The 72089-nt window shown below is 40.9% G+C and overlaps 1 protein-coding gene across 6 annotated transcripts; it reads right to left on the bottom strand.

The window, feature by feature from the left end:
- Positions 1–11871: 11871 nt before the first annotated feature.
- On the bottom strand, positions 11872–25279 carry LOC147880023 (TIM-barrel signal transduction protein). Of its 6 annotated transcripts, XR_015540637.1 has the most exons (11): positions 24737–24887; positions 24435–24619; positions 23602–24258; positions 23236–23442; positions 16505–16720; positions 16201–16387; positions 15808–16055; positions 15528–15706; positions 13017–13270; positions 12439–12931; positions 11872–12275 (listed from the first exon to the last, which is right to left on the bottom strand). XR_015540637.1 is itself a non-coding variant. In XM_087371556.1 (10 exons), exons 2-10 carry the CDS (start codon positions 24546–24548, stop codon positions 12774–12776), a joined length of 2220 nt encoding a protein of 739 aa, XP_087227682.1. In that variant the 5' UTR covers positions 24549–24619; positions 25135–25279; the 3' UTR covers positions 12394–12773. The 6 variants fall into 6 exon arrangements, 5 of the variants coding, with proteins under 5 accessions (XP_087227682.1, XP_087227684.1, XP_087227681.1 ...); XM_087371556.1 differs by lacking the exons at positions 11872–12275; positions 24737–24887 and adding an exon at positions 25135–25279 and having other exon boundaries at positions 12394–12931; XM_087371558.1 differs by lacking the exons at positions 11872–12275; positions 24737–24887 and adding an exon at positions 25135–25279 and having other exon boundaries at positions 12394–12931; positions 24435–24615.
- Between the last annotated feature and the right edge of the window lie 46810 nt (positions 25280–72089).

Here is a 72089-nt window from a genome sequence, read left to right as displayed (position 1 = left end):
GCACTATTCTTTTCTGCAGAGGATTTGTGTTTATGTACACAAATTGCCTTGATGACGTTGATAGTGGCAAAGAGAGACACAAATAAATAGCTTATTGGGAACTTATGTGTTGCATATTTAGAATTACATTACCAACCCGTCGAATGTGATCATTTGGTGCATTATTAGATTCTATACGTCATGCAAGTGCTACTTTAATGGCTTTGGTGGTCTCTTTATCGATTTTTGTGATGTAAAATGTATAGTATGAAGCAGCCCCATGTGGATTTAGTATTGATTGTATGTCTGTATTTGCTCCCCAAAGTGTTGACAATGTTGGATTGAAATGATTAGTGTATATGTCTTTTGGTTCTCTCATTAAAAATAGCATTTGTTGTGAAATAGATGGTTGTAGTGTTGAGATGTACTGATCTTCAGAGAATCCTAGTTTCTCTAAAAACCATTATAGTTTAATAACAATGTGGTTTCTTCCAATAACAAAGAGTTGATTTGTTTGATCTTCTTCTTTAGTTCTTTTTCAAGTACTTGTTCATGCAATGGTAAGATGACGTGTTTTTGCCATTGGAAATCGAGGAAATCCAAATCTACAATTTTTAGTTCTTTTGTAGCATGTTTTTCTATGTTTATGAGTCTGCATTTCTTTTTGTGAGAAAGGGAATAATGAAATGTCTGTACATATGTATTTGTTCACAAAAGTTTCAATCTCTGAATTTGTGGAAACTCTGAAAATGGGTGCAGAATCAATCCAAAGAAGTCCATGATTATGTTGGCTTCCTCTATTTTGGAAGTCAGTAACAAAGAAGAAGTCATTGACTTTCCCCAGAATGTTGTTATCTTTTCGAAGAAGTGTCTTCAAGGCTTGGAATTTATGGATGTAATATTGGACAGTTCTATGAATGAAGAAATGAATGCTTCGTATAAGAATAATACTTTAAAATTATGCGACATTCCACCAGGAAAGAAGGCCATAGCAAACAAATGGATATACAAAGTGAAGTACAATCTAGATGGAAGTATTAAAAGATACAAAGCCAGACTAGTTGCAAAAGGATTTGCACAGCAATATGGTCAAGACTATGATGAGACTTATGCTCCAGTAGCAAAGATGGATTCCATACGGTTCTTGATATCATTAGCGACACTCAACAAATGGAATGTGAACCACCTCGATGTCAAGAATGCATTTCTCAATGGTTATCTAGATGAGGAAGTCTACATGCAACAACCAATAGGTTATGTTGAACCAAGAAAGGAGAATAAGGTTTGCCATCTCAAGAAAATTCGATCGAATCAAGTTCCTCAATTGCATGTTCGAGTTATCATGCTTGGGGTCTTCAAAGTGTTTGTTGAGATTTTGCAGAGAGTCAACCAATGGTTTCCACAATTTTTCAACAGAGGACAATGTGACGAAGAATGAAGGTGCCCCTAATTGGCGTAGCATTGAAAAGAGGTTCTTCTTGAGGTAGTACTTGTAATCAGATGACGTGCGAAGATGGGAGAAGTCATGATAGCCTATGTTAGATAGCAAAAGCTTTTCAATGTTTGTATCCAAAAGTGCATGTTTTACTTGTAGAGTTCTTCCATTTGTTTGTGCCTTTCGCATTCGGACCCAAGATGATGAAAGTACTTGTCGCACTAGAATTTTCATTGTTTTAAAGAAGATTTTTAATCCATAGTGCAAATCGACGGTCACTATTTGTTAACTCCCTAGAAGCAACGACTTGGTATGAAGTACGTTTTGGAATATTATAATTTCTTGGAGTACCAAAGAATAATTTTGGGAATGCAAGTTCTTCACAATGTTTGTCCTTGAAGATACTCAATGGGGAGTATCCTTCAGAAGGAGCGATTGCAATGGTTTGGTTTTTAAAATCAATAAGTTGTTGACTTGTGTATATTCCATGAACTAAAGTATGAGTTTCAATGTCTTCATCAATTGTTTCATTGTAGTCATCATCTTTGTTTTCATTTTGTAAGCCTTGCTCTTGAAAAGACTTGACATGTTCCTCCCAAAGAGTATTTATGGACACATTGTGTTGCTTATACAAAGTACTTCTCAATAATGCTTTTAGAGAAAGCATTGTGAATGTCGGACGAACAATGCCACTCATGTAGTTGTGTTTAAATGAAATTTTTTATTTGATTGCAACTGCCACGGTGTCGTTCTCGTTGAGGAATATGGGTAGCACTCGTTGTGCTTTGTCAATGTCCACAAATATATTTGCGACGCTACCATGTAGGCCAAATTGTCCCTCATATGTCAACTCTCGAATTGGGGCAAAAGGTATCCTAATAGAGATTAAGCGTGCTTCAATGTTATTAAGTTTTGTTGTATAAGTTGTTTTAGTGGACATCTTCATGTTTTTGGAACACAACAATGGTACTTTATTGTTGTTGATGTCTTTATAGCAAATGGAACAAAGAGTGATTTGAGGAGTGAGAATCGGGTATATTAATACCATTGGTTTCAAAGAAAATATTCATTTTCTCCTTCACGTTATGCAATTTGGATTTGAATTTTAATGATCCACAACAAATACATGTGTATCTTGGAGTATCTAAGATTTTTTGTGCATACTGTTGTTGTGGAGTGATTTGATTTCGTTTTTGTTTGTGTTTACAAGTTTGACCAATGATACTTGGGGTTGGAATTACTATTTCTGTTGCAATATTAGTATTTGGAAAGATAGTTCTTCTCATTTTGTATATTTTGTTGAGAGTTTCTTGTAAGCGAGTATGTACTTTCCAAAACATTGCTATGAAGCGACAATGCTATATCTTTTGCACATAATGTTGGATTTTGTTCAATAAGACTTTGTAATAGGTTCTTGTAATTATCCATCCACACATTGTATCTACACTTTTGTTCGAGATGACATAGTGAAATTATTGTGGAAAGATCTTTTGACTCATCTAAAAGTAAGGCTTTGGTAAGTGCTTGTTTTGCTTTCCCTATAGTAATTTTCTTTCTCAACTTTGTTCCATCATAGCATCCTAAAGTGAACGATGTTCCAAAGATGGCATGATAACGTTGAAGAATATCTACAATGAATGCACGAGAAGTTGATGAGTTTTCTACTAACTTTTGTATGTTTTGCTTTGTTATGATTGAATCTTTATTATGCATACTGAACTTGTGCCATGGTATATTTATTGCTACTTAAACAAATGTTTTTACAAAGTGTACTTAGCAATTGTTCATAATTTAGAGAAGGATAGAATTGGAGAAGACAAACAAGTGTGTTTGTGTTCATTGGGTAATTGGATGTGAAATCTTCATTTATTTTGAGGTGCTTTTGTTGAAGACATTCAAAAGTACTCATGTTGTACCACTAATTGATGTGAACCAAGATAATCGAACAATTTAAGATGAAAGATGATGAAAGTAATGTTAAACGATTAAGGAATTTCACATGCAAAAGTGGAATGCAATAATGCAAAAAAACCTCATACATCATGCATTTGCTTGGAATGCAATAATGAAGCTCAAACTACTTATAGTAAAGCTTCTACTAGGTTTTAGGGTCCTAAGCTTGCTTTGAGCCATCATGAGATCTTGATCATAAAGTTCTACAAAAGGAACTCCTCCTAGGCAAAGCACAATGTCAACATAGGGCCCACGAATATGAACAAGAACTTGCTCTCCACCATTTGTACAATCTCTCATTACAAAAATTTTGGACTAAAAAAGGGGCCCTTTGGAGAATTACTAAAATATTAGAGGCTTGGATAAGGGAATATGGTATCCATGAAGGAGATTATGCCATGTGGACTTCTCTGTAACAAAGGCTCCCCAAATCTAGGGGAAATTTTAGTTTTTTTTCAAAATACCCAAAAAAACGTCATTGATGGTTCACAATAAAAAATTATCTTTGACAGGCCTGCCTTTACCATGTCAGGCCTCCTTGTTTCCCTCCCAGGGCAAACTATCCCCTAGCTAAAAGTATGCTCATGTTTTCCATTTGGTTCAACCATTTGGCCCAAACTTTGACTTCCTAACTAGCTCTCCCCCTATTCTCTCTCTTCCAAAACATTTCAAACATTCATTCCCGCCATGTTCTAGTAGTTGGTTTCAAAATATCTTCTTTCCACTCTTGCTTAGTCATTCTGTCTCCTCTTTGCTCACGTTTTTCTTCCATATTCGAAAATCTCTCAGAGAAACTTCTGTCAAAGCTCTGTTCATCCCTCTTCTCTTCCATTCATTCTCTACTTATTTCACTCTCTCTTAGAAACTAAAGTTGTGACCTAAATCTGCTTGGAAGGAGTGAGAAAAATGGGTGTGCTCTCATTTTCGGTTCTTTCCTCACCTTTTTGGAGTATAAAGAGTCACCTCCTGAAGTTGCGACCTAAATCTGCTTGGAAGGAGTGAGAAAAGCAGGTGTTTCATCATTTTTGGCTCTTTCTCTACCTTTTTGGAGTATATAGAGTCAACTCCAGAAGAAGGAACACATACTTTCCTGGTAATCAAGTGATTTCATCTTGAAAGTTTTGTTTGTATTACGTAAATAAGTTTTTGTATCACACTTTGTCTATATGTTTGTTACAAGAGACAGGGAAGAGGGAGAGATTGAGGTAGATGATATGTAAAACTACAAGAGAATTTTTGATATTTTTTTCTTCACTGGTATAGGAGGGATAGATAGAGGAAGGGAAAGAGAGAGAGAGAGAGAGAGATTATTTCGAATTGCTATGTTGTTTTCTATTTGAGGGGATGAGTGAGGGAGAGAGAGACATAAAATAGTCGTTTTTTTCTTCATTAGTATGGGAGGGATAGATATAGGAAGGGAAAGAGAGAGAGAGAGAGAGAGAGAGAGAGAGAGAGAGAGAGAGAGATTATATTTGAAACTAGTATGTTTTTTTATCTGTTTGAGAGGATGAGTGAGGAAGAGAGATAGAAAAAAGTCGTTTTCTTATTTGCTAGTATAGGAGGGGTAGATAGAGGAAGGGAAAAGAGAAACAGAGATTATATTTCGAATTGCTATGTTTTCTTTTATTGAGGGGATGATTGAGGGAGAGAGACAGAGATCGTATTTCAAACTGCTAGGTTTTAGAAGTATTTGAGAAAGAAGGAAGAAAAAGAGATCCTAATCAAAGAGTTTTGGAAGGAGAAAGAGAGAGTGATATGAAATTGATAATGTTTTCTTTGTTTGTGGAGAAACAGAGCAGGAAGAGAGCATATCATAGCTATTTAAAAAAAAATTGATGTTTGTTTGTGTGAGGGGTACCTTGGAAGACAGACTAAGAGAAGTATTCCACATTTTTTGTAATAATATTTTGCTTATTTTTGTGAGAGGTTTAGTTAAAGGAGAGAGGGAAGGAGGGGGGGAGAGAGAGAGAGAGAGAGAGAGAGAGAGAGAGAGAGACTTGCAAAGAAAGAGAAAGAGAGGGATAGAGAAAGAGAGAATAGAAGACATAAATTTGAAGGGTCTTTGGAAGTAGAAAGAGCTAATTTTAATCATATGGTACAGGGGCAGAAACTATGGAAGTAGAAAATGATAGATACAAAAGTAGTTGACAGTCTATTATATTGAAGAATGTTAAGGATGAGCATGGGGAATGGATTCCTCAGCTCTACAAGAAATATTATTGGATCACAATGCAACCCACTAATCGTGGGTGCTACAAAGTGGGTCGGAAAGATGCAATGGACATCTCCAAACATTGGAAGGGAAGGATCTTAGATTTTGAAATTTCTCATGGCAGTAACACAGTGACACAAGTATATATTTAGCATGTCTTTACCCATGCAAACATATATGTGCATCTGAATGTAGGACTTCCATATCGTAGGCCCAATTGTAAGTTTTTCAAAGTGTACTAGTACATTTGCTTTTTAGAGTATTTGCATTTATTTGGGGACATTGACACTACTGTCTTATGCCTTGTATTTGTTTTACAGACTTATATCCATCTACTTACAAAGAGTGGGAGCCTATAGCATGCATAACTGGGGTGTTGCAGGTCCTCCATGTTGAGATCGGGAGTCTTCAATATGAAGGTCGCACACCATCACAATTAAAAAAGGATGGGATCTTCTTCTATGACTCAATTTTCATTGTGCCAGATGAAGAAGGGCAGTATGGTAAATTAGAATCTCTTCCCTTGCCCTCTTTTGATAGTCTAGAATGGCTGCTTCCAAGCATGGAGATAAGTGAATCATATAGAAATAGAATGTTTAATGATGTGAGAAATGCTATGAAGCCAACTACTGGTGAAAGAAATGCTAGGTTGAGCTAGTTTCTTCCATTTCCATGCTTTATTGATCTCTTTGCAAGTTATAGGCAATTAAGGAAAACAAAGATTACTTATACTTGCAAGAGCTTAGAAATGGATTGGCTATCTGAGCTATTTGACAATGGATGGACAACAAGAACATGTCATGCCGAAGATTTAGTACAATGTCAATTGAACACTTCAGATGTGACATTTCGGTGAGCAAATCTTACAATTCTTATTTGTATAAGAAATGATCAGGATACTATGTATTAATAGATTCCAAATTTTGCAGGTATTTCATTGGAAGGCAAAATCTCTGCATGACTTTCACATATAGAAGGTTTAGATGGAAGAACCTCAATGGCAAGCAATGGATGATGATCTGCGCGATGGGACTCATAGTCCTATTGTCAAGGTATTAATTTATCGGCAAGGACATCCTGATCTAATGTTGGAATTGAAAGAGGAGTGGACCATGCGATTTATCAGGGAAGAATTGCAATTGGCAATAGCAAGCCCTCCCCAAGACTATTATTTTAGACTGATAATCGTTCGCAAAGTTAGATATAGGGATGAGACAAGTATCCTTTGTAAGAATTGTTGCCCCCCCCATACTTTAGAGATAGTAGAGATATGATGGCAGGCATTTCATATGATATCCAGTTTCTTGGATCCTTAGTGCTTCAACAATGCACTTGGCAATGAGGCATTGTTACATGTATGAACAAAAATCATATATAATACAAAGTGTTGTTTCATTTATTGTTAAGATTTTTAAAATTAAGTATGCACCTCTAGATTGATGGCTCTCTATGGTCTATCAATGATAAAGCGATAAATATTTGTAATTTTAAATTTGTGTGGGTATTTGTATATCTGTATTGTGCAAGATAGAGAGTGTGTGATCTCGAGATAGATAGCAATTAGAGAGTGTAAGAGAGAGATCCAGTCCTCATCTTTTGACACATCTCCTCCTCTAGAAGCATCGCATTGAAATCCTCAAAGTTGAGGGGTGGATTTCTGTTCTACATATTCAGCGCCGTAACAAGACCATCATACTTTGGTGGGAGAATCCCTATGCACCTTCGTGCTATATTCTCACTAGTGATGGTGATACAAATTGCAGTCATTTGATGGTGATACAAATTGCAGTCAGGGACACAAAGGGAGGGAAAGAGATAGGGGGAGGGGGAGGGATACAATGGGAGACATAGAGAGTTAAGATTGCATTTATTCATTTGCACCTCTAAGTTGAGAAAGAGAACAATACGAAAGTTGATTAAGGTCTTTGAGAGACTAAGAGATTGAAAAAAAAAACCCCAGATACTATTGATCTAAAGGGTGGATCCACATGAAATCAATGTCCATAACATTGGAGACGAGGATAGAAAGAGAGAGATGAAGAGTGGGATAGAGAGAGAGAGGTAGAGAATGGGAAGTGAGAGAGAGTTAAGATTGCATTTATTTATTTGCACCTCTAAGTTGAGAAAGAGAAAAATAAGAAAGTTAATTAAGGTCTTTGAGAGACTATGAGATTGAAAAAAAACCCATATACAACTGATCCAAAGGGTGGAGCCACTAACAAAATACAAAAAGTATATATGTAAAATCAATGTCCATGACATAGATAGCTAAGGGCAACATGGCAACAAGATGATCATCGGGTGTGAGAGAGAGAGAGAGAGCAAATAGGGACACAAAGGGAGGGAAAGAGATAGAGAGACAGAGAGAGAGCAAGGGAGAGGAGGGGAGCGAGAGAGAGAGAGAGAGAGAGAGAGAGAGAGAGAGAGCAATGAGGGACACAAAGAAAGGGAAACAAAGAAAGATATATTAACATCCTCGGAAGATCTTGTGGGTCTATGAGAGAGAGAGAGAGAGAGAGGGAGAGAGTGAGAGTGAGAGAGAGGAGAGGGAGATAGCTAGAGAGAGAGAGAGAGAGAGAGAGAGAGAGAGAGAGAGAGAGTTTCCAAAGAAAAAACAATAAATATAAAAATATTGTAATTAAGAGCATTTTTAAGGGCAATGTCCATTTATAAAGTACACTTCTAAGGTCATTTTCACATTTTCAGTTTTCCACTCTTGAGTAACCTTGCATTCCATAGCCTTCTCTTTCATCTTCCCGAGCATCCTCCTACACTCATGGCTTCCCCTAGAGAGGCTTTTGACCTGTGGATTTCATCCACTGATTCCTATGCCTCTGTAGATAAGGTTTATCCTATCTTTTGCAAAGCATTCCATCTTGAGTCACACTTGAGAGCTCTTCTTCCTGCTGATAATCCCTCTCTTCATTTTTTTGATAGACTTACAATTTGTCGCGATTGCTAATTTACCTCACCAATGGGTTTCATTGGATATTTTGAGCTCTTTTGACTAGAGTGCCAACTTCAAGAAGACACTAGGTAGGGCCATGGATAATGTCCCTATCTCTTTCAGTGAGTACGCTATTCCCATCGAGGATGATTCATCTTCCCCAATTCATTTGATCAAGAGAGATGCAGCCCTTACCGTTCTCCTTGCGACTAGCAGTCTGATGAGGATGTTGGCGAGTAGCTCAAGGGTCCTGCATCCACAAGTGGTGGAGCAGGTCCATCAACAAGTGGTGGAGGAGATGAGCTAAACCTAGACTTGGAGCCTGAGGAGCATACTATTAGCCTAGCTGAGGAGCAAGTTGAAAGCGAGGTCATCTTATCTTCATATCCGACTCGTGCATATCCATCCTCTACCTATAATCCAAATGAGGCAACAAGCAAGCCACACCTTGCTTCGGTTGATCCAATCAGGATTGAGGGTGAGGAATACCTTACCCTATTGGAAGTGATGGAAGAAACCAGTGGTCTCCGAGAGGACGAGGTGCTCTGTCGTCTCTCGAATGACACTTTTGATGATGTCATTGACTTTGATGCTCCAGTGAATTCAGTAATTGATGAGATTGCACGCTTTGATGACTTGAGCCTCACCGATCTAGAGGCAATCCAACTAACACAGAAGGCAGTCGAGGATGCCGCACTAGAGTATGACATGTCCAATGAGCAGTTCATAAATTTGAAGAGGAAATTGTTCGGGACAGAGATGAAGAAGCTGGCACTTCAAGCCAACATGAAGTTCAAGATCAACCACAAAAGGGATTTCAGTTGGACACTGTGGTAGAGTTGACGTACTCCGCGATGAGGTAGAAAAGATATGTAGCTTTGCTAGCTTCATAATGTGATTCAAAATCATCAATATAATTCTAGGTTCCATTTCAGGAACAAAAATCATTGCTTTTTCTTCAACTGGTAGGGAATAAAAAATAGAGTTTAGGGTTTAGAGTAGAAAACCCAAGCAAATTTTATGATTTTAAACCCAAGACATCTTGCCACTGCCACTGCCACTACCACTTGCCCCTAAATTTCTGGAAACAATTAGGATTATGGTTTTGTAATTTAGGAAAAAAAAGTAGTTCTAATCAAATTTGGGAGGCCACTGACACCCTAGCAACCATATGCATCATTTTCAAGCCAAAAACCCCCTGAAAACCCTAAATCTGACATCATGCAACCAGAGCCAATCCAACATCATGCGACCAGAGGGCTCTGGTTGCATGATATCAGATTTAGGATTTCCAGGGGGGTTTTTGGCTTGAAAATGATGCACATGGTTTCTAGGGTATCAGAGGCCTCCCAAATTTGATTTAGGGAATGAAAAATAAGATTGAGGGTTTAAGGTACAAAACCCAACCAAATGTTATGATTTTAAACCCAGGACATCCTGCCATTGTCACACTTGCCTTGCCACCACTTTCCCCTGCCACTTGCTCCTTACACATGCCTCTGCTACTTGCCCCTTCCACTCCATTTGTGTAAACAGGGTTATGGTTTTTTCACAGATTAAAATCATAGCTTATTTGGGAGGCCACTGGGACCCTAGCAACCCTGCCCATCAATTTTATGCCCAAAAAACCCCTGCAAGCCCAAAATCTGACATCATGCGACCAGAGCCCAATTTTTGCAATGCCCAAAAAACCCCTACAAGCCCAAAATCCGACACAGTTTCTATAGAAACTGGGCTCTGGTCGCATGATGCTAGATTTTGGGCTTCCCAGTTTCTGCAGAAACTGGGCTTTGGTCGCATGATCTCGGATTTTGGGCTTGCAAGGGTTTTTTGGGCATAAAATTGATGGACATGGTTGCTAGGGTCCCAGTGGCCTCCCAAATAAGATTTCTTAAAAAGATATGATTTTTACTTGAAAAGACACCCTTATTCTTATTAATTCTTGAAAAATGATATTTTATTAATTTATATAATCTTTGGGTTTTGATGTAATATGTTGGTTGCAGGATATTTTATGGGTTGATGAGTATATCGGATGCAAGGGTGGAACCAGAGGGTCTTCTGGTGGGGGGATGGCATCGATCGGCCACTACATCAATAGAGTGGCTCAATACATTTTGGTGTTCCATCGACAATTATCACCAGATGGAAAGATAAACATCATGAAGTTCCGGGTCCTCAGTCGGATGGTGAAGATGAGGCCCATCCGTCCTACTGCCGATTGTGTTGTTTTGATTAGGCACAGTGTAGCTTTATTTTTGTTCTCAGACACGATCTGGTCCGCTTCATAGTATAATAGCTATTGCAGGGCTAGCTGGCATTACAAATCCCTTGGCTATAGAGAATGAAATTGTGTAGCCCTCTCTGCTTCAGCAAACAAACAAGGGATCTGAGCCAAGCAGGAAGAAGCGTAGACCAGAGTAGCGCATTCAAGCTTTGATTACCTTTGTGATACTACTCAATGTAAATAAAGAATACAATTTTCAAATAAATTTCTCTTCCCGTTTACATAACATTGTTTCCTTTTCTATGTTCAGTAAAATTGAGTATTATTTCCTTTTGCATGTTCTATTAAGATTTGATGTTTATTATTTCATTTTGCTTTTGTACACATTGAGAATGCATGTAAGTAAATTAATAGATTGCAAATACATTGAAAATAAATTTAAGATTGCACATGCAAAGACAATTCTAAAAAAGATATTTTATTATATTGATGCTTGTAGGTAGAGTACAAGGTAGATGCCCGTAGGCAGAGTAAAAGATAGATGCCCGTAGGTAGAGTATAAGGTGGAGCATACAAAATCCCTAAGTGCCCTTGGGCTTCCTGAGACGTACAATAAATTGCATGTCTGCAGCGGTCACCGTGACCCTTTTTCTATGGATGGCAGCCAGTTGGGTGTCATCCATGAGGTCCACTAGGTAGGCCTCAGATGCATGCTACAGCGCAAGCAAGGCATCTTTAAAAATACGCTAGGGAGCCTCCAGAACTCTGCCCCTGTAAAACCGGGACATTGGGCTAAGGTTGAGGTCTTGCATGACCTCGCGTACTACCCTTGCGAAGCTGGCCATCGCGATGATCAGATCAATGGACTTCTAAAACTTTCTAATCTCCCGAAGTGCGATTGTCCCTGGCTTGAATCTATACCGTCTCACTGTAGGAGGGCCTCTTTGCCCTCGATGTGGAGGGCCTCTTCCTTGACATGTCGAAAAAATGACCAAGAAGTCCAAGCAGTCATCAATTACATGTAAGCAATGATGTCTCCAATCATCAAGAATTCTGAACTACATTGTAAAGCTGAGGTGATCAAATGCAAGTGAGTGACGCAACCTCATTAACATACCTTGTGGGAGCTTTTAAGATGCCTCCAAATACAGAGAGGGAACCGCCTTTGCCAATCAGACCGGTATTCCCCACGAACAAATGAAGTCAGAGCCTAGAAAAACTTCCCTTTATTCTGCGCCCAACTGAATACTCCATCAAACAATTTCAGAGAGAATGGCATCGACTGTCATCCTCCTAAGAGCAGTGGGTGCAAAGGCCTTAAGATCCCCATCAGCTGAAGAAAGTGCCCGCCACCATGAGAAAGGAGCCAAATAAGAGGAACATTCAATAAGGCCACTACTGGCATGTAATCTACTGCAACATTGATGGCAAAAGCCCTCTGCTGTGCCGTCACATGTTGCTCACACAGACATTCCATTTCACCAGGTTCGAGCAATGACTCCTGCCACAATGGTGATAGATCCTGCTTCAAGCAGGATTGATCTTATTTTATAGAGTTCTAGAAAAGGCTATTAAAATAAAAAAAGCCTGCTCATCCTCCCAAAGCTAGTTTTGTCATGGGGATATATTTTATTATCAATATAGTGTACCAAAATAAAAAACTCAACAGGAATCACAGGTCTTACCAGTGACCACCGCCTTTGTATAAAGCATCACTAATAATTGCTATTCATCTCTCTCTTGTTACAACTCTGCAACCTCTATATAAAGTACCTTGCAATGAATCGATTACCGGAGCCTATGGATTTGAAATGCCATTATTGTCAAATGCAAGTATGTTCATAAGTAGTGTCTTGTAAATAAGTCACCATCACATTATCACATCTAGCACTACCCTAGATTACAGGGTTTTGTGCCCCCCTTGAACTCATCATAAAAAATGCAGGATTCAGATGAGGTTATAGAAGTTTTGCCATTTCTTCAAGAAGCCCTCACAACAATGTGCAATTTAGAAAGAGCACTAAACTGCCTGCAGGGTGATAGACTTGTACTCCCGCAAGGTGCTCGTGATTGCAGCTTCAACAGGTAAACGTTCCATACTGGAGGCTCCATAAAATCCATGCACGCCGGTGGTTCTGTGCAAAATAAACTCAGCTTCTTTTGGACCTGAAATTGGACCTGCCACGTTGAGAGTCTCCATGAGCCACTTATGATGAAAAACAAAATACGGGTTTTTCTAAAACAAATGCTTAAATTCATATACCTCCATGACAAAGCACTATAATTCCTGGATTGATTCTATGTGCAGCATCAGCAATCTTTTGAACAAGTTTTACACTGTCCTTCAAAGAGTGGGATGTTTTGGCACCGATTGATCCTGAAGTCGTGAGCCCCATATGTGCAACAATAATGTCTGCGCCAGCCTGAGCCATTGCTGTAGATTCTGCTTCACTGAATGCATATGGGGTGGTCAAGAATCCCATTTCATGAGCTTTTCGTATCATATCCACCTCCAGCCTGAAGTTTTCATACACATACAGCAGTCCCTGCTGAGTTAGAAGAGATTACAATGGGAAAAGCCTTTGTCAGTTAATTATTCAGTGTATCTTCAATGTGCAACCAAGGAGACACTAAGATTGCACCCGTTTCCAGCCCCTTGCGAATAATACTCATACACAATCCTACTCTCAATGCCATTTCTTTGTTAGCTACTATCAAATAGACTTGCCCACATGATATAGGTTAGGTCCAAGAAAAAGGAAAAGCTATATAAGGAAACATAATACTCAATACAGGCGCACACACACATACAGATTGAGAGAGATTGCTTTGTGAATGCCTGTAAGTACCCTCTAAAGATCCATCAGCCTAAAATGCTACAGCACAGAATCTGCATTCCACATATACGAGCTAATATGGTTTCAAAGTACAAAACAATAGTGTAGATATCCATTCGCCCACCCCCACCAGGGCAGCCTCTCTCTTCATTTTGGGACCCTGCTCCCCACCCCTCCCCGCCCCCCCCCCCCGCCCAAAAAAAAAGGGTCTATTACGTGCACACCATACAAGTTCACAAAAAGGCTCTAATAGAGTAAATCTTAGGTCACCTTCAAGATAAAACATAGCAACAGTTTGAATGAACGGAAGCCAGGCTAGTGGAGCTTAGTGCGATATCAGTCTAATGGAGAATATCCATTACACCAACTTGGTAGCAATTAGTGCCACCATTCGATATACCCATGCTTGAGAAGTCAGCCCTTTAACCACTCCAGCCATGCAACAATGTGCCAATAATTGTCTGATACTGAAGCTTCTGTTCAAAATTCATAACCTGTTGTTTGTCATGGAGCGGGAGAGTAATATTGACAATGGTAGGGATGGGCGAGCTGCCATTTGAGCTCATGTTCGACAGACCAATAATTACCGCACAAGATTCTCTCTCCTGTTCAAAATACACTCAGAGGAAGAGTCCACAGGAATGGAGAGGAGAAATGCAGAGGGGGGTGGAAGGAGGAATGGAAGGGAGGCTGATGAGTTGAGTGGCGAGGGGAGGAAGGGCAGCAAGGGTGGGCTAGGAGCTCATGATTAAACTTTATGCGATTTCTTCTATTCATAAACTATGAGATAATAACTCCATATTTGGTCGAAATTGCTCAAAGATTGTCTCAGATCAAGACAGAGCATGGAATTTCTTCAAGATGTCTGATTGTGGCACTTATTTTTTGTCCATTGTATCTGGTGTAAAATATCATTTTACCCTCCTCATTGGTTATTTCTTTGTAATCATAGTTCATTCTCCCACCTGATTACATTACTGGTTTTCTATGGTTGAGTTGAGATTTACCCCCACATGATGTATATATACTGGGTCATCAGAGAAGCTTCTGAAGCTCTCTCATTCCTGTGCTCTGGTTTTACAAGACATGACATTTTTCCCTTTCTTCAAAGCTGTTGTTACAGGTTTTCTCTCAGCCATAAGTTAGAAAATATTGTCATCAATAAAACCATTGCACACGACATTGGTGAGTCTTTAGAAGCAACATCTCAAGATGGCACGGATTCACAGATTTAAATGTCGAAAAGCAAGAGAAGGGATATTCTAGACTTCTGCTGACAAAATTATCAATACTCATAATGGGAATAGTGGATACCAGTTCTGGTATTGGGATGTCACCATGTGAAAAAGATGGGTTTTACATAAATTAAAATTGAAGTGCAACTCCATGAGAAAGAAAAACACAGATGCGCACACCTTGTCCCTCCTCTAGACACACATACATACACATGCACACAGACAAAAGCATAGAGAATGGGCATCGACATTGTTGACATCGACTGCTTTGGGAACATGTCAGGAATTCATGTTAGTAGCCAATTGCAGGTCATGTTGAGCGACCAACAAAGAGTCTTTGTTCAAAATCTTAAGACCCTTAGTCTGGGTGGCTAGACTGACCTGGTCAGTCAGCCCTGCCTTGTCAACTAATCCAATAAGGGACAGGCATGGAAAGACGGCAAAGCTGATGTACAGCCCTACCAGGCAACTTAAATCGTTAGAATAACCTAAAAGAGGGGTTTAGCATTTCTGAGTCTATAATTGAGACTAAGTTAGTGTTGACAGTCCAGCCTTCAAATGTAAAGTTTGTTCTGCCATGAAAGCTTTGTCAAAGTCATCTCACCTGGATTCTTACATCAGAATATCTAACTCATTTGTGGAATAAACAGCATTATGTTTTCGAAATACAAAAAAGAATCAAAGCAACACGATAAAGATTACCCAAATCCCATTCCTGTCTCCTCCAAATTTTGCCGAAATATTCCATCAATAAGACCCACAGTTGGAAAATTCTGAACACCTGCAAACCCTATTTCTCCAAGCTTATGTAAAAATTTGTCCATGCGCCGAAATGGATCTGTTCCACAAACCCCAGCAAGCACTGGAACATTTTTTACAACCTGTGACAACTCAGATTAGAATGCTGGTTAGCTCTCACAGGATTTGTTATAATCAACATAAATCCCACATAGGAACATGGATTGATGCAAAATTTTTCTACCGGTAGCACTTCATCAGCCATCTCAACAACTACGCCATTTGCATCCTTGAAGGGCATAAGTCCAGACAAAGAGCCCCTTCCCGCCATCCGAAAGCGCCCTGAGTTGTAGATGACAATCAGGTCTGCACCTCCTTCCTCCTCAAACTTCGCCGAGATTCCTGTTCCAGCACCAGCACCAATAATGGGAACCCCACTAGTGATCTGTTTCTTCAACCTTTCAAGGACCGCCTGCCTCAGTTGCACTATCTCTACAGAACACCCAGCAAACATATGGCATGATTTGTGGTATCAAGACTAATCAAATTGCTTAGTCATTTAGAGGTTAGACATTAGACACAAACATGGACTGAGATGAAAGAAAATGCATATTAGCAACCGAGATGGACAGGAGACCTGGCCTTGCAGCTGCAGATACTGCTGGAATTTTGATCAACCCAGCATCTGTAAAATCCTTTGTAACAGGGGCCTCTATCTCTTGTGACTTCGTGGACCTTGCATTCTCAGGCATAATTTCTAAGAAGGCTTCTACCAATGAATCCACAAACTCAAGGTCATTTATATGGTATGGCAGCTTCTTGACCTGAATATTGGCAACCATAAAGCAAAATAACATATTAAAAACCAATGATTTGTGGATGCTCACAAATTAGTAGGTATCTCTGGGTTTTCAAACATATTGCATAAAACATCTCATTACTCGCCGTTCAGGACTTTGTTCTATTAAATTCTCCAGTTCTTCCAGTAAAGCACCAGTAGCTGCCATGTCATAGAAAGGTTTTCCAGCACCATCAAGAGCCGAAACACCCTTTTCTGGCAAAAGGACATACACAGGAGAAGTGGATGCATTGAGCTTTTTGGCTATAAACTTTGCGGCTTCTTTATTTTCTTCCACCGTGGTACGCATCAATGTAACCTGCCAAGGTAAAAAATTGTCAGCACGTCCTGAAGGCAAGCAGTCACTTGCACACAAAGACACTCTTTACAAGATACTCTACTCATCATCTTTTACAGAAGCATGCTGTAAAGCTAACGTGCCAATGATTTTCAGAATACTGACAGAACATTAAATATAATTTGTACAAGTGAACACCCAGGTTTTAAAACTACAGGTGTTATTTTACAGTCAAGAACTGAGAGCTCTGTGGTTCAATGTTTACAAATAGATTTACGTAATCACATTTCCTCATATCATTGTGATTAAAGCCAAAACCACCTAAAAGTTAGTTGGCACTATCCCTATCCTTAACAAGTCTAAGAAGCCTTATAAGCAACAAATTTAAATTCACTACAACTAAACCGGTCTATGGCTAGCAACTTAAGGGCATCAAATTCCCTAGCGAATCCAATATTGTTGAAAGCGTAAACAGCTAGATCCATTATACAGAACATTGCTCACACTTTACGAGATTTGCCAAGCTCCCTTGCTATACAAGTGCAACACCATCACCATACACAAGGCAGGGAATCCCATGGACCCATCCAACCCCATCACCATACACAAGGCAGGGAATCACAACTATGATTTGAGAGCTAAGTTGTTTGAGAGCTATCATGTGAGAGCTAAGTTGTTTGAGGTATCACTATAAAATTCTATCAATGTAGTTTTTAAAGTCACAAGGTCTAGGGATGAGAAAGAAAGAAAGTTTATTAAGTCTTTGAAAGAATAAAGGGTCTATGAGACTAAAGAGACCTGATAGAATGAGCTGAGGGGTGAAGCCTCTAAACAGGCATCAACTTGAGGATGTGATGTCAATCAAGAAAAGTTTGCAAGTTTGAAAAATGGATTGAAACATGTCCCTAGAACATATTACCAGTGCATTAATGAGTACTTCCAAAACATCAGGTTGTCCAAAGCCCTCAGATGCATATCTGTACCCACAATGGAGGGAGAGGAAAACATAATAGCCATCCTGTATGTTGATAATTCATCCTTGCATGAGATCGCGAGGAGAAGAATTTGAGAGAACCAGTCTGTTCTGAAGTCCAAAATGACAGATCTTGAAACATGCACTTGGCTTGGCAGTGGTCACATGGGACTTTCATCTTACACCAAAGATGCACTACGGAGATACTTCAAAGCTTTAGGGTTGAGGAGTGCAAGCTGATAGAAACTATCGTTGAAAGTAATGTAAAACTGTCCAAAGGGACACATTCCACTAGGTGGATGCCAAGTTTTACCACATTAGTTAGAAATACCATACCTGACATCATCTATATCGCTAGGGACTCCACTCAGTTCTCCACACAGGCGAGGAAGAACCATTGACAAGCCAGTATGATGTTACATCTATACCACATTAGTTTTCAACCAACTAGACACGGTTTTGATTTATTTTTGTTTGGGTTCGCTACTGGGCACTTCGGACTCTATGGATGGATAGAAATCATAGAGTCTTTGGTGATCCTAGTTTTTCATCTTTTGTTTTTTTCAAACGATCTCTACGGCAATCGTTTTATGATTGCTTTCAGACTCATTTGATTGACCATGATGTATATATGGCTTATACTGAGATTTTCGGTTGAGTAGTAGTTACTCCACTTTTGGAGTACCTATGAATGTAATTATTTCACTAGTCCAAGAGTCCCAAGGGTGGTAGTCGAAGAGTTGAAGGCGTCCAAGAGTCAAAGGGTGATAGTCGTGGTAGTCTAAGAGTCCAAGGGTGGTACTCCAATAGCCCGTGGTATTCTAAGATTCCAAAGGGTGATAGTCCAAGAGCTTGTGATAGTTTAGAAGACTATAAAAGTACAAGAGTCTAAAGTGGGTAATCCAAGAGGTAATGATAATCCAAGAGCCCAAGGGGGGCCCATGGCAACATTTCCTAAGCTCTTCTCCTCCAAACTGCCAAGTGTAAAAAACTCTCCATGTTTTTTTTTCTCTGGTCCATAGGTAATAGGCAGAATACACAATTGTAAACACTTGGATGCTATTTTGTGTAGAAATGTTTACGGCCAAGGAGTTGTTTGTCAAGGTCTTAAATGAGCGTTTTTTAGATGACTAGGAGGGTCAATCAGATCTCCGTATGCGTTGGTCTGGGTTAATTTGTTAGTCATATGCCTAGGGGCAAAGGTGCGGCTAACAATTTATGTGAGTAGCCAAGAGGGCCTAAGGGTATCATGCATATGGGTTAGTACCTAGCAAGTGGCTAGGATTAGCATTGAACCTTCTAGGGGTTCGTGGGTGCAACCTAGATCACGCTAAAGAAAGAAATAAAAAAGTAATACTGTTTCGTACCCAAGCTGGACAGGTTGTTACAGAGAAAGCATACGATCAGGTTGCAAATGGCTGTGTGGAGACTAGTTCTTGGAAAACTGTAGGTGATTTACTTTAGCACGTGATAGGATGTAACATATGAGAGTGCTTAGATATATGAAGGGCATGCAGGGGCATCAAGTACATGACAGATACCACACGATGGCTCTTCTTTGACTTAGATCATGCAGTTGATCTGGACTCTAGACAATCCATATTGTGCTACTGATTCCTGCTTGAAGCAAGTTGCATACTGCGTTGGAAGCAACCCACAGGCCACAATAGCACAGCAGGGCTTTTTGATAGTTCTGATATATGATAACTCGAGTTACATTGCCATTGTGAAGAACCTAGTCTTCCATACTTTACCCTTGTGAGCATTTTGGACAGCGAGGGACGTTCGAACATTTCTTCTATTTCAGATCTATCTGGAGAAAAGCTTACATCAATCTGTTGGAATTTGGACTTTACAATACATTACATCACCGTCCATTGTAAACTACTCGGTGCTTTCTATCAATTCAGACAACGGATTTTGCAGAGGCGTTTGAATGAAATGATTGCGAGTTGCCAAACACATATACTTGAACTTAAGAGATTGCAATTGAGCTGGAATTAAGACTTATACAGCTTAAACACAAAGTGACATCATTGGAAATTGTAATATGATTGAGGGGCCAAGACGGCCCCCCCCCCTTATCCAGGCTCACTTTATTCTTGAAAATGGAGATACAAGACTAAGGTGCAATGCACCTTCCAAACTGATGAACTCAGTGAAAACCTAGGACCTAGATATAAGACTCAAGAGCATATGTGCAAGGTAGACAACAAAAAGGAGGGCTTCAAGCTCAGGTTTCAACCCTTGGCTTGCCCAATCCACAAGGAAGAAGCCTACAACAATATATACCTAGATGAATCCAGGAACATTCCCAAACTCATCCTCTTAAAACACAACATAGTGCAGTTTCAATCTCATGATAGTCACTCACAAGGTTGAAAACCATAAACTTCATCATGCATAGCAGGGACTAGCTACTATGACATCCCCACTGACGTCATCAGCGCCCAACAGTGGGTGTAGACCATAGTATAAAAATATGCTCTCACACATACAAATCCACACACCCACACATACTTGAGCATCCATTTATACAAAGTCTTCGTACTGCACTCCGGAGGTGAAGGGCAGACTCAGCCATGATGAAGGCTAGCACTAAAGGAGAAGGCTAATCAAAAGGTAGTCCAAAATCTCTTCATTCAAGCTACAACTGCTTGTGAAGTCTAAACATTTTCATTTTAGTCTCTCCCCAACGAGCATCTAAATCTAAATCTAGCTGATAGGGCAACGCACCATTTAAGATAGAAAGAATTGTCACAAGCTCAGGTTTCAACCCTTGGCTTGCCCAATCCACAAGGAAGAAGCCTGCAACAATCACCACTTACATCCAACATTAGAGACAAGCACTAGTTTCTAGAAAGATAGTAGAATCAACATGAAATAGTACTGTAAATGAGATAAACTTGACAATACAGGCTCCCTTCGTGACTTGACCCTTTTGTAGTGTTCACTCATTATTGAATCTGTGCTAATCAATTTCAAGTTGCATGTCTTGCATCGCACTTTGTCATCATAGATTTGTGATTCCTCACAGGATCATTATGATTGGGCATGTCATGCCCAAGATATATGCCTCAGTGCTCGATACAAAGTTCGGTAGTTTGTAGAGCGCAAAGGACTCATAGCTGATGGACAGGCAGGCTTCCGCACAGATCACGCAACCCTAGATCATAAACTCACGATGTCATTGAGAAGCTTAGAGCACAGATACATAGGGTTTATTGCTGCTTTGTGGATCTCCGCAAAGATTTTGATACAATGCCGAGAGTTGGTCTCATCAGGCGCTTGCAGGATTTGGGATACAGTCAGGAGATCATTTGGACAGTCATGGCTCTTTATGAGAGACTCAGGTAGGGCTCTGACGGCTACAGGCTGGACAGAGGAGATCAAGAGTACTATCAGGGTCAAACAAGGTTGTCCATTGTCACCAACTCTGTTTGGCCTCTACATCGACAAGCTTGAGACCTTCATCAAGACACTAGGTGGGCCGGCTCTTTGATCCAAAGCCTCCTCTATGCACATGAAATGGTGTTAATCTCCTCGTCAATCTAGGGCCTCTAGTAACACTTGGATGCACTACACACCTTCTGTGAGACACATGATTTGAAGGTCAATCTTGGGAAAACCAAGGTTATGGTCTTCAACACATCCAAAGCAGCCATGCATAGAGAGCACTTCACATTTGATGGGTTGCTGGTGGAGATCGTTGCATCCTACACATATATGGGACTGCTTCTCTCTCGCCCGATCTTCACGACAAGACCAACGAATGCAAGCCCAACTGAGCAGAGTGTACACAGCGCTTGCCAACCTTGAGTGACACTGCTTTCACTCTTATATTTAGGGTTACTGGTGGAGATCATTGCATCCTACACATATCTGGGACTGCTTTTCTCTTGCCCGATCTTCATGACAAGACCAACGAATGCAAGCCCAACTGAGCAGAGTGTACATAGCGCTTGCCAACCTTGAGTGATACTGCTTTCAATCTCACATTTAGGATCCCTGGACCAAGTCTCTTGAGTGATAGGACCTTGTTAGCACCTAGTTAGCTCCCTGTGAAGCTCAACTTCTATAGAGATCATTGCCTACAGATGTCAGAGGATGGCCTCATCGACCCACCAGGCTAGACACAGGTCCACCTCCCCCACTTGGAGGGCTGCATCTGCGCCCTATGTGATCTACAGGAGACTAAGTCAAAGGAGCAATTTTCTTTCAAATGTCCTATGCGATATGAGATCCGAGGTCATCACCAAGGCCCTCTTCAGAGATAGGTTTGGACCCCTATCCAGCCTCTTGGTCCATCTGGATCATAGATGTTTAGCCATTCCCGAGGCTGTAGGAACAAAAACCAGCTGCTCAGGACACATAGATGAGATTGGGAGGCTCAGCTAGACTCCACATAGACTAATTTTTTCAGTCAAATAGCAGTCCCTAGGGAGATGGCATAGCCGAGACTCAGAGCAAGAGACACGACAGACCCGCCAGCATGTTGATGCACTGCTGATTTTTGGGATCTTCCCTCGATGTTCGCTAGACCAGGGATGCAACCAATTGGGGGGTGTAATGAGACATGTCCAACACAAGGGAACCTGTGAGGAGACCACAACGGACCATGTACTTTGATCGACGTCAGTGTCCTGTCATGGTTTTCATTCCTCCACAGCATTGACCACCACTAGGCCTTTGTCAGCCAAGACCCTCTTATCCATTCTCAATGGCCTTGGTTCCTCAGACGACATACAAAGGACCATCACAATGATATCACATTGTAGATCTATCTCCATGGGTTCAGTTCAGTACTCATATGTGTGTCTTGGGTGCAGATACCCATTTAGTGGTTCCACCCATTCAGCTCATTGTATTTGGCTTTTTCCGTCTTACAGACCCTTCGGTCTTTCGAAGACTTTAATAAACTTTCTTAGTTTCTTCCTTTCTTTCATGTAGCTAACTAATGGAATGCACCTGTGTAATGCTTCCCTTGCACTCCTCAACTATAGTCATACTATGCCTTGATCATTAGTGTTAAGCTCCTTACCATCTCTGAAATTAACAGACGACCACCATGCTAAAGTTGCATCATCATGATTCTTGTGGCTCTTCAATACCTTGTTCAACCTAATTGACAAAATTAAGGCAAAAACCAGATATTGTCATCTCTTTATAACTAAACTTCTAACTGCTGGGCATTTTGCAGGTCCAAGTAGGGAGATTATGCATACCAGTATCCAATTGGTTTCTCAATCCCAATCCTTATGTCCTTAATTGGTTGTTTAGAACCATCTTGGAGTGGCCCCTTACATAAACGAATCCACAACCTTCTTAAGTAATATTATCTCCTATGCTACTACGTCATGGTGCATGCTTGTCCTTCAAGGGATGTGCTACCATGACAGTTGTGTCAGAACTCCATCAACAATCTCCCTTTTCCAAGTTGCATCAAAAGGAGGACTGCAAATCTACTCGCTTTAACATTACTAAATGTCAGGGCCCACATCGACTCACTGTGCACAAAAATTTAGGAAACAGAAGAGAAAAATGTGAAAAAAGGCTATTTTACCTGATCATTGTGTACAAAAAGCTTCCGCTCTGAAAATTTTGCAGGCACTGTGTCCTTGCTTCCGAAGTTTACCATGTCTAAAGCTCCAACGCTTAACACAAGTGGAACTTTCTTCTTTAAAATTGCCTCAAAGCGATTTTTACTGCAAGCCATAACGCCACCAACCAGAAGATCGGCGACCTCCGTTGTGGTAATGTCCAAAACTCCCTGCCACCAGCATCAATTCAATGTGAAAGGGAAGATGAATTCAAACAAAATAGGAACAAAGGAAAAAGAGAGATTAAAAAAGCATGGGGACAGCGCCACACAAATGGGTCTCTCATTCTTATCTTCAATAGAACTATATTAGCGAAGCATATCCTTTACCTGCAGGAAACCTTGGGTTACAAGGCTTTCCATGGCCTTTCCTCCAGCCCCAGTCGCATGAAACACGAGAGTCTCAAATCCACGCGCTTCTAGCTTTTCTCTTACTGCATTTACGCAAGGAGTGGTTACTCCAAACATTGTCAATCCTACTTTGGGTCGTTCTTGCTCCCCATTCGGCAGAGGGGAAAGTTTCGATGCTCTGCATGCGATCATACCCGCTAGTGCACCTGCTGCATTGGATAAAATGGCTTTGCTCACGCTGTTAAGACCAGCTATGTCTACCACTGATGGTACAAGGGTGAGATCAGATGACTCAATATATGCAGATGTGTCTCCGCTTGCGACAGTAGAGACTAAGAGCTTTGGAAAACCAATGGGAAGAGCCCTTAAAGCAGGAGCAATAAGGGATGTTCCTCCACTGCCCCCAAGTCCAATGGCGCCAACCAATTGGTCCCGCAGGTGGAGGACCCGTAGATAGTTTTCAAGCGCTGCGCTAACTATTGAAATAGAAGACGCTCTGTCGCTCGGAAGAGAAGATAGTGATTTCCTGGATGGAACGGAATGATGTGAAAGAACCTCTTCCACGCTGATGGTGGCTACGTTGGATGCTCCCTGTTGGTGAAGTTTTGCGGAAACATCGACGATGACAACTTGTACCTTACGAGCAAAGATCGCATTCAGAGTTGAGAATTTAGAGGGTAAATCACGAACTATCTTCTCTTGCACAAAGGCAGCATGCAGAGAGGAGAATTACTGTTAACATGCTGAGGTGAGAATTAGCGAAACATCCAATTTGATGATGGCCGTAACGTCAAGCTCGATTGCGCAATTACCTTCTCGTCAGCTGGTAAGAAACGGGGCAAAACAGACGCGAGGGATTGAGAGAGAAACTTGAGCTCCTCGCCTTTGGTATCGATTGTGCCAATGCAACAGACGCTGCGAGCCATGGATCAGGGCTTCTTCTTGCTCGATTGTTGGGTGTGGGTGCGCTTTTCCAAAACTCACAACGATCGTCTACCTGTCCAAGATATCAGATCAAAGCTCCTAATACAGCTCCTCTCTCAGACAACCCATAAATCCAAAACGATCAAGGATGTGATGCAGCAATGACAAATCTCTGGTGGCAAGCTCTCACACTATGAAAACAGCAGATCCAGCTCAATGCTAGTGCACAGCCAAATGCGAGCTAAGCTCAATCTTTCTCCCTGTGTGAGCATCTGAATCTGATTTTCAGCTTAAATTTTGTGATCGAAGATCCTGATACAGCTCTCTCAGACAACCCATCAATCCAAAACGATCAAAGCAATGGCAAATCTCTGGTGGCAAGCTCTCACACTATGAAAACAGCAGATCCAGCTCAATGCTAGTGCACACCCAAATGCGAGCTAAGCTCACTCCTTGTGTGAGCATCTGAATCTGATTTTCAGCTCAAATTTTGTCCTAATACAGCTCTCTCAGACAACCCATCAATCCAAAACGATCAAGGATGCAATGCAACAATGGCAAATCTCTTCTCTGGTGGCAAACTCTTACACTATGAAAACAGCATATCCAGCTCAATACTAGTGCACACCCACATCCGAGCTAAGCTCAATCTTTCTCCGTGTGAGCATCTGAATCTGTAAGCTCAGATCCAATTTTGTGATGAATCCAACTGGCTCCACGCTTGAAGGATGAGATGTCGCATTGTAATTGGTTGCTTTAGTGATGTGTTTGGTGCACATTTCATGGATCAAGAAGACAAGCCTAGGGTGGGGAAAATGTCACCATGTGCCTGCATCCTGCACACTTGGCGAACTCTTTTAACAAAGGTGCATGTGCACATGAAAGCACTTGGCTCCAGCTTGTGGGTTTTACGGGGTCTTTAGACACTGTTGATTGTTTAGTAAGAAATAAGGCTTGCCCAAAATCTAAAATACCAAAAAAGAAGACGAATTGGAATTGCAGCTCGAAAAGAGGGTGGAGAGATGATGAATTGAAAGAAAGAGAGAGAGAGCAAGAGGGGGGGGGAGGGTGGGAGGGAGAGAGAGAGTGGCTAGGATTTGTAGAAAAGAAAATAGTAAGTGGATCATAAAATACCTCATGATTTCCTGAAAATAAAAAAATGACGATTTTTCTCTTCTTGGGAATCGTCTTCACTAAGACCTACCTCAAGGCAGGCCAAAAAGAAACGCTTTGAGGACTCAAGATCCATTAGGAATTGCCAAGGCTCTTTAGTTATTTGCATGCGAGTGCATTTTTTAAAAAAAAAACTATAAATTAAAACTAGAAGGTAAATCGGCGTTATTTTTCCTTGAAGGTTTTATGAATGATACCTGCAAAGTTTTGATGTCAACTTTCTAAGGGTTTTTTTTTTGCTGTATTTTTTAAACTAGGGTGCAGTAGGCCGCCTAAGGGGAATAAATGAAGAGAGTAATCTATGATATGTTAATTATAAATTAATGATGAAGAAAGGATGATAGGCCGGTGCTTGAAAAATACCTAACTATAAACTAAGCTGACAATAGCAGGCCCGACCAAATGGCGTATGTGTTTAAGCATTCCCTTCTTGCGAACACCTCGACACACAAATACAAAAAGAAGAATTTAGAATATGCAAAAGCAAACAAAAACACAGAACTTGAAATGGAAAACATGTATATATAGTTATGTATATATTTTATATAACCACACATAGTGTGGATGGGGAGGTGGCGCGCTTCGTTCCCCAAATAGTTATAATCCAAGGGAACGGGCCCTTCCCCATGCGCTGAGCTTGTAATTGTCGAGAATATTAGCGCCGAGTAAGAGAATGATATATTACCTAAATCTCAATGAGTGTATCTGTATTCCAAGCATCGACCAAATTCTTATCATGATTTCTTCCGTCATTTGCCATGGAAATCTTGTTTCTACCTCCGAAGCAGTTTCTCAATGTGAGCGATGTTGGAGAGAGAGGGCAGCAGAGCCAACATTTCCACCTCTCCAAATCTTCTACAACTTGATGACACGTCCACTTTGCCCCTATTTCCAAACACAAAACTCACATCTATGTCTTTCACCTTTATGTCATGGGCACGTGTTCACAAAAAACATTTCTCTTATCTCATATTAAAACCTTCTATCTTTCTTAACTGATAAAAAACCCTTCTAGCCTCCAAGGCTTTGGCTTAGTGGTTTGAGTGTTGGGCTGCCCACCCTTAAGTCATGGGTTCAAGTCTTGGTGGTTGGGGCATGGAGTCCTAGCTTTTGGTTGGGTGGGTGTGTGTGGTGTGTGAGTGCCATAGATGTGGACCCATTGCCCTCCGGTCTAGGGCGAGGTGCCCCTCGATAGGACCACGTGTGCGTGAGTGTGGTGTGGGTGTGTTAAAAAAAAAAAAAAAAAACCCTTCTAAGTCAAAAAGTTCAAAGGTTTTTTTAGAGATTTCGCAAGATATATACCCCAAAAAAAAAACCAAAATGCTTTGAAATTTGCAAGCTTTTAGAACCTTCTATCTTCACATTTCAAGAATAATTCCCAAAATTTTGCCATTCACCTAACATTTGACCTTGGTTTTTCGTGAACACTGGGATTCATGGGAGGAGAAATTTGTCAATCATCTTCTTTGGAATTTTCCCCCCTCCAAGAAGCTATATTTTACATTGTTCGAACGTTGCCTAATGTAACATATACCAATGCAACCAATGAAATACTTTCCATGACGTAAGGCTGTAAGCCAAGAGGGACATAGCTAGGAAGCAACATTCAAGGAATATAGTGCTTGAGGGTCTCAACCACAATGCCACAAACCAAATGAGGGGAGGGACTTAATCACAAACATATTTCACACATATTTCTAATGGTCCTCTCCCATAACATAATGAAAACTCCTATTTTAGATGAGTTTCCCATCCATGGCCTAAAGGGTAGGGTTCTTAGCACATGTGAGGAAATTGGATAAGAATGGGAAAGAATGGTCCCATCCATATTCAAATGTATATATATAGTATTCACCTCCCACCGTGTGCTAACACTCAAAAGAACTAGGGATGGGTTATGTGGGAGAGGACATCACTTCATGTGTTATGGAGTTAAGGACAAGGACACATGTTATCATTACATGCTCTCCAGTCCCTAGGATCCCTGTGAACCAGTAGAGGTTGATCTTTGTTGTGGTAAGCAACTAGAGGACAACTAAAGTTTGGCGGATTACAATATTAAGAAAGAATCGACTCTTTAGTCACATGCAAAGTGCCTTAAAAAAGTTGTAGAATATTGATTTATCAATATTACAATTCTAATGTTGAGGTCTCTTTCTTTGTGAGCTCTCTTTCTCACTATCTTGTGATCACCTATATGTCTCACTCGTCGGTTGAGGTCCCAAAGATGAGGTTTTGTGTGTACTATGAGGTGTGTTGAGTATGACGGCAAGAAAGAACTTACAAAGCTTGTGGATGTGGACCTCCTATAATATGAGAGGCTTACTGTGTTCAATGAGCCTAGAAAGAGCAAGGACTATAGCTTAGGTCTAAAAACCTTCCAAACCTTGACCATGTACAAGAAGAAATAGATGTGCATTATTGGGTTTACCAGGAGGCTCGCACTAGCAATCAATTTGGCATTTCATTTACCAAGGGTATTGTGCTAGAGCATTGTAGGGCTACAAGAAATGCCACTAAGGAAGTTTTTTTTGGGGGGCAAAAAATAAGTGTGTATTACATTGATTAAAAGATTTCACATATCATCTCCTGGCGGGATAGGACAAACTCAAGAAGCTGTGAAGATCTTCAACAACTCTCTAGACCAGCTTCAGGATGAAATGGAAGATTTTACAAGAAATGGTTCAGGAATTATCATGTTACCAAGGAAGGTTTTCACTCTCAATTGGGATGAATTCGTGGTGTTCAATGTGGAGCATCAAGGGAAGCTGGACCAAAAGTTGAAAATTTGGTCCAAAAGGAGCAACCTTTCTATCAACCCATTTGGAGAAACATCACATGATGATCATATTCAAATTCTGCATAAATTCAATCAGGGTGCGGCTAGCCTACATTCGATTTTCCAAAATCTCAAGGCTTCATCTATTCTCTTCCCAACCCCATCAATTACCTCGATTGGTGAAGATGATCTCACATGTCTCATTATTGTGTAGAGTCGTGTTTTCGATGGCTTTGTAATTAACATGGCCAAGTTCATTGCGATGTGTATTCTTCCATGTAGATATCCGTACCATCAATCTTGTTTGGCCAAATATGTGCATGGAAGATTCACACTATAGGTCAAATGGGTGATCAGAAAATATCCATGTAGCAACAAAATTGATGAGGTTGGAATCCTCAATTGATAAGACTCAATCCATTGTTTTGCTTCGTGTTATGTGTTATATAAGATATTTTCACTAGTATTCGTGATTTTGACTACTAGGGACTTCTTTTGTTGAAGGGTGATGAGTGCTTTGTACCTTTCCACATTTTGGCTACTGTGTGAGTTGTTCTTAGGACTGCTTTATCAGTGACTTCATAATTCCTTTAACTTCTCTGTCCTTGATTTATGAAACCTTTACCATTGAATTGGATTGCTTAGGGATAGATGGTGAGTCCCCTAAGCAATGAAACTGAGTGTAGATGCTTCATTGACTCCTTTGCGAGTGCTTCATGACTGCTTTGTGTGTGCTCTAGAACTATATTAGACTGGTACCACCTTCGATTGCTTTGGTTGATTTTGGTATACTTGTCAATGCATGTGATTGCTTTGTTTTTTGAGTGCTTCATGACTGCTTTCTGAGTGCTTTGTCATAGCAATGACACTGCATTAGATTGCTTTTTGGAGGATCTTTGTTGGTGCTTTGTCCACTGTGAATGCTTGCCACTAAATTTGACTGCTTGGGGAGATACTCAACCACAAAACTAAGTGAATGTGCTTTTCAAACTACTTTTAATGTGTTTCACGATTTCTTGGTTACTACTTTATGGCTAAGTCTTCGTCAATACTTTGACATTGCAATTGACCGCTTTGCCACCAATTTGTATTGATTGTGAGTGGTTTGTACTTTTCCTACATTCTAACTACTTTGTGAGCGAAAGCTTGTCAATGATTTGACATTGCTTTGTCATTTCATGTGATTGCTATGTCATTGATTTGTCACTAATTTGTGAATGATTGTCACAAGTGAATGTGCTTTTTTAACTACTCTTTGTGTACTTTAGGACTGCTTGGTTATTGCTTTGTCACTAATTTGTCACTAATTTGTGTTGGTGCTTTGCCACTACTTTGTCACCAATTTGTGTTGGTGCTTTGCCACTCCTTTGTCTTGGTGCTTTGCCACTACTTGTCACTAATGTGTGAATGCTTGTCATTGAAATTGGTTGCTTGGGGGGATAGTCAGCAACAAAACCAAGGGAATGTGCCTTCTTAACTACTTTTTGTGTGCTTTAGGACTTCTTGGTTACTCCTTTATGACTACTTTGCCAATGCTTTGACAATGCATTTGATTTCTTTATCACAAATTTGCATATCCACTACTTGTTCATTGCTTTGACATGCCATTGTTTAACAATTGACTTGTGAATGCTTTGTTAATGAATTGGGCTGCTTGGGGAGATCGTGAGTCCCCCAAGTAATGACTGCTTCTGAGTGTTTCATGATGGCTTTTTGAGTGTTTTCAAACTACTTTATCACTACTTTGACATTGTATTAGACTACTTTGGGGATTTTTGTTGTTGCTTTATCAACTTTGGAATGCTTGTCATTGATTTGTGAATGATTTCCACCGAATTTGATTGCTTGGGGGGATATTCAGCAATAAACCAAGCAAATGTGCTATTCTTACTACTTTTTGTGTGCTTTAAGACTGCTTCGTTACTACTTTATGACTACTTTGTAAATGCTTCAACACTATTTTTGACTGCTTTGTCACAAATTTGTATCCGCTTGGCGACATGTTGAGTCCCCCAAGTAATTAAACCAAGTGAAGGTGCTTTACTAACTCCTTTGTGTGTGCTTTATGACTACTTTTTGAGTACTTTAGGAGTATTTTGTCATTGCTTTTATGTGGCATTTGATGGCTCTACATGAATTTTGTATTTTCTTCACCCCATGTGACTGCTTTGTTAATATTTGCTTTATCATTTCTTTAATTTTAATTTATGGCTGCTAGGTTTTAGTACAAAGTAAAACTATAAGTTTGAAACTTGACATGTTCTTTCCCTTTCTACAGTCTCATCAATAATTCACAGTTTGGTTGGTTAGACAACTTGGTAGACCTATAGCTCTATAAACATTTAGAGATGAAAATAATCTAGTGTTGCACAACACACCACAATAGAAGATTGATGTGCAAAGCCTAGGGCAAAAACCTTCAAACGGCACAAGAGAATTCAATTGGCTAGAGTCATCACACAAATGGGTGAGGCTCACATAGTGCTTGGTGAGGCAAGTTTGTCTAGGATCACCGATGTAGTTGAGGATATAGTTGTTAATGGTAGACACTTAGGGGACCATTCCATAGGGGCTACTTGTGGGGCAATGGATAAATGGGGGTTGAAGCACAAGGACAGTGACCACTATGATGAGACAAGTCCCTCAACTCATACTAGGAGTAATCATTTCAAAACCCCAACCCCTTTAGAGCAGGTTGCAATTGAAACGGCAAAGCATAGAGCAAGTACAACATCCATCCACAATCCACGTGTACAGGAGGATGTAATTCTTTTTAAAAAGTAATATATTCCATTCAAAATGTTAAGACAAAGGTGGGAGAGTAATCTCCATCCCATAAACCCAAAACGAAATTGAAAAAGCATAGGCGGGGAGAAACAATTGATCCCAAGCCTATCTAGAATAGCAAACAATCATACACCAACTTTTCATAGACACGTGAAATTAAAAAACCTACCTTTCTCGAGAAACACAAGTATTTCCTCCAATGTGAACACCCCATACCAAGACAGAACATGAGCGACAAACAAAGGGCTCAAACCATCACACCATTGGAGGGAGAAAGGAGAGCCGAACACTCAATACCAATCACAAATCAAAACTTAAAAATTGTAGCCTGAACGATCATCCAAAAATCTTCACGAACAATCAAGATGAAGTGCTCCAAGAACCCTTTTCCAATGTGTTGATGGGAGTGGCAAGTGCCTTCCAATGTCATAGACGAGGCTGAGTGCAAAAGGGGAGAAGAAGGAGAGAAGAAGACACTTCACAAAAACATTGACAGGCAAGGATAACATGGACAAAAACTAAGAAGGGGGGGTTAGCATTGAGCCGAAACTCAACGCCACCCCCACATAGAGCTAGGGTGTTGGAGCAAGAGGCGAGCTAGGGTACTAGAGCCAGGGAGCGGTGATACATCTCTCGTGATGTTTGAGATTGTAATTTTTAACTTAGGCTTTTGTGTTTTAACCCCATGTAATGAAGACTTAGTCATTGGGATAGCCAATATATTGCATTTCTAAATCTATTTTTGTAATGAGAATTTCATCCAGATGTCTTATGCATGTTCAATTGCTGAACGATTTGAGAAAGTAAATTCTTTCAATGCACACAAGTCTTATAAACATTTGATGGATAATGTGGTGGGAGTTTCAAGTAATTTTGATAGCTTTTGTGACTTTTTGGATAGAAGACGAATAGTTTGGTGGTCCTTTTGAATTCTCTGTCATTCACTACTTTGAGAATGGTTGTGGGGATGATGAGGCACACATGCAATAACGGCAAACAATTGTAGGAGTTCTTCCAAATATTATATGCAATTGAGAAATATATTTCATTAGATATCTCTGCATGTGTATAAACATGTTGTCTTTGTAAACTTTATAAGAGAGCGAGTATCAAAAAATATAGAACTAAATGATGTGGTGGTTTCTATAAGTGTTGAAGAATTGGCTTTAACTACTATGTGAAGGTCCCTTCAAAATGAGGCCCAATTAATTATTTTTTAAACAAATGTAGGTCCAATCCACTTACAGTGTCAAAGCTTCGGCTAGTTTTTAGTAGCAATGAGGATACGATACCAATGCCGAATTGGGAGAGTTGGCTTGCACTCGCTTGTGCTACCTCCCCTTGCAATCAACTTTCATGTCATTAAGAGCAAGAACATTGAACGTCGGGCACTAATCTTAGACTTGAATGCAGTGAATATGCACCATCGTGACAATGAGTTCTTATGGCAATAGTTCGCATGTAAACATGAGGCAATAAGAGAATTCGAAGGGAAACCTGATAATGAAGTCACATTTCTTGTGACTAGAGATGCAAAGAGTTTTTTATGATGGATAGCACTATGGTTTGACATGCACATATGGAGATTGCAGCATTTTGGTAACATAATATGGAGGTTCAAATTATGTTTTCTTGGTTTGGTAGAGCAAACTCTGGATTCATGAGGCAAAAGTCCTATGATAATATTGATTTTGCTTCTATGCATGGGAAGCCAACGTTTTTAAAGCTTCTTTGGTATTGATTCCCTTTCTATGATAACTCATGCAATTACATGTGTTGGGAATTTGGATGGGACATACATGATACTCCCAAAGATTGAGTCCTAGCTAGATTTTTTCTAGAAATGTGTGCACCACACTTGTGGGAATGGTCATGGGGTTGGCTACAGTTATTTAATACAAGTGTGTTGGGAATTTGGATGGGACATACCATGTGGTACTCCCAAAAATTTAGTCCTAGCTAGAATTTTTACTAGAAATGTGGCACCACACTTGTGGCAATGGTCCTATCATGGGGTTGGCTATAGTTTGCGTTCGAAGATACTTTTAGGGCATTGGGAAGATTCAAAGAATGAGTATGTCGCTGTTTGTTTTGTTGACAATGTAATATGGTATATAGACTCAATATATGAAAAGACCCATGTGGGGGTAGTAGCAAAACCTACCATCGATGTAAATATTCAAGACTCCGGGTTAACGTATTGTACCCATGTCGAAAATATAGACTTGCTTTGTGACATTATGTTTAGTGACTTCTTTGACAATTTTTCCATTGTAGAATCCCAAAGATACATGCCCTCTTAGCCTTACCAAAGAATCCTTCTTGCTCCCATCATCCACTTTCACTCTACAAGCCAATTTATGTCAAGTGCTTAGTGCTTGAAATGGGATTGACCGATGCTTACTTGTCCCCATTGGCTATAAGTTATGGACATACTTTTAATGCTGGTAGTTTTGTCATGTTGAGATAGAGATGTGGAGGGATCGATCAAGTCAGAGAAGTCTCTTTCTACCACTTTTGACATACATTTATAAGAGTGGTGATGCCATCTGCATATTTTGATTCATATTACCCTTTTATATTCTTTTTTTTTTTCAATTCACACCTATATTCCTATGCCATGGAAGTCATGTATGCATTTCTGTCAATATCAATCATCTAGAAGCTTTTCTCACATCTTTGCCTAGTCTTCCTCTATCCTATTTTAGCCTATCAATTTTTCTAGGTCTCGATTCTTTGAGAAGATGCCGCCTACCATAATTGTCAATATCAATCATGTAGAAGCTTTTATCACATACAAGGTTTCTTTGCCATGTGCATATTTTGATTCATATTACCCTTTTATATTCATTTTTTTTTCCAATTCACACCCATATTCCTATGCCATGGAAGCCATGTATGCATTTCTGTCAATATCAATCATCCAGAAGCTTTTCTCACATCTTTGCCCAGTCTTCCTCTATCCTATTTTAGCCTATCAATTTTTCTAGGTCTCGATTCTTTGAGAAGTTGCCGCCTGCCATAATTGTCAATATCAATCATGTAGAAGCTTTAATCACATACAAGGTTTCTTTGCCTAGTCTTCCTCCATCCTATTTAGCCTATCATTTTTCTAGGCCTCGATTCTTTAAGAAGATGCCCCCTTCATTAGGAAAGTCATGTCCATACAAATTACAATCTCTATCTTATTGAAGCTTTCTCAAGTGTGGATAAGGTTTCCTATTGTAGCCCCCTAGTATTACTCTCTCCTATTTTAGCCTGCTAGGTCCTTGACTTTTTAAGAAGTGTATATACGGTTTCCTATTTTAGCCCCCTAATATTATTCTCTCCTATTTTAGCCTTCTAGGTCCTTGACTTTTTAAGAAGATGTCTGATGTCTACTTCAAATTGTTTGTATTAACATTTACCTTTCTGATGAATATTTGTACAAATAGTAAAAAACCTTCTATGCATAACTTACTCAATATTATGTCTTGCTTACACAAGTCAAGGCACATTTTTTCCTGTCCCTCCTACCACTCTGGAGTTCAAGAGCACATTGTCCCAAACTCCTACTATACAGTTTAACGGCACATTTTACCATATTCAAAGGCTCCTATCACTCCATAGTTTAAGCACCACCAAAAGACGAAATGGTTGATCACTTTGCAACAAATATCTTAAGCGTGTGAAGCTAAGGCATCCCACTCTTGGGATACACGACAACCACAAACAAAAGACTCACATTCCCCCTATCAAGACTAAATTTTATTTTACAACGTTATGGCTAAAGTGTTGATCCTCCTTGGTGGGACTCGCTCATTAAGAGTCTTTGCAAAGTTTTGTGACCATTCAACTTTGTGACCATTCGCACTATACACTTTTGATATAATTGTATAGTTGCACAAGTCTTTGACTCTTGGGATACACGACAACCACAAACAAAGGACTCACATTCCCCCTATCAAGACTAAATTTTATTTTACAACGTTATGGCTAAAGTGTTGATCCTCCTTGGTGGGACTCGCTCACTAAGAGTCTTTGCGAAGTTTTGTGACCATTCGCACTATACACTTTTGATATAATTGTATAGTTGCACAAGTCTTTGACATGCAGCGTACATGCTCAAAAATGAGAAAACATGCATGCCACCATACAAATGATCTATGAATCTTATGAAACTTTACAAATAGATAGTCACATAACTTTGCAACGACATGTTATCAAACTTTGACACCATCCAAATTTACACAAAGAGATTCAGAGCCAAATCGACTCATCAAAATGAGAAAATGTGCACATCCCACCGTATGAATCTTATGAAACTTTGCAAAGACCTCAAGACCTCTTATGAAACCTTGCCAACATCCAACTTTCCGCCACCATTCAACTTTCCAGTAAGAGCTTTGACAACACGAACCAGGGATAAAAAACACTCACACTCAGCCCGAACCTGAGCCTCAACTACCAAGACCCAAACGTGTTTTACAAAACTTAGTGAACGAGCCGTGAAGTTAAAAAAATGAGTGCGAAATTTACGTAACACCTAGCTTGCCATAAGCTCCATAAACATAAGCCAGATACTTCAGGCAGTCCCATATGCTTCGAAAACATCGCATTGCGAAGACCGGCTTAAAGTCAAAACTTTATGAAACTTTGCGGACAACAAAATCACAAGATATTCGCCTACTTACACGGAGCTATTGGTGAGGTAGAACACAACCACGACAGAGAGGGGAAAAAAATTCGATTCTATGTTTATGTATGGCAGCATGACGTTGAAGTAAAGAGAAACCCTCGCAACTTTGTGAAGTCCCGTAAGGGTTTTACAAAAAAGAAGACATAAACCAGATACTATGCTTAATCTTGACCACGAGAGAGAAAGAGAGAGAGAGAGGGGTACCGGGGGAATAGCACTGTATATCCCTCAGAGGAAGAGAGAGGAGTAAAAGATTACAACAAAGGAAAGCATTCTTATGTAATACATATTTACACTCGCCATAGGGCGAGGGCGAGCACATAATGTTTTGTATACACCTGCTGTCCACAGCCTTGCACACGAAACCAGTTCCAAAGCAAACAATGTGACATGAAGGTCTGGTACGAAGTTCTGTGTCGCCGATTCCGTATACGGGAGATCTTGAGGTCCTGGGCAACATTGTTTAAGAGCAACAGAGACAGCCTCTACTCGATAAGCTACATCTCTGAACCTCGATTGTGAACCAACACCTAACATGCACCGAAGAGAAACGATCGTTCCTCAGTGCGCCTCTGATGTCTCCTCGTCTCCATTTCCTTTTCCAAGGTCCTCGGCTGCCAATTTAGCCGATGCACATCTCCCCAAGCTTGCTCCGTCAGTAGCGTTTCGTTGAGCGTCTCTCGGCATGGTCTCTGATTTCTTGAGCACTAAGGAATGCCTGCTCCGCTTCTGCACCGTCTCCTGAAGGCTGGACGAGGTCAGAGAAACGGACTGAGGCCTAAGGATATGGAGGTGTTCGGAGACACTGAAATCATCGTAAATCTGGCGGCTATGTCTATAGTCTGCCGGGAGGGAAACAAGGAGGTCAGGTCTGTAATGAGGGTCGTAGAATTTGGCACTTTCGTTGAGAGTGGAGAGGGCCATGGGGAAGGAAATGGGTGATGGGAGATGGGGATGAGGGAGGGAGGAGGGGGAGAAAGAGGGAAAGAGGAAGCTATAGGGGTTTAAAGGGAGGTGAAGCAGAAGCTCTTGAACTTAAGGAAGAAGAAAAGGAGGGCCAGAGGAAGAGGAGTGTGGGAAAGAACTACGTTGGGGAAGAAGGTCAGACACGTCATGGATACAAAGGTAAAGTAAGTCCAAGTGGTGACGACAGCGTTATGCTCAAAATCTAAGCACCCATTCCTGCACTGCGCCTCGGTGCGCTACGGTCGGTGCGGTGTCGTTTGAGCACCCACTTGCTCACTTGCTCACTTGCTCAGACTCATCCCTGGAGGCCTCCAGGAATTTGTTTCACCTCCGGTGCCTCTATTCACACTCCACATGTGAAACAGTGCCGGTGTGGGCTCGTGCATCGCACCTACGTGTGCTTCCTAGGAACAAGCCCTAAGTTCCAATAGAAGGCGATCATGGATTTCATCATCTGGCTTAGAAGCGTTGAATATGGGTATGTAATGCCTTAAGTAAGACACACACTTTTTTAATGGGTTGAAAACCAATTGAAGTCCCAAAGGAAGGGACAATTTGCTAGAAGACCTCATTATATGACGAGAAAGCAAGATAATCCAAGTCTCGTGCATGGAGATGATTATAAAATGATTGTCACGGAAGACCTGATATTGGGCAAGAGAAGGATCACCAAAGGCCCTATGGTTGTAGTCCTTCCATAAGGTACTTAGTGCCTAGTAACAAACCCAGTAAAAGAGAATATCATATCCCTCCCTCATAGTATGGAAACCAAACACCCGAAAATTCTTTCCAAAGCAAGCACTAGGGAAACGAGCCTAAAGCCACTGTTATAGCAGTAGCAAGAAATCATGAGACTCTAGATGCACACACACACATCGACCCCACACACGTCTTTTTTTAATGAATAAGACAACACACGCATGCACACATGCTTTTATTAGAAAAGTGAACACGCACACACATACACACACGCACGCACGCACAAGGCACAGTCACACTTGGCTAGTGATTCAAAAGGCTAGTATCACATAGCAAGTTCTCACAGGCTGGAAGGTTGAGAGAGCAAATTTGGCTCTGATTGGATAAGCTGCATTAAATGGGGTTGCATTAACTCTTTGCACGCTTCTTACTAGTATTTGATTGGACAGTGCAAGAGAGAACCTTCTTCTTAACCAATGCCCCTCACCTTTCAAGGAGGGGCTATACTTCCCCAATTGTGTGACTGCCCCCATATACATAGCCTCAGTTTGTGGATATTATCAACACTCCATTACACACACACACACACACACACACACACACACACACATGGATTAGGTGGGATCACATGCGAGGTATTGTCAACACTCCATAACCCCCCCCCTCCACCCACACACACACAGATTGAGTGGGATCACATGGAGAGTAAGTTTTTGTTCATGTCCACTTATTGCAGCTTAGGTTTCATGTGACCTAAAGATTGTGCACCAATGAGAGGGATGGGAGTGCATTTTGTTCGACGATTGCAAACCACATAGCGCTCTCTTTATCTCTCTACACACTTTTTTATGTGATCTCTCTACACACACATCACATGCGTGTGCGTACATACACATAAAGGAATGTGGCTATGCCTAGAGTGGTCTCTCTTTCTCTCTCTTCAATCCCAATTATTATCATATGACTTGTTTTAGCTCCCTTGATGTGAAAGTTCTCTATCTCTATCCATGAATCTCTCTTTCCCTCCCAGTACAAAGGATATGTATAGGCAATGGAATCTCTCTCTCAGTCTCTCTCCCTCTTCACACACACACACACACACTTGCTCTACATACTAACCACATAGGATTTACCAAAAAATGGATCACTTAATGTAAAAGAGCCACTGTCATTATGATAGTGGCTTCTAGCCCCATAGATATGGTGCAAAGAAAAGGAGAATTGGAAACAAACAGGGTTATTGGAGGCTGGGCATCCTGATCGATGAATGCAACATCCAGGTGGCCAAACGAACCTACCATTTTTGAAAATGTTCTATCAACCACCCACTTGCTCACAACTAAAGCAGGGGTGCATGGCGCACCTTGGTGTGCGCATTTGTCCTTGGTGGAAACAACTGATTTGGCGAGGCACATTTTCATTTGGGACTCGTCACTCAACTGGAGACCTTTTTACATACATACTATAGTCTCTCTCACATGCATGCTTGCTCACACACTTTTTTTTGGTGAAACCACTCTATTTAAATTAAGAAAATATTTTTACAATGTGAATAGTCTCAAGAAAAGACTATTGTGAAAGATCATCAGGAGTGGAAAAACACCTCAAGACAAGAGACATCGAAATCATTCTGCTGACAAGCATCATATAGAGATTGTCTCAAATATGCTCTGAAGAACTCATATGGTTGAAGGAGTGGGCGTGCTCACACACACACTCTCTCTCTCACACACACACATTTTTCCACAAGAGACATCCAAATCATTCTGTTGACAAGCATCATATAGAGATTGTCTCAATGATGCTCTGAAGAACTCATATGGCTGAAGGAATGGGCGTGCTCACGCACACACACACAAACACACACTCTCTCTCTCACACACACACACTCTCTCTCTCTCTCTCTCTCTCTCTCTCTTTCTGTCTGTCCGAGTCGCTTCCAATCCAAAGTTCTAACTTCCAACCGCTGAGTGGCGGCATTAAACGTTAGCTTTCTGGGCATTTAGTAGCAAAACAGCTACTGTAGCTTCGTTCACGAATCACATCCCCCGTTGCTGCTGCGGACCCTCGACAAATCGTCATCCACCCCTCTGCTTTATCGTTGTTGTTATCGTGTCCCCAACCCCTGGACCGAGTCGCTGGCCGCTCCCAGGTGTTGGGTCACTGGTGCTTTGCCGTCTCGTCCTCACGTTCCAGCAGCCAGCTCCATGATATCCTCGTCTCTTGCGGTTGTGGATAAGCCTTTGCTTCTGTGTGCTCTCGTCCGCCACACGTCTGATTCAGGGATCTTTTTCCTCTTTGCCATGTCCGACTCGTCACCACAATCCAACAGAAAATAGCATCATCTTCTTTCTTTTCCGAATAACCAGATGTCTTTCCATATCTCCGTCCCACTATCGCCCTGCATGTCCGCACTCCACGACAAGCAGTCGCTCCTACACAAGTAATGACATAATAGCACGCCCTTGAAGAGGATATGCCTCTTGGCTTGATATGTCCTCTCACCTGGCGTAATGCCTCGTGCCGGCTTCTTCAAGGGGCAAGAACTTTGCTTATAACTAAAATATGTAAATTCTATCCTTGCCAACCTTCAATTCCAGCTGGGATTTTTCGATTTCAACCGAGAATTTTACATGCTAAACCAATTTCAGTCAGCATGCTCCACACCATGTTTTTCTTTTCTTCTTCTTTTTTTCTCTAGGTTAAAGGTTGACGTATATTTGGTATTCACGTGATCATGTTTCTTGTATGAGCATGCTCAAATCTACAAGTGCTATTTGCCAATTGCACAAAAGGCCTTAGAATCTTTCTATTTCTTTGGGTATGTGGTGGTAAAGCTCCACAAATTCAATTTCAATAGGTCCAAAATGAGAACCTCATATACCAATTCTATCATTATACTTGAAAGTAGTATATTAGCCTACTTCAAGGCTTATTTAAAGGCATCAAAGCCTTCTCAACATGGATGAGATTTTCCTAAACTTCCCAAGAACCATTTCTAGTACACAAAACATCATATGCACAATTTTTTAAAAAGTATTTTAATTACATATTTTGCTTCATCGTGCACTTTTCTCATTCTCTCTATATTTGACACTTTGACAAGGCATAAATTTCAATAATTATGGTCTAACACTATATCCCTTAAAAAAGGATTCTTACATAGTGATAGAAGATATGGTATTTGGTGATAAATGGAAATGGCATGAAAAGTGTATCAATTTTCTCTCACTCTTTGATTCTAATTCGTTCAAGTTGACCTAATTTGCATGTGTGAAGAAGTGTACATACTTTACATATGGCTCAAACGTATTTCTTCCTAGCAGGGGCTCCACTTTGGGAGTGAAAGAAAGGAATACAACATGAAATGCTACTGACTTCTTTTTCCACACCTAACAAAGAAAAAAAGGATGCACTTTTGAGATAACCCACTTTATTTTATTTCAAACTACCTTATAGACTCTCAAGCATAAAGGAACACAAAATAGCAATCATCACATGATCTTACTTTGGTGCCTTAAAGAATTTGTTGCATTATTAGAATCAAATGAAGAATCACATGCTCAAAATTGAGGAAGTGTAAATAAGAAGATTACAACAAAGTATTATAGTCTGTGAAAGCCTTGATCTTTTGTGGGAGAGAGCATGATGTATATAGGGCACTATCCAACAAGGAAAAAGTTTCCCATATGTGTCTAGGAATCTCTAGTCGTGGGTCCTCATATTATAGTTTATATGCTTCGAACTTGTTCATTTGGTGGAAAGTAGCAAGACCTTTGTTATTTAGTAGCTTATACGAAGTTTCTTTAGAAGTTTAATGGTTGGTATAGATAAGATCAAATTTTTGCATGTTGTACTTTACAAGATTGGGTGTTGCAAGGGACCAATTAAGGAGAAAGTAGAAGGAATCCTTGACTATAAAACTCCATTACATATCTTTTGCACATTTTTTAATGAGACATTATCCTTTTGGAATTCTAGAACTTAAATGAGTAGTTTAATTGTGATAGATGATATTTGGCCATCATTCTTGAAATAAGATGTCAACTTTGATATGTCCTCTATGGAAATTATAGAGTAAGTGAAATCGTTGAAAGAACATCCACAGTATGTGATTTCAAAGAGCTTTCCTATAGTCACAAAAAGCTTCAATTGGAAAATTTATAATCATAAGTGCTTGGGTGCTTTTGGCATCATAGACAATATAAAGCATTGACAACTTTCTTACATGGTGTGGAAAATAATGGGAGAAAAAGTGGCATTCATACTTAATAGATGTTGTTTATTAATGAAAATTTGGTAGTCACCAAAGACCTCCATGAAACATGGACATATAAATGTTGGTGGGGAAGGTGTAACTGTGACAACGCTATGAAAACTACCTCTCTTTGAGCAAAAATGCACAAGCGTGATTCAATGCATGAAGACACTATATAAAACCTAAACAAGTATTCACAAAAAGAGATCATCTTACCTAAGGGTATGCTAGTTTTGTAGCTTTTGCATGGGACATCTTTTGTAGCTATTGGCTTACACTCCTAATGGATCTCACCTAGATTTTCCTTTAGTTTTTCCTTATCTATACTTCCCATCTACCTATTCTTATCCTTAGGACATAATGGGTATCGTTTCTTCTAAAATTTGTAACTCATAATCTAGAACTCTAGTGGGCACAGCACTTCAATTAGGGGGACCAATTTGTCTCACAGGGAATACCTCTGTTGGTTTGCTCATCGATACCTCCTAGCTATCTATTCTAAAGTCCTTAGTCTCAAAAACTTATTCCATGCATATAACTTCATCTAAAAAAATTATTCCATGCATGTAACTATAATTCAAAAAGAATTTGTATTTCAATTAAAAAATTCAATAGATTTCTCAGGTAAAATGATGGAATTCAGCTAGGTCAAAAGAATAGCTTCAAAATCTCATGCTAAGGGAGAACTTGGACTAAAGACAAGAAAAGAGAGGAAAAAAGAGAGGGGCAAGAGAGGAAAAGAGAGAGGGGAAAGAGAGGAAAAGAGAGAAAGCATATTATTATGCTTATGCATGAGCATATGAGCATATGCTCATGCATAAGCATATAAGCATAAGCATAGGCAAATGCATATGCTTATGAAAAGAGAGAAAAGAGGATGAAAGAGAGGAAATAAGAGAGGGGAAAAGAAGAGAAGGAAGAGGATGAAAGAGAGTAAGAGAGAAGAAAAAAGAGAGAAGGAAAGAGAGAAAAAGAGAGAAAAAAAGAGAGGGTAAAGAGAGGAAAAGAGAGAAAGCTTTTAGAGCTTCGAGACAGGCTTCAGGATTGGACCCTTCTTCCTTTATACTCATCTATTGTCCTTTGAAGATGTCTCATATAATAGTCTCTTCTTTATATAAAGTTTTGTTACCACCCCCTTGGGTGTCAGATAGAGTTAATCAGATTTGGGCATTGCACTGTCTACTCAAACGGTGGAGAAAGAGATTGAAGCAAATTTGGCACTCTAAGCTTCCTTTATGCCAATAGGTTTTTTAATGGCATGTTCTGCCTCATGCTGAGAGCTTACTGTCAAATATGCCTCATGCTGAGGGATTACTATCGAATGTGCCTCATGTTGAGGGCTTACTGAGGAATGTGCATGATCAAAAGCTATGGGCTAATCCATGCTAACATTTGAAACATCTTCATCTAATCCCTCAAGACCAATGACCGAGTCTACATCATAAGCTGGTACATACCCCATGGCAATAAATGGTCGAAGTAGATCATCTTTCCACTCATGGATGCATCCGGAGTCAAGACTGGTATATCATCAACTATGTGATGTGGATACCTTCATGCTAGAGACGGTCTGATGCTCTATGCTAGAGGCCCACCCATGTACCGACGAGAGTGTCTACCCATGAGAACACTGTGTGAAAGCTGGCACTAGGGGGATTTTTCTGAAACTATCAAACTCTGAACCAAGTCATGTGATGGAAGAACGTGTGTATGCCAAGGATCAAGCCTATCATGAAATGATAACAACTGTGTGTCGGGAGTAGCCAAGAGGTTATACAAGATCGATGTGTATGCCTATAGGAGCCAATGCCAAAAAATAGTTAATAATTATGTGTGTGCAAGAAGTATGCAACAATCCCAAATTTGAGAGGAAGATGACTCTGCCAAGTGTCACACTAATATACAAATTGCTAAATGCCAAGTGTACTGAATTGGTGTCATATGTATGAATGTGAATCATCGATGATAGTTTCGATGGGACTGACGCTACTGGGAACTATTCAGGAAATGTGGCAATGGCTTACTTGGCTTGGTGGAGTTGAATGTCCTCTATGGTTGTGCTAGTCTATAACTAGACTACACATCAAGCGACAAATGCAGCAAAATGAATTTTAGTTCATTCATTTTATGTGTTGGATGCACTGCAATGGATTAGAATGTTGTTTCGATGATGAGGATTAATGTTTGTGACACGTGGAAAAGTCAAATCGTAGATTTGAGGTTCCACCGTGTAGAGCACGATTTGGCGATCATTTTTTCTTTTTAGATCACCTCCAAATTCCACTTGGATCAAAAGTTATGGATCTCAGAAGGATGGCCAAACTTTGATCCCAAGAGGATGATCAAAATGGTGAGGTGGCACTGAGCATCACATGCGAATGCTAAGTGTGCCTATGTGGCATTGTGTTGACATGGCACTGGTGTTCATGTGTAGATGATAGGTGTGCCTGTGGAGAGGAAACTGTACCTGGATGGCACTCTAATGACATGGCATACTGACTGGGCACTGATAATGTGGTAGGTTGATGTGTCAGATGCTAACTGTTGCTGGCACTTAAAAGTGCCTACTAACATGGCACTACCATGTGGGGAGTGATGAGTCAGTAGATAACATGGAGAGGTGTGATGACATGTCAGGCATGCTAAGGTGGCATGGCTTATGTGGCTTGTGTGATGATGTGGCTGTCACTGATGATGTGGATTACTTGCATGACAATGCTGATGTGGAAGTGCCACATGTCAGGTTGACATGGATGATGAGGAAGTGCCACATGTCAAGTTGACATGGATGCTGACATGGTAGCATAGATGGTCATGATGACATGGTACTATGGGGGGACACTGACGTGGTAGTGGGGCGTGCTCTTGCTGACTTGGTAAGATAATGTTGACATCCCAGTTTATCATGTGTTAGCTAGCTGACCACTCTTGGATGTGAGGTAGGGTGGAGATAAAATGAGGGAAAAATCTTGGAGATTCCCCAAAATTTGGATAGATTTCGTTGATGCCTGTGGATGTTCGTTGACAATGTTTGTGAGCTCATCAGTGAACTGCTTGCCGCTATAGGCGATGAAGGTCTGTGTGAGTGCTGAGGGATCTTTGTCGGAGCCATAAGTGTGGTCTCACCGTTTGGTTGGCCAAGACTTTAGTATCGCTGGAGCACTATGGTCATATGGAGGTTGCTAGTCGATGGCATTTATAGCACTGTTTGTGGAGGCTCCTCGCTATAGTCGATGGCATTTGTAGCATTGTTTGTGGAGGCTCTTTGTTGTAGTCACGGTTGATGTAGAGTGTTGAGCTATTTAGGAGTTGCTATTGCCTTGATAGGAGCTGCTTGAGCTACGGTTGACTGTCACTACTATTGTGTTGGCGTCACATGTTGAAGTCTTGATCTGCTCATCCAGCTTACACGATGACAAAGAGAGATTGTGGTCATCGATGCATGTGAGTTGGTTATGAGTCGTTATGAGGAGCTTTGTGGATGCTAAGCACTGAGTCAAGGCCAAGGCTGAGGTTCATCTATTTTAGTAGGCATGGTAGAGTCGTAGGCATTGTTGTGGAAGCTTGAGTTGTCTACTACTATCGTTGAGCGCTCGTTGGAGAGGGTTTGTCTTTGGCTATTGTCATTGAGATGGTATGTGATGGTTGTTGAGGAGGCAGAAGCTCTAGGGAGCCACTCTGTGGCTATGAAGCCTTGTGTTGAGCTTGGGAGGTCGTATGGTTGCCTGGATGTGCATGAGGGAGCCGCTCGGGGCTTGGGCTTAGACCGTGAGCAATAAGGCTGGAGCTAAGTCGGTGCTAACTTGCAGTTGTGGGAGTGCTTTGAATCGCCCTTTGGAGAAGATGAATCTCTCTTTGTCTCTGAATAAAGTAGAAGCGCTCTCTGATTCTTGAGCAAAAAATCTCTAAACTCTCCCAATGAACTGAGAAAAGAATGATAGAAATTCTCTCTCGAACATGAATGAAATTCCTCTAAAAAAGATAATGAATGTATCTCACTATCCATAGCTCGGAATGACTAGCTTTATGATGCAAATTGGACAAGAGAATGAGCTCTACAAGCTGAGCTACTGAAATGAAGAAGATGCCTCAAACGGAGGGCTTATTGCATCAATGGAACAAGGGCTTGCGTGCCTTGATGGAACAAGGGCTTTTACTCTCTCAAACGAAAAACTCTCTCAATGGAGGATGCCTCCTTCACGAAAGGAGGGCTTGGCACTCATGAAGGGAGTGGGAGCACCATAAGCTCTGATACCATGATAAAGTGGAGAGAGAGAGAGAGAGAGAGAGAGAGAGAGAGAGAGAGAGAGAGGAGTGAGCATGTTATAGCTACTTGTACACTATGTCATATTGAACATAAACATGAATATATATATGTAAACCCTTTAGGGTTAGAGTTAGGGTTTGCCCTTAATACCCTATCTAGATAGTGCAATTTACACTATCTTTAACAGTAAAGACTCTTTGTGAAATTGATGTTAATGGGATTAATGCATATGATGATGTTGAAGTAAAGACTCTCAAAGGTTGATGATGTTTATGATGTTGACTCTCCGTGGAGTGAAAGATTGATGATGTTGAAGTAAAGACTCTCCGTGGAATTCAAGATTGATGATGTGAATTAAAGACTCTCTATGGAATTAAAGATTGATGATGTTGTAGTTAAAGGTTGATGGGATTTCCAGACGACTCGGTCAAGACACTGCATATTGGGTTTTAATCGCATTATTCCACACAAGACCTACTCAAAAGTTTATCCCACTTTTGTTCATTCTGCATGGATGAGTCATGGGATAGGTGCACCAATTTATCTCATGCAGGTACGTGGAACTTGCACAAGTTGGAGCCCATCAAGGGAATGAATGCAACAACCACACAAGATGATATACCAAACTCAATGGATAAAGATCAGCTGGCAAACATGCTTGAGATGGGTGATCATTTTGGAGTGCTTCCCACATCCACTACAAAAAATGAAAATGAGGATTATTAAGTGGTGATATGCAAGCAGCCTAAAACAACCTTGATAGAGCAAGTCAAGGATGGTTGGGGTAATGTGTTCAATATTGGAGGCAAAGTGGGAATCTTCTATGCAAAACTCCCTAGTGGAAGAGGAAGTTATTTCCTATGTTATGAGGCACCACCTACTATAGTGCATGCTGATGCAGTGTTGGCAATCAAGTTCTCATTATTGGCAAGCAAAGCAATGGTTTAAAGGATAGAGAACAGTGTATCGTGTGCCACAGAGGTGTATGAAGCAATTTTGGCAAACATTTCTTTGTGAGGTCTACATGATAGTGAGAAGAACTATATGCAAGTCCAACTTGGACATCAAACAAGTACTAGTAGTTTTAGTACTGCTTTAGTGTTGATTTGGGTACTTTTTTCTTGCATAATAAAAAAAGTTCATCATATCTACATCTCCTTTGAAAAACAGGGCTATTTTATTAGTGGGTCAAAAAGAGTTCATCATATGTACATATCCTTTGAAAAGATTAGTAGCATGACCCATTATCGATGGGGTTAGGGACCTATGGCTATAAGCAAGGTAAGCTGGGCTGCTGTCCTTGACACTACCTTTGTTAGTGCATTTGAGGCACTTAGACAATGTTAAGGATGCTGTAAATTGCACCATACCTATAGGGCATTAGGGGCGAACCCTCACCCTCACCCTCACCCTAACCCTAAGGGGTCCACATGTATATATTTTTATGTTTCTGTTTAATACAACATAGTGTACAAGTAGCTATATCCTATACACTTCTCTCTCTCTCTCTCTCTCACACACACACACACACACACCAAAAAAAAAAAATTTCTTAATAACTATCTCATTGTCATGCACACAAACACAGACACACAGACACACACACATACACACACCCACACACACACCCACACACATAGACATACTTCAGCGAGGATTACCAAAAAGCGAGCGACAAAAAGCGAGCAAGCCAAAAAAAGCGAGCAATAAAAAACAATTAAATCCCCCATTTTAGTAGCAAAAAATAATAACTTATTCAAAAGTGCATATGTTCCCTCAATGCCAGAAGGTTAAACATGCATATAACTTTAAAGCCATTAACACTAATTTCACATCATCCATGAGATAGTTTGTATGTTTAACTTCCAAGTCATTGTTTGTATCAAAGACAAACCCTACTGCAATCAAGTTCTCTCTTTCCATTAGAGTAATTGAGATCATCTTTCCAAGGACTCCTTGCATGGATTAGTCAAGATTCCATGCATATGTAAATGCTTAGGCTTTTTAACTCTGTTCACTCTTGGAACAAAACCCATATTTCTTTGTTACTGCAAAAATATCCTTCCCTAATGATTTATTCTTACCTCCCACTAGTCTTACAAATTTAGCAAATTGGCCACAAATTCATTTTTTGGTGCATTAAATTTTACTAGATGGTGCACAAAGACATGATAATCATCTAAAGTATGCCTTGCCATTTGATTTGATATGTAACATGACCCCATTTGGACTTGTAAATCAAAAGATACCTGGATGTGAAAATGTCCTCTTTTGGGCCAAAATAGGGAGCGCGTTAACGCGCTCCCTATTTTGGCCCAAAAGAGGACATTTTCACATCCCTATATTTTGGCAAGATGTCAACATTTGATTGTTTTGGCCCAAAAGATGAGTTTTTAACATCCCTACATCTTTTGATTATCAAATATAAATGGCATAATGTTACATATCAAATCAAATGACAAGGCATGATTTAGATGAATATCATGCCTTTTTGCACCATCTAAAAAACTTGTGTGCATCAGAATATAAATTTTGTGACACGTAACCACCTTTTTGAATACTTTGTACTTCAAGCAATTATTTTATAAAAAAATTTGATTCTTTCTTTGCTTGCTTGATTTTCCAACCACTTCAACTAATTGTCGCTCACCTTTTTGGGCTCGCTCGCTTTTTCTCGCTCGCTCTATTGACTGCCTCTACTTCAGCCAGCTTTGTTGGGTGGTGCTCTTTCCTTGCATGGACTGGTTGGTGCGACTAGCTCACCTCTAGCTCTTCTACCGTTGTTTTTTGCCTTGCTTTTCTCAAGGCGGTTCATCTCTCTATTATGAGAGTAGTGACCTATGCGTCCCTCACGACAACCCTTACACTACTTTCTTGGCTTCTTTGCTGGTCGTATTTTCTTTTACTTGGGCTCCCCATTGGTGGTAATCACCAATTAATGCGCAACCTTCGTACTGACTTAGGGCTGTCTGCTTGGCTGAGTTTCACATATGGAGGCAACGGAGTACTTATGGACTTCCCCCTCTCCATATTGAAACGCTCAAGTACCTTGCTAATGTACTCTTTCTGTGACAAATGAAGGAGTTTCTTGTTCCTATCCTGAACAATCCTCATGCCAAGTATATGACTGGCATCACCCAAATCCTTCATGTCAAAGGTCTCATGCAACCTTTTCTTCAGGGCATCCACATCCAAAGTAGATTTCCCAGCAATAAGCATGTCATCAACATATAAAATCAAATTAAGAAGGCTGCCATCTGATGCCTTCTTTGTGTGGAGGCAATGATCTGTTTCACTTCGTGTGTACCCTTGGGATTGCATAAATGCATCAAACTTGTGGTACCACTCCCTAGGAGCCTGGTTCAGCCCATAAAGACTTTTCTGAAGCTTGCATACCATCCGTTCTTTGCCTTGCACAACAAACCCCTCTAGCTACTGCATATAGATGTTCTCATGAAGATCTTCATGTAGAAAAGCTATTTTTATATCCATTTTGACAAGCTCCATGTCCTCTTTGGCAACTAATGCAAGCACTATATGAAGGGTAGTCATCTTCACCATTGGGGAAAAGGTAGTTATCTTCTTCGCCACTTGGGAAAAGATCTCATCAAAGTCAATACCCTTCTCCTATTTAAAACCCTTGGCTACCAACCTTGCCATATACTTAGGCAATGCATCTGCTAGAGACATCTTCAGCTTGTAAACCCATTTGCATTGCAATGCATGCTTTCCTTTGGGCAAATAAACCAAATCCCAAGTAGCATTCTTCATCAAAGAATCCATCTTTGACTGCATAGCCTTCTCCCACTTATGCTTGTCATTCCTAGACATAGCATCCTCAAAGCATGAAGGCTCACCACAATCTGTCAACATGACATAATCTAGAGATGGAGCATATCTCTGTGGAGGTCATGAGACTCTAGTGGAATGTCTAAACACTTGCTCACCATGAGCATCTTGCTGTCCCAATTGATTTTCCTGCATAACCTGAGGTTGTCCACCTAGGTGTGGCTCTCCTACCTCACGATCTATGGGCTGTCCATGCCTTGCATCATGTGGAACAGGTTGTGCATGCCTCTCATATGGTGGTTGTCCATCCTCTTGAAACACCACTTTGTGTATCTCAACAGTTTTTTCTGGCTTCTTGTGCATCTTGTCCTCATTAAAGATAATATCATGGCTGTGTACTATCTTCCTGGCCTCTAGATCCCATAATTGGTATCCCATCTCACCTGAATCACCATATCCAAGAAAAATGCACTTCCTTGACTTTGGATCAAGCTTGCTGCATTTTTTCTTAGGGACATGAACATAAGCTTCACAGCCAAATACATGAAAATGCCCATAAGATGGTGGCTTGCCTGACCAAACCTCTTCTGGCACTTTCCCATCTAGTGCCTTACTAGGCGATCTATTGATAAGATGTACTGCTGTCTTGATAGACTTAGCCCAAAAGCCATGAGGTAGACTGACATTAGAAAGCATGCTTATATTTCTTTCTTGAATAGTTCTATTCATCTTCTCAGCAAACCCATTCTGAGAAGGATTCTTAGGAGTAGTCAACTCCTGCTTGATGCCACGTAGCTCACAAAAATTCTTAAATGCATGAGAGGTATACTCTCCTCCATTATCAGTGTGCAAGCATTTGAGCTTCTTGCCCGACTGATTTTCAAAAAATGCTAAGAACTTTTGAAATGCATCAAAGACATCACTCGTCTTCCGAAGAGGATAGACCCACACTTTCCGTGTAGCATCATCAATGAAAGTAGCAAAGTAAGAAGCACCATCCAATGAGACAGTAGGCATAGGTCCACACACATCACTGTGAACCAACTCCAATGGTTCAAGCCTCTTCTTGCCCAAAGATTTTTTATGTAAAGACCGTGTTTGCTTCCCATACATGCAATGCTCACACATGCTAAAATCTGAAAAGTTAAACACGGGAACATACTGCAAACCAAAAAGTATCTTCATTCCTGTCATGCTCATGTGTCCCAACCAACAATGCCACAAAGAGACGGATGGCTGCTCGATCACATTGATTACATTATTTCTTATGCCTGACACATGCATTGAGTACAATGTTCCATGCTTGGAACCTCTAGCAATCACAAGTGACCCTTTACTAATTTTCCATATATTGTTGCCAAAAAACACATGATAGCCATCATCATCAAGCTATCCCGTACTTATCAAGCTCTTTTTTAGATTTGGAACATGCCTAACATACTTGAGCACAAATGTAGAACCATTAGGAAGAGATAAGTGGATATCTCCCACTCCAACAATGTCACATGGATAATCATTTCAAGTCTCATAGTTCCTTTCCTTCCTACATCATAAATGGTAAACCACTCCTTATGTGGAGTGACATGGAAAGATGCTCCTGAGTCTAGTATCCAATTCTGTGACAATGCATCATCACTAGTTATAAGAAAAGCATGCTCAAACATAGAGGCATAAAGAATGTCATTCTCATCACTATTGTTACTTATGGCATTCACTTCCTGTATATTGATCGTGGATTTCTCTTCCTCCTTAGGCTGCACATTAGGTTTGCCTTTGCCTTTATCGTTCTTCCATTTGTAGAAATCCTTTTTTAAATGGCCTTTCTTCTCACAATAGAAGCATTCCAAATCCTTTTTGGCATGGGATTTTCCTCTAGATTTGCTTCTAGACTTGCTTGTATTTCTATCGTGGTATTTCCCCCTGGAATATGACCTCCCTCTCACATTCAGAGCACTTGAACTTTTAGTTCCAGCATTGTTCTTTCTATTTACCTCCTCAGTGAGAAGGCTACTCTCAACATCACTACTTGTTAGGCCTCCTGCATGGGTTGAATTGCTTATAGCAGTCCTAAAAGTGTCCCAACTTTCAAGAACAGTGACCAATAAGAACATTGCCTTAACTGAGTCATCAAAGGCAATTTTCTGAGCTGAAAGTTGACTAAAAATTGTGTTAAACTCATTTAAATGGCTAGACATTGAAGTCCCTTCTTCCATGCGAAGATCTATGAGTTTATTCAGCCAATACACTTGACAAGCGGCATTCTACTTCTCATAAAGGTCATGCAACTGTAAAGATAGTGGGAGAGAGGGAAGAAGTCTCACTTGCGGCTTTCTCACATACACAATGGGGGAATACACACAAAGGTGGAGGCTGAAAACAGTTTTCCTCTTCTTAGTTGTGAAAGCCAAAAAGAACTCTAGTACAAAGAAATAGAAGAACCCTATATGTGGGTCTCAAACCAAACTCAACTAACTAAGGTGGCATACTAACTGAGCCACGAACTTGATCCTCTATGCTGACATAAACTAGATCAATAAGACCTAGTAAAACCTTCTCCCGCACATAGTGATAATGCACCTCAATGTGCTTTGTTCTAGCATGATAGACTGGGTTATTTGCTAAGTGTATATTGCTCATGTTGTCACAATAAATGACAACTGGCCCATCTATAGACTGATGCATATCATAGAGTAGCTTATGCAACCAAGCTACCTCACATGCAGCCATTGTTGCACCCCTGTACTCAGCCTGTGTGCTCGACAAGGCAACTATAGGTTGTTTCTTGCTACTCCAAGTGACTGCAGCACTCCCAAAAGAGAACACATATCCACTGGTAGATCGTCTATTTGAAATACTACCAGCCCCCCAATCAGCATCAGTGTATCCATGCAATTGTATCTGAACCCCAGCCTCATAAAATAGTCCATACTGCAATGTGGACTTCACATACCTGAGTATGCGTCTAGCCACATCCAAATGTGGTTTCCTTGGAGCCTGCATAAACTGACTTACCAATCCAACAGCATACTCAAATCTGGCCTGGTAATAGTCATATAAATCAAACTTCCTACTATGCATCTGTACATAGTAGGGTCTTCCAGAAGCTCACCTGCATTTGTGCTCAGATTCACATTTAGCTCCAAAGGAACTGAAATAGGCTTACAGCCTGTCATCCCATATTTGGACAGCATGTCCAATCCATACTGCCTCTGCAAGAGCTGTATCCCACTTGGTGATCTAATCACCTCAATGCCCAAGAAATAATGCAGCTCTCCCAAATCCTTCATCTCAAACTTCTGCTTCAATAGCATTTTCACATGAAGGATATCTTCATGGCTATCACTTGTGATGATCAAATCATCAACATAAATGACAAGCAGCATAATACCTTTCTCTGTTTTTCTCACATAAAGTGAGAAATCTGCCTTGGAAATCTGAAAGCCAATAGTGACAAGATACTGTCCTATCTTGTCAGACCATGCTCTAGGTGCTTGCTTCAAGCCATACAAGGCTTTCTTTAACTTGCAAACAAACTCAGGATGAACAGCATGAACACAACTTGGTGACTGCTCCATAAAGACCTCTTCTTGCAAATCACCATGCAAGAAAGCATTCTTTACATCCATCTAATGTAAAGACCATCCCTTTGATGTAGCCATAGCAATGACTGCTCTTATAGTTGCCATCCTTGCAACCGGACTGAATGTTTCTTCATAATCAATGCCATATGTCTGTGCATACCCCTTGACTACTAATCTTGCCTTGTATCTATTCACAGAACCATCTGCATTGTGCTTGACCTTATAAACCCAATAACAGCCAATTGCATTCTTGTCTTTAGGCAAAGGCACCAATTCCCATGTAGCATTTGCTTCCAAGGCATCCATTTCTTCATCCATGGCTTTCTCCCATTTTTCTTTTCCCATGGCTTGCTCAAAAGAAGTGGGTTCTGGTTCCTGTATCACTTTGACCATATAGGCATAGTGAATGGCTATAAATCCATCATATTTCAGCCTATCCACAGGATATCTAGCTCTGGTAGACCTGCAAAATAGGCTCACTTCTAGGTGCTCTCAAAACATTCCTGGTCTTCCTTACTCCAGGTGTAACAATAGAAGGAATACCCAATTCATCATCAATGCTCTATTCTGAGCCATTGGATTCACCATCCACATAAGAGTGACCTGCATATACGTCAAACATGGGCTGATCTATCTTCTCTTTTCCTTTTCGTGATACCTGTGTACCACTATCTGCATTGCTTTGAGGAGATTCTCCTGATCTCAATCTGCCTGTCCATGGTGAAGTATGTGAACCACTGCTAGAGGACATTGTAGGTCCACTAATATTTTGTGATTGCTACTATGAATTTTGTGTAGCTACATCATCAATCACATTTATTGGTTTATACCAGCTGCTCATCTCATCAAAAACAACATCTCTGCTCACTGTAATCTTACGAGTAGAAGGGTTATAGCATCTATACCCTTTCTACTACAGAGAATAACCAATAAAGATGCACTTCTCAGCTTTTGGATCCAACTTGGACCTCAACTTGTTTGGCACATGAACATAGGCAATGCAACCAAAAATTTTCAAATGAGAAATATCTGGTTTCCTACCAATATACATCTCCTTTGGTGTCATGCCATGTATTACTACAGTGGGAGTCTTGTTCATTATGTAAATTGCTGTAGCAACTGCTTCAACCCAATAATAATCTGGTAGGTCTTTTTCATTTAGCATGGCCCGAGATACCTCTCCAATATGCCTGTTTTTCCTTTTTGCAAGTCCATTTGTTGTGGGGTATGACTGCATGAATATTGCTACTTTATGCCATGCTCCTGTAGGAACCTTGCAAACTCATTTGAGAGGTACTCTCCCCCTCCATCTGACCTTAGGCATTTTATTTGCAAGCTTGTTTCTTTTTCAACCATAGCTTTAAAAGCTTTGAAGTGCCCAAACACTTCACTTTTCTTTTTCATAAAATACACCCAAACTTTTCTGTTGCAGTCATCAATAAAAGTGACAAAATAATGACAACCTCCAATAGATGCAGCTTTAGTAGTCCACACATCAGAGTGGATTAATTCCAATGGCTTATTACTCTCTTGAACATGCCTAGGAAATGGTTTCCTTGCCTATTTTCAAAATTGACAGGCTTCACATACCTTATGCATTTCTGCAACCTTGAATTTAGGTAATACTGCAACAATATTTTGGGCCTGCATTGATTTAAGTCACTGTACATTAACATGACCAATGCGTTTATGCCAAATATCAATATTTGCAACTACACTGGTCCCATGTGCAAACATTGATGCACTCAATTCAGGCATGTCCACATCCAATGTAAACATCCTGCCCTTCTTCTTTCCTTTTGCTATCAAGCGACCGTTATTTTTCATATCCTCAACAAAGTATCCATGAGGATTAAATCTGATGTGCAAGCCCTACTCAACCAATTGACCAACAGAAACTAGGTTCTTGGTGATATTCGGGACATGAAATACATCAGACAGGTATTTCTTTTTCCCATCCTGCATAGACAAAGGAATTTTACCAATCTGCACAATAGGATGTGCAGTATCATCACAGTCTCCATAAATCCTGGTTTTTCCATTTTCCTTGCATCCTGCATCCATTCTGCATGACCTGTCATGTGGTTTGATGCACCTGAGTCAACATACCACACATCATTTCGTTCTTCTTCACTTGTCACAGAATTGGTCATGTGTTGCACCATAAATAGATGCTCATTTCTGTCATCACCCTGTCTATTAGAAGATGTATAATTGCCTTGCTGCAATTTTCCATTCATAATGTCATTCTGCTTTTTGTAGCTCCCCCTGCCTCTAGAGTTACCATGTCCTCCTCCATAGGACTGGTTTTCTTGAGTTTGCTGCATATTTTGATTTCTACCACGGCCTCCGAATCGGCCTCCTCTACCTCTGCCTCTACCTCTTCTAGCATTTGAGTAGAAGACAGTTTCTTTTGAAGTTCCTCCTGAAGAAGATGCACCACCATTTCTCTGCTCTTCAGAAATTAGAAGAGCAAACAACTCCTCAAAATCAGGAAATTTTTCACGGACTACAATGGATGTCCAGAACTGTACACAATCCTTTCCTAGATAATTCAAGGTCATAGAAACTAGATCATTATCTTCCACTGGCGACCAAATGGAAGCAAGTGCATCTGCAATTTTCTTCACCTTCATGTGGTAGTCATTGATGCTCATATTTTCTCTCTGCACATTGTGCAACTCCTGCTTGAGCTGCATTTTCCTGGCTTGCGTATTTGTGCTGTACATTTTTGCCAAAGTATCCCATGCCTCCTTTGGTGTACTTGCATCTTGAATATGCATAATCATAGAATCTGAAATACGGATAGAAAGCCAGTACATAACTTTTCTGGCTCTCTCATGCCATCCTTTAAATGCCTGCATTTCCTGTTGATTGGGAACATTAGGAAGAACTGGTTCTTCTTCATTTCCTGTAATGAACTCCCAATAGCCTTTTCCCATAAGGAAATTCATCATTCTCTAAACTTCCATGCTGGAAGTTGTTCTTGTCAAGCTTTTCAGTGACAATCTGTGAAAGAGAATCAGACGCCATTACAGAACACTGCAAAATATTATGTCACTGCAAAAAACACAGCTTTTGCCTTACACAAGCAGATGTGCAAAATTGACGAACGTGGTATTTGACCATACAATCACTTCCTAGTGACGATTTTGCACCAACAGGCAACAAGGATGATTCTGCAACTCCCAATATCTCTGTGCACATGCATACGATGCAATTTCTGCGGTAGCTTTTCATCGACCTGCAGAGCAGTGGTCGCACAACAAAAATCGGGCCTTTTCTGAGTGCCTGTGAGAAACTTCCACCTTCAAAACGGGCCTCGAAATGGCCTCGAATCAGAAAAATAAAGTCACTGAGGGCTTTGCCCACACCTGCACCATATACTGCCCTCTTGCCACACTGCGAAGGGCATCAGTGCACTCTTGCACTTTCAGCTGTGCTACCTACAGAGATTTGCTCCCAAACTCGAAAGAGGAAAGCAACACTGGTCCTCTTACCAGGACACCACGAGCTTGGTTTGCTTTCTTGAGCTCCTTACCACGAACTAGGCTCTGATACCATGTAAAGATAGTGGGAGAGAGGGAAGGAGTCTCACTTGCAGCTTTCTCACATACACAAGGAGGGTTTACACACAAAGGTGGAGGCTGAAAATAGTTTTCCTCTTCTTAGTTGTGAAAGACAAAAAGAACTCTAGTACAAAGAAATAGAAGAACCCTATATGTGGGTCTCAAACCAAACTCAACTAACTAAGGTGGCATACTAACTGAGCCACGAACTAGAGTAGATAAGGATAGCTATCATCCAGCTATTATTCATGGGCGGTGTACCAACCGCATCTGCAGCTAATAAGTTGGTGACATAAATGCACAACGGTCACCCTGGCATATCACGAGTGGAGCTCGATATCTCAACAGCAACTTTGTCCACACGCCATAGGCACCACCTACAGTATCATTCACATTAAAATACACCGATTTTGAAAGTGTGAGCATGATCGTGGAGCATGCAAGCTCACCCAATTCCTTTCGCTCTTCATCATCTTCCCAATCCTCCGGCTTTATGCCTTTGCATTTTATAGGCTTTACTTGCTTCTTCTGCACCAGAACATTGTAGATTTGGTCCTTTCAATAGAAGTTTGTGTCATCCAACTTCTCAATGCTAAACAATGTATTCTCTGATGCCGAAGCCATCACAATGGATGATAGAAAAACCAAGATACACTGCACCAATGTACTAAACTCAAGCCCAAAAAATATCAACTGCAATGACAACATCCACACTCACTGTCACAAATACATGTTCTATTGTAAGTGACCTCAGGGCATCCCAAAATTAGCCAATAGCTTTTGCACGATAGCTCCGATACAAAAAGTGTAAACAGAAGAAATGTAGCTTGTAGAAAACTCTACAACTTCTTAGTTTACAACAAGCAAAAATCCTTATAGATTTCCTTATATCTGCTGTTGGAAGCCACCACCTGCAAACTTTCACTGCTGTAATAATACACACCAAAGTTGTAGATAACCAATAGACCTACAAACTTCTAGTTTAGTGCAAGTCCAAATTCATTATGGACTTTTAAATATTCACTACTGAATGCAGCCCCCTGCCCACTTTTTCTCGCTGCAGTCAAACTATCAAAATTGTAAATCATGGGCCTACTGGGCATCATAACTTTTTCTCTAAATCTCAAATTGAAATGCTTAAAAAATGAGATTGTAGATTGTCCTAAAAACTAAAACTTCTTAGTTCAACTCAGAAGACGATGCCTCATGGATTCTCTGAAATTCACTTCTGAAAATAGCCACCTGCTCACTTTTTACTGTTGTCACAAGACTACAAACTGCCAATCACCAACTTTTCCTGAAGCATTTGAAACATAAACTCCAATGAAATAGCCCAACAATTTTGAAAATTGTTGTCTAAAAAATTCCCTTAGTGGGAAGAGTATTGCACTCACAAAAAATAATTCCTTCCTGGGATACAAGACAGCTTCAGAAAAAACACTGCTCACTTATGCTCACTTTCTCAGCTAAACAAAGGCTCAAAATGCATCAATTGTAAGCAATCACTTTCAACCAACATTTGGCTTGACATGCATCAACTTGAAGGCATAAACCCAACTAAAATCTAAATGTACCAACCACCTTTGATCAACTGGAGTCTGACAAAAAACGTTTTTGCTTTCGAGCCCCAAAAAAGCAACTTCCAATGGCTGAAATTGCAGAGTAGCAGATCGTTTTTGACCGTAAATGGATAATATTCCTTGTGCCCTGCTCAAACAAGGCAATAGATTATTGGAACAGTCAAGGCAACCTAATATATATGGCTGAAATAGTAAAAAGAGCTAGTATATGTCAAAATACAACACCCAGGGGCAGCCCACGGGTAGTAGGAGACTCCACACAACAAGTTCGGGCTCTTGGCATAGCAACACCGCAATGCTATAGTCTCCTTGTTGGCTTCGCTGAACCAAACTCTGATACCAGTTGATGGAGAGGAGGTCTTATCGGAGAGCAACAAAGAAAGGGAGAACACCGAAATTGTGGGTGCTAACTTACCCAGATCAAGGTAAGCTCTTATTATGTATGTATGTAACAAAGGGGTATATACTAGGCCATTGGCCTTTAGCCCAATAGCTCAGCCAACTCCTACCTAGGTCTAAAGCCCCAAGTATTAGCATGCACCAAGGCAAGCCAACTACAACTAGCCTCACAAAAGCTGTCAACCTATACGATGCCTGCAACAAGCTTAATAGTAAGAGTCCACAGTAAGCCATGCAAGCGAATCAATCCTATCAGGATGCAAACAAACAAGGCGGCTTCAACGACTAAGCACAGCTCGAGGCAATGGCATAGAAACAATCCTCCATCACCAACAAAGGTGGCCAAGCAAGAGGAGAGGTTCAATGTCCATATAGCCATCCTCTTGTGCCCACACCCTTTGCAACACCCTTCGCAACATGCCTCAGTAGCCACGTAACATACTCTAAAGAAACATCAGAATGTGCCACCGAAAAAGGCCTTGACTCCAACAAACTTTGATCTCAACAAACAGAGATCCAATAACCTCCAACTAACTAGTACCTGCTTAGACAAATCTCCTCCGCCATAACCAGCATGGCGCAATGTCAACCATGCTCCGATGAATGTGCTCCAGTGGCTCAAGCAACACCTCCAATGATGTATACACTCCTCAGCTCCACTAGTAGATCTCTAGCAACACACCAAGGCAAATGACACCAATGAAGAAGCAGACTCCACGTTGTAGCTCGACGAAAAGCTGAAGGCTAAACAAAACCTCTTAGATTGCGGTCGCATATCCTTGATTCCAATAGAATCTGTGTGATTTTGATAGAATCTTTTCAGATTCCTTATCACCAAGGATTGGCCATTCAAACGACACATGGCACCCCCAAAAATCAAACACGTGGCAACCTTACCCATTTGTGCCATATCATCAACTGAGCACCATGTCATTAGTGGCCAACCTAGTGCCACATCATCCAACTTGACCTACGACATCACCTCGCTGACTCAATAGCCACATCAGCATCTCCAAACAGTGCCACATCATTGATTGACACATCATCAGTGCCACCTATGCAAGCACATCGTTAGGCTACCACCTCATAGTGCCATGCCAGTACACTTTGCCTTGTCAGACTGCATAGTTAGCATGCCATCTCATGATTGCCACATGGCCATCCCCTACTAGGCACTAATATCTCTTCACACAGACACATAGTGCATTTGGCATGTGACTGCACACTACCACATCACCACAAGCCACATCATCATTTTTGGGCCCTCTTTGGATGAAAGTTTGGCCATCCTTCATGGAGTCATACAGGTTGTGTGCATCTTGGAAATGACTATGCATGTGACATAGTGGGAGCAGGTGACATAAAGTTTTCTTTTGCAAATGGGCCTGCATTTGTTTTGAAACATGTGAGACATGTGCCTAAGCTGACCAAGAGTCTTATTTCAGTGGGTCGGCTAGATGATGCTAGTTTTCACACCACTTTTGGCTTTCAGAGTTGGAAAATTCAAAAGGGCTCTATGCTTTTGGCGAGGGGTGCCAAGTGTGGGACTTTGTATCCCTTACATGTATCAGGGGTATTTGATCATGTTGTTGCAATAACCGAGCAGCCAAGCACTTCTTTGTGTCATTGCAGGTTGGGGCACATGAGCCAGAATGGAATGAAACTCTTATGCCATTTGGGTTATGTACCGCATTTGAGTTTCTCTGATTTTGAATTTTGTGAGCATTGTCTCTATGGAAGCAGACTAAATCAGCCCATGAAAGAAGGGGAAAGAAAGAATTTGAAATGCTTGATTTGGTGCATTCAGACGTATGTGGTCCCATGCCTACACGGTCATTAGGCGGGGCTGAATACTATGTGACATTCATTGATAATGCAACTAGAAAAGTGTGGGCTTATGCTATAGCTCGGAAGAGTGATGTGTTCCAGGTATTTCAAAAATGGCTGGCCTTGGTTGAGAATCAGTCAGGTAGAATGCTTAAATGCCTACAGACTGACAATGGTGGAGAGTCTCTCTCATGACTTTTAGCATTCCTGTGATACACGTGGGATTAAGAGGGAGCTCACATCCCCTCATACTCCAGAGCAAAATCCAGTTGCAAAAAAGATGAACCGTACCATTCAAGAAAGGTTGCAATGCATGCTTTCCAATGCAAGTCTTTCTGGTGGTTTTTGGGCTGAGGCAACGAAGACTGCAGTGCATGTGATCAATAGATCACCTAGTAAGAGTTTGGATGGTGGTATTCCTGAAGAGGAATGGAGTGGCAAGAAGCCCTCTTACTCTCATTTGCATATATTTGGGTGTGAGGCATATGCACATGTGCCAAAAGAGCTTCGAAAGAAGCTAGATCCTAAGTCTAGGAAATGCATCTTTTGGGGTTATGGTGAAAGTGGAGAGATGGGCTATCATCTCTGGGATCCAGAAGCAAAGAAGATCATACGCAGCCATGATGTGGTCTTCAATGAGAAGAAGATGCATAAGGCACCCATGAGGGATGTGGAAATGAGGAGAATCACTTTCCAGGATGTGAATCCACCTGCATATGTTGATAGAGAGCAAGCTGTCCATGCACCAAATGTGCAAGAAATGGTACCACCAAGTACTCCCACAGGTATACAATCAAGGGTGGATGATGGATCATCTATTGGTGGAAATGATGAGCCAAATGTGGCTGATATTTAGGTGGGACAGCAAGTTGAAATGCCCTTGAGAAGATCTTCTAGAGTGTCTAGACGACCTGATAGGTTTATTCCAGGGGTAGACTATGTGATGCTTACTGATTGCGGGGAGCCTTCTTGCTACAAAGAGGCTATGATGTGTGAGGATCAAGTGGGAGTATGCTATGCAATCAGAGATGAGTTCACTTATGAAGAATAAGACTTGGGACTTGGTTTCTTTGCCACATGGAAAGAAAGCATTGCCATGTAAATGGGTCTACAAAATGAAGGTCACAGATGATGATGTGCCTAGGTACATCCAAGTGCACCAATTCTTTATTCACGATTGTAGAATTTGTAAGCTCCAAGCAATTTTTGCCCGAGTAATCTAGCCCTACACGGTAAATGTGTCTCATAGATGCTTTTAGAGTGTTAGTTATGTGATTGGAAAAGCAACGATTATTTTGGAACAGGTGCATACATATATAGTGTCAACCAAGAAATCAAGAAAACAAGTTGGTCCATTGTTTTTAGCAAATTAAAAGAGTAGCTTGTCCGTTTGCATGTCCTTATTCATTAGTCAACTTGTTGCTACCAATATTGCTGGAACTTCATCCTTGTGAGCTTAGCAGTTTACAAAGGTCTTGTGTGCACCGTCTCTGCTCAGGCTTTCTAAGATGCAAGTGACCAAGAATGCACTAAAAGCATGAAAATCCTCAAGACTAATAGAGTGGAATGCTCTCAAAATGGACATCAAAGCTCCAAAAAACAAAGCAAATGGGAAACCCATCACAAGAGAAAACGTGGCAATGTACAATCCAAGCCAAAAAACAAGAACCAAGGACGACGATGCATCGTAATTGATCAGGTCTCTCAAAATCTCTAGAAATGATCAATTCCCACAAAACCTCTAGAACAGGTGGCATATATTCAAACTCAGCATTGTGAAGTAATCAGTTTGAACTATTTTATCAATGAAATCGATTGCGCTAGTGAGTGCAATAGAATTTGATCATGAAAAAGTAAATAAAAACTCGCAAACAATAGGAAAACAATAAGAAACATGCAGCAATATTCCTCATCCTTTGGAATCAAGGTGTACTATCATCATCTTCGAAAAGGGGGGAGACCAATCATGGTGTGAAGATGAAATGCATTCAAAGACATAGTTGCACCTAGGCATCCAAGGGAGAATCAATGATATATATTCTCGGTAACAATAAAGAAAAATTGTTTCAATTTCTCATAGGAAAATGATCATCTAGGAATACTAAACATCAGGGTATCCGAGAATCTAATCTAGCACATGAAAAAGAATAAAAGCACAATCGAGGCATGTGCTAGCTTTGATACCATTTTAGACAAGAAGGTACAAGGCACTATATGCTCCCAAGGAAGTCATTTCATCGCTAGAGGCATGTATATATTGAGGACAAGGGTTGAGGGTGGGCGAGCTATATATAGCTCTAAGAATATCTTTGTCCTATCATTGGCATAAGAAATCCTTATTGCTCCTCATTGTGTCAGTCAAGAGAGCTCAAGAGGACCTAATATTAGCACATGATATAGCCAGGTAGTTGCATATATTTAGGATAGCTTCTAGGGATGTTGGGGATGGACCCCATGAGCTACCTTATTGTGGTTAGTTATAGATAAATTGCCACCTAGACCTCATGTATATCCTCAATGATGTGGTATGCATCATTTGGGAGCATTTGATTAGTGAGAGATATTCAAAGGGAGCATGAGAGGACCTCAGAGAAGTGGAAAGGATGAAGGAGTTGTGGCCACAAAGTAATGGCAACCATAGTTGTGGGGTCAATTTTTGTTTGGGTGTAGCCAATTGCAAAACTATTTTTGGGGCCATTTTGGGGCCACGACATGATGCACTCTTGGGTGAAATTTTGAATTTTGCGCAGACCCGCACTCTTGCTGAAAATTTTCCCGACGTCATGATGCCGCACTGCCATAATAATGAGATGCAATCTATTTATTCTAAACACTCAACACATGGCAGCTTTGCACTACATCGTGCATCTCTACCTGCTTCATGCAACACAACCTTTGGCCTGACCAGTTATTATCGCACAACCTTTTGCCACAACTTTGCCACCTGTCTCTAGGCACCGCACCCATGCAAATCATTAAAATTCAAGGTTGGCTTGCAGAGACCATCGCACTGGTTTTTGGCAAAATAATGAGATGCAATCTATCATTTTGAACACCATCACAGCACAGAGTCTCTAGCCTGACCACCTATCATTGCATAGCCTTTTGCCATAACTTTGCCCATGCAAATCATAGGTTGGCTTGGAGAGACCACCACACTGGTTTTTGGCATAATAATGAGATGCAATCTATCATTTTGAGCATTACCTCAGTGCAGCAGTCTCTAGCCTGACGACCTGTCATCACCCAGAATTCAAGGTTATCTTGGAGCGACCATGGTGCTAGTTATTGGAGTTATAGCTCTGTTACCTAATTTTATGTATTACAAGAGGAGGACTATGATGACCAGCACGCTAGCAAACAGAAGGATATCTATCATAGCCATGGTGCTAGTTCTTGGAGTTATATATTTGTGTACCATGGAAAATGTATTTCCTTGTGCAACCAAGCAAAATGCAATTGACGATATGGCCTTTGAGGGGTCCCATTTAGGGGCAAGGGCCATATGGACATGCCATATCTATCCTATGGCATCCTAGATATTGTATAATGCATGTCGATATGGCCCTTGACCCTAGAGTGGACCCCTCAAGGGCCATATCATCAATTGAATTTTCTAAAAGTTTAATTGTATTTTTCTATATGTATCTCCATGCAACCACAATGGTGGGTTGTTGGAGCTATTTTAGCACTATTTCAATCATAAACCAATGAAATTATAGTCCTGCTTTATTGGTATTTTAGTCCTTGTTGCACTAAATATAAATGATGGCAAAAGTATTCCGAGTCACCATGGTTTGACTGGAGACCTAGTGGTGCCATCCAAATAATCAACTACAATTCATCGAGTGAAAATTGAGCAAAAGAGATTACAATGTATATCTACATCCAATAATAGGTTATATAAAAAGTAACAGCTTATACTATGGAAAAATTGAACAGAGGATCTTACATTTATAAAACACGACAATTGCTGAGAACCTTAAAGGCCAAAAGATTACAACTAGCGACCATAACCATTCAAATATAAAAGTCAACAACTGTGCATACTAAGGGCCTCAAATTGAGCAATTGCTGAGAGCCTTAGAGACCAAAACATTACATCTAGTGAGCCAAAAGATCATTGAGAGCCTTAGAGGCCAAAAGATTACATCTAGCCATTGCTGAGTGGTTGTGAGCCTCGTTTGAGCAAGATGGATTTGTACAACTCAGTATTTTCACCAGTCTAGCTCGTTGCATTAAAATTTTTTATGGAGCCAAAGGAGAAGACGATGGAGAGGTTGAAGACCATGCACATTGCCAAGACTTGGATTACAACCCCCCCAACAAGTCGAGAGTACTCTACTATGAAAATACCAAGGCCTTTGTCGATGTCTAGGGGGAACCCATACACCATAGCCATAAAGAGGCTAGAGGTGAGCATGTCATCTAAGGTGGCGACATACAAATATGGGGGAAATTGACTATGGGAATGAAGGCTCTCCACTAGTGCCAACATTTCTACTCCAGTCTCAAGGCGAGTGAAATGAAATCACCTTATATGAGAAGGTAGATAACATTGGGATCACAGGGGGTGGTAGTAGACATGGTGAAGATGATGGGTGTGCAACAAATGAGTGACGAGAGTTGGAGGAGGGAGCATGGAGCAAAGTAGAGTAGGGGTAGAAAGAGTTGGAGGAGGGATGTGGAGCAAAGTAGCAGAGCAAGGGTGGATGAGAGCAATGCAATAAAATGCCAAATGCCATAGATCTTATATATTATAAAGTTTGAGCCACCATGGTGGTTGGATCTTGGGGTTTCATCCATATTAATTGTAGGCCACCATGGTGGAATCTTAGGCACCACCCCAGACAAGCTCGTAATCATGAAGCAGACACTCGATGGTGTGTGAGCAAGCCACTCCGATGGTTGGTAATTAACTGCTAGCAACCGGGTGGAATCTTAGCCACAACAGACGTGGCTGATGAGAGCCACCACCATCGGGAGTAATTCCCAAAAAGGTAAATCATGAATCCTAATCACCTCTAATCACTCATTACCAAGCACTTTAGTACTCTATTGAGCATGCAAGCCTGGTGAATGGTAAATTTTATTGCACTCCTAGTGATCATGCATGCTTAATCCTAGTGGTGGGGTGAGCAAGCCACTGTGGTGGCTAGTAATTAACTGCCAGCCCGGTGGAATCATAGCCATGAAAGACGTGGCTGATGAGAGCCACCACCACCAGGTAGTAATTCCCACAAAAGTAAATCATGAAGCCTAATCAACTCTAATCACTCATTACCAGACACTCTAGTACTCTACTGAGCATGCAATCCTAGTGACTAGTAATTTTTACTCCACTCGTAGTGATCATACATGCTTAAGCCTGGTGGTGGGTGAGAAGGCCACTGCAGTGGCTAGTAATTAATGGCAAGCCGAGTGGAATGATAGCCATGATAGACGTGGGTGATGAGAGCCACCACCACCAGGCAGTAGTTCCCACAAAAGTAAATTAAGAAGCCTAATCACCTAGAATCACTCATTACCTGGGACTTTAGTACTCTATTGAGCATGCAAACTCGGTGACTGGTAATTTTTAGTGCACTTGCAGTAATCATGCATGGTTAATCTTGGTGCTGAGTGAGCAGGCCACTGTGACGGCTGGTAATCAACTGCCAACCCGGTGGAATGGTGGCCATGATAGACGTGGCTAATGAGAGCCACCACCATCATGACAAAATATGAAGAGGGGAGAGGAGAAGAGTGGAGATGAGGAGAGAGGGCACAGCTAGAGAGCACACCACAAATGACTAACTGTACACTAGAATTAGTTGAAAAAATAGAATATATACAAACCCTTTTAGGGTTAGGGTTAGGGGATCTAACCCTTTCCTTTATAGCACTCTATAAGGTTAGTGCTATGCACATATGATCACGTGATAGGCCTTCCCTCAAGATGATGATTCTGGGGAATCAAAGAAGGACTGAGCATTACATTCCATCACACCCCTTTAATGGGAATATCCTTCCTCTGCATCAAACCAAGAGCTAGTCGGTGTTTCTCGAATAGCTCTTTACCGAGTGGTTTGGTAAAGATGTCTGCAACATTTTCTTTGCTATCACAATGCTGCAGTATGATGTCACCAAGTAACACTCTTTCTCTGATGAAGTGCTCTCTGACATCAATGTGCTTTGTTCTGGAGTGATATACTAGATTTTTGGCCAATGCTTGAGCCGATTGATTATCACAGTATATTGTTGTTGGCTTTGACTCATCAAAGTAATCTGTTTCTGACAATAGTCTTCTGAGCCATATAGCTTCACATGCACCTGTAGTGAGTGCCCTATATTCTGCTTCAGTCGAAGACAAAGAAACAGTTGGCTGTTTGTTTGACAACCATGATATAGCACCTTGACCAAGGAAAAATGCATATCCCTGTGTCGATCTCCTGGTCTCATGATCTCCAGCATAGTCACTGTCACAGTATCCATGCAACCGTGGATGACTTCCTCTGTATTCTATCCCAAATTGTCTTGTACCTCTGATGTATCTCAAGACTCTTTTGGCTGCATTCCAGTGAGACTGTTTTGGATTTGCCATAAACTGTGCTAGTGAGCTTACTGCATAACAAATATCTGGCCGTGTGATTGTCAGATATATAAGAGATCCAATGAGTTTCCTGTAGTATCTGTCATTGACTGTAGGCTTTTCTGAATCTTTAGTAAGTTTCAAACTCTGTTCCATGGGAGTGGCTGCAATCTTGCAATCTGCCATATGAAACTTCTTCAGGAGACTGTCAACATATTTGAGCTGACTCATGAATGTGCTATCTGAATCTCTCCAGAACTCAATTCCAAGACAATAGTGCATAAGTCCAAGATCTTTCATGTCGAACTCTGCAGATAAGTCTTGTTTTAGTTTTCTGATGAAGCTATCCTTGCTTCCTGTCACAATCAGATCATCTACGTACAAAAGTGCAATAGTAATATCTTCCCCTTGAACTTTGTAGTAGAGAGTATGATCTGCATTGGACTTCATGTATCCCAGATCAGCAAAATACTTGTCAATTCTGCTGTACCAACTTCTGGGTGCTTGCTTTAAGCCATAGAGACTTTTCTTGAGATGGCAAACCTTGTTCTCCTTTCCTGGTTCAACATAACCTGCGGGTTGTTGCATGTAGACTTCCTCGTCTAGATAACCATTGAGAAATGCATTCTTGACATCGAGCTGATACACATTCCATTTGCTGAGTGTCGCTAGTGATATCAAGAACCGTATGGAATCCATCTTTGCTACTGGAGCATAAGTCTCATCATAATCTTGACCATATTGTTGTGCAAATCCTTTTGCAACTAATCTGGCTTTGTATCTCTGAATATTGCCATCTGGATTGTACTTCACTTTGTATACCCATTTGTTGGCTATGGCCTTCTTTCCTGGTGGAAGGTCGCATAATTCCCAAGTGTTATTTTTATACAAAGCATCCATTTCTTCATTCATAGCAGTTTGCCATTCTGGCTTGTCTATTGCATCTTCGAAGTACACTGGTTCTTCTGTAGCCATGATGGTAGTCATAAGAGCATAGTTGGTGGTTTCCACCTGAATTGCTTTGCCTTTTTGAGCATATGTCAATCTGGCTGGTGGTCTGCTTTCCCTAGTAGACCGTCTGAGCTGTTGTGGCGCTGCTTGGGGTGTTGCTGGGAATTCTTGCTCTTCTTCATCAACCTGTTCTGTAGATGACTGTGAAGTCGATGCTTCTATCTCCTGTGTAGGTGAGGTTTTCCGTTCTGATTCCTCATCGAAGATTACATCTCTGGAGATAATGACTTTGCGGTTGATGGGATCATACAATTTGTATGCTTTGCTTTCTTCACTGTAGCCAACCATGATGCATTTGCGTGACTTCACATCCAATTTCCTGCGATGATCATCATGTATGTGGGCATATGCTATGCAACCAAATATGCGGAGATGCCCAATGCGTGGCTTGTGTCCAGTGAATGCTTCATAAGGAGTCATACCTTGTATTGGTTCGGTAGGAAGCCGATAAGCAAGTAGTTAGCTGTAGCTATTGCTTCTGCCCAATACTGATTCGGAAGATGCTTTTCACTAAGCATTGCTCTAGCACTGTCTGCTAAAGTCCCATTCTTCCTTTCAGCTCTTGCATTTTGCTGAGGAGTATCTGCACATGTGAATTGTCTTCGAATGCCGTGATTTTTGCAAAAGTTCATGAATGCTGAAGACATGTATTCATCTCCTCTGTCTGATCGCATGACCTTGATCTTTTTGCCTGTTTGGTTTTCTACCATGGCTTTGAATTCTTGAAATCTGGCAAACACTTCAGATTTCTCTTTCAGAAAGTAGACACAACAATATCTGCTGTAGTCGTCGATGAAGGTCAAGTAATAAAGTGAACCATTGATGCTGCGGGTCTGGGCATAACCCCATACATCTGTATGAATCAAATCAAGAATACCTCGTGCACAAGAGGTACTTCTGACAAAGTTGGTTCGCTTTTGTTTGCCGAAGCAGCATGCTTCACAAACTTTTCCAAGAAACTGTAGCTTCAGAATCCCAATTGCCATATTCTGATTCCTTAGATCTAACAAGTACTTGAAGTTGACATGACCATATCTCTTGTGCCATTTTGCAGATAGTGGCATCTGTTGCATTTGAGCTGACATGGCATGCTTATCTGGTACTGTAGCTAGCATCCTGTATAAGCGTCCTTCCTTGACACCTTTTGCTACTAGCTGACCTCTTTTGGATTTGTCTCTGATAGTGCATTCATCACCGTCGAAGATGACTTTGTAGTTGTGTTCCGTCATTTGACCTACTAACAAAAGGTTTTTGCTGAGCTTCAGAACATAGAGCACATCTTTGACTAATCCTTTTGTACCAGTGAAATTGTTCATAGGAATAACACCTGTCCCTTGAACTGGATTCGGTGTATTGTCTGCTGTGTAGATGACATTCTTTTGACCTTCTAATGGCTTCATTTCTGTGAACCATTCCTGATGATTTGTCATATGAGATGATGCACCGCTGTCGATGTACCAAGGATCCTGTTCCACTTGGTCGACTTGATAGCTAAAATCCTCTTTGGGATTGAAATCAGTGTCTAGGTGCATTGTATCAGTATGATGCAATTCCTCACTTGCAAGAAACATATTTCCATGTTCATTTGCAAAATGACTGTGACTAGAATGTCCACCACGATGATTTCCTCTTCCTCAGGAATTCCCTCGATTACTGCTGGATTGACCGCCTTGGTCATACTGCTTCTTGCGGCAATCTCTTTCATAGTGTCCAAACTTGTGACAATAGTTGCATTGAATGTTTGACACATTGGTGGATGCATTCCCTCGTCCTTGGAATTTTCCTCGGTTGGAATGATTTCTTCTTTGCTGATTTTGGTGTTGCTGAGGATGATGTTGATGCTGATGCTGATTTTGACTTTGTTGATGATGACCACTTTTCTGATATGATCTACCTCTGTTTCTGCCTTTGCCTCTGCTTCTGTCTGAAGCTGTGAATGCCTGATCATTAGAATGACCTTTACGTGCTTGAATGGCCTGAGTCCTGCTGAGTTCTTCACCAAGTAGAACTGACTGAAGTCCTTCCAGTGTTGGAATTTGCCGTTGGATGGCAATACTCTGGACTAGATTCTCATATCCTTCTCCTAGTCCATTCAGGATTACTTGAACCATTTCTGCGGGATTCATAGTCTCTCCTGCTGCTGCAAGTTGATTGTTGTAGTCTTTGATGCGGAGTACATAAGCATGGCCGGTTTCACTGCTGTTGCGGAAACTCTGGTTGATCTGGTTTCTCAGGGTGAGAATCCTGGATGTGTTCTTGGACTCGTAGAGAGCTGCGAACATATCCCATGATTCTTTTGATGTCTTGACTGTGTTGAGCTGTCCTAGCATGACATCTTGCACATTCTACTTGATCAGGTGATAGGCATACTTGTCTTTCTTATCCCATTCTGCTTGAGCTTGGGCAATGGCAGGATCTGCTACTGGTGCGGAAACTGATGGTGTAGATGTAGATCCCGTTGTAGATTCCATTGCTGGTGCTGTGACAACAGATGGAGTAGAGCTACTGGTGACTGGATCGGCCAACGGTCTAGGTATAGATCCATCGACATACTCCCATTTGTCCTAAAGCACAAGAATGGTCTCCATTCGGTATTTCCATGTACCGTAATTGGAGTTATCTAACTTAGCAGATGCCTCCAGATTGAGGTTGCTAGTCGACATGGTGCAAACAATGTACTCAAAAGTGTCCTGAAAAACTCTGTATGAATCAACTGCAAATACACTGAAGATGCCAAGTGAAATCTCTGTACCGTCGGTGAAGATAGAACTGCAGTATAAAGATCTGATCTGTATTACAAGGCTTGTGGCAATGATGCCGGGAATAGCCAAGAGGCTTTACAAGGCTGAAAAATGATGTGCACGATGCCGTGAGATAGCCAAATAGGCTTTACAATGGTGGCATGTGTGTGTGAAATCAAGTGCTATCTGCCTACTGAACCAATCTGCAATGCCTCTGAACTCTGAAGTCTGCTCACTGAACTGATGAACGTAAGGTTTCAGGTAATGTAATGATGTGAAATCAGATGTGAGCGTATGGACTGACTCCGAGTAGGTACTAGTCGGGAATTTCGGGCATGGCTTAGATTGGCAACTTGGGGAATTCAAAGCGTCCCCTCTATGGCGATCTAGTCTACTCTGATCTAGATCTAAACCAACCATCGATCGATGAAAGAGCAGCAAATAATTCCTTTTCCTTTGTTCTTTTTAAGTGCTGGGTCAGATGCGTCGATGTAGAGGCAAATGTGCGTGAAGGAAGTGGTTTTGTCGGCGAGGCTCAAATGTGAGTGTAACTTGCACCGAAATGTGCGCCTGATGTAACGAGCGCGTAGAGCACAAAAAATCGAGTGACTTTCCTTTTTGGAGTACCCTCAAATTCTTCCTGGATCAAGAGATACGACTTGATCTAGGTGGAGGGGCAAAAGGAGTGCAAATGGTGCTCAATGATGATGTGTCACTGTGAGTCACATGCAGTGATGATGTGGCACTGTGCTTAGCAAGAGGTGTGCCAGTGAAGCTCTGTGCTGAGGTGGCAGGAGTGTGCACATGAAGTGTGTGCATAGTGTGCCTGGCAAGAGACTGTGCCTGCAGGTGTCAGTGCTGAGGTAGC

This window comes from Dipteris shenzhenensis, chromosome 33 (assembly GCF_047967505.1).
Source record: "Dipteris shenzhenensis isolate YYH24624 ecotype China chromosome 33, Dip_SZ_1.0, whole genome shotgun sequence".
NCBI lineage: Eukaryota > Viridiplantae > Streptophyta > Polypodiopsida > Gleicheniales > Dipteridaceae > Dipteris > Dipteris shenzhenensis.
The sequence above is the reverse complement of the archived record's forward strand: the minus strand, read 5'-3'. Positions and strand labels throughout refer to the sequence as shown.

Bases quoted from the DNA above. Each gene is read 5' to 3' on its own strand.
- LOC147880023 (XM_087371556.1), bottom strand. From the start codon at position 24,548: ATGGCTCGCAGCGTCTGTTGCATTGGCACAATCGATACCAAAGGCGAG. The intron at 16,056-16,200 runs GTCTCCTGTCCA...GGTGTTCTGTAG, and splicing joins ATCTGCAGCTGCAAGGCCAG to AGATAGTGCAACTGAGGCAG. The intron at 12,932-13,016 runs GTATATGAATTT...TCAACGTGGCAG, and splicing joins TATAGTGCTTTGTCATGGAG to GTCCAATTTCAGGTCCAAAA.